Genomic DNA, 60,036 nt, shown 5'->3' on the forward strand with positions numbered 1-60,036 from the left:
AGAAAGCTAAGACATGAGGCTACAAGTTCTATATTTATGGAGAACCCAGTTCACCCTCTAAGATAGTCAAAATCGCTCATCAACAAACACTTAGGCTATTACTGTCCAACTATTGCTGTCTGACCTCTCCTCATATTTTTAACTATATCTAGAGTTATAGAACTCCGATTCAAGTGAGATTAGTGTCGTTGGAAAGCTAAGACATGAGGCTACAAGTTCTATATTTATAGAGAACCCAGTTTACCCTCTAAGATAGTCAAAATCGCTCATCAACAAACACTTGGACTGTTACTGTCCAATTATTGCTGTCTGACCTCTCCTCATATTTTTAACTATATCTAGAGTTATAGAACTCTGATTCAAGCGAGATTAGTGTCGTTGGAAAGCTAAGACATGAGGCTACAAGTTCTATGCTTTAAGGAGAACCCAGTTCTGCCTCTAAAATAGTCAAAATCACTTGTCAACAAAGACTTGGACTGTAACTGTCCAACTGTTACTGTCTAACCTCTCCTCATATTTTTAACTATATTTGGAGGTATAGAACTCCGATTCAAGCAAGATCAGTGTTGTTGGAAAGCTAAGACATTAGGTACAAGTTCTATATTTAAAGAGAACCCAATTCTGCCTTTAAGATAGTCAAAATCACTCGTCAACAAACATTGGACTGTAACTGTCCAACTGTTATTGTTTGTTTTTGAACTATTACTGTCTGACCTCTCCTCATATTTTTAACTATATCTGGAGTTATAAACCTCTGATTCAAGTGAGATTATTGTTGTTGGAAAGCTAAGACATGAGGCTACAAGTTCTCTAATTTAAGGAGAACTCAATTCTGCCTCTAAGATAGTCAAAATTGCTTGTCAACAAACACTTGGATTGTTACTGTCTCGTTTTTGAACTGTTACTATCTGACCTCTCCTCAGATTTTTAACTATATCTAGAGTTATAGAAATCCGATTCAAGTGAGATTAGTGTTGTTAGAAAGCTAATACATGAGGCTACATGTTCTGTGATTTAAGGAGAACCCAGTTCTACTTTTAAGATAGTCAAAATCGCTCATCAACAAATACTTGGACTGTTACTGTCTCGTTTTTGAACTGTTACTATTTGACCTCTCCTTAGATTTTTAACTATATCTAGAGTTATAGAACTCAAATCTATAATTTAATATCCAAGCATCAATTCATAATTGACTTTAAAACAATTTATAAGACCATGTTTAGATTATGTTACCTGATACGAATCAAGGTCTCGATCCCTCCTTTTCTTTCTAATGACAGCTGACCCTCCCCTCTTCTCTTCTTATTCAATTTTTCTTGTTAATCCCTTGCCCACCAGTGTTTATTTTACCTATAACCCTTAATCTTGGATGGGTTCTTGAAATTTAGTGTTTCTCTCTTGATCTGTAAAAATATATACCAGAACTCCCTCTCTTCTTTCTTCACGATAGTTGCAGATTTGTTTTTGGTAAGAAAAGTAGTATTTATGCTCTATAATTATTCATAATTACATTTAGGCCTCATTTTCTTCAAGTGTATTCGTTTTGCCCCCACTTCTTTTTAGTTTAGTTTATTTTCTTTATTATTTTTTGTTGCTTCTTATTTTATTTTTATTTTTTGTATTTTAAATTTTTTTAGAAAACAATAGGTCAAAAATTTATAACAATTTTTAAGAAACTTTAATAATGCATTACAGGACTCTAAGAAATAGTTAAAGTAGAGTCAAGTGACTTTAGAACATGGTGAATAAAGTTGCCAAGTCGGCATAATAACTTCAACACTTCTCCCTTGTGTAGATTTTAGGAACTAAACACAAACCTGCTTTAAATTGATAAAACTTTGGCTTGGATAAAGCTTTAGTAAAAATATCTATAATTTGCTCTTTCACCTTAATAAGATCAATCTCTTCTTGCATAACTTTCTATAATGAACTTCTATGTGTTTTGCTCTAGCATGAAATATAGGATAGGAAGCCAACATAATAGAACTCAAATTATAACAACAAAACTTTGTTGGTTTATCAACTAGCTGATAAATATCATTAATAAGACTTCTCAATCATAAGCATTCTTGTGTTGCAAGTGTTATAGCATTATACTTGGTTTCTATATTTATTTATTTATTTATCAAATGCAAGAATATAATAGATCAAAATAAAACAGGCCAGGAAGCTGGCAAGTCATATATTCACATGTACAAATCAGAAGCAAAAGGGAACATGCTCTCATTCATAAAAAAAAAATACAGGGAAACAACTACCTAGAGAGAAAACCAAAAGTATCACATCGGTTAGCTAAAGGAATCCAAGATCCAGCAGGTGCCAAAGATAACCAACCAAAAAGAATATCAACCAAAAAAAAGTCCAACAGCCGACGCATTTTGCAATTAAGTGAACCACCAACGGCTACTGAAACACACAAGGGCCATTAATAGGAGGCTTGCAACCCCAACAGCAAAAGCAAAATAAACTCAGCCAACATTCAGTCGGGAGTGGCCCGCGGTATGGAAGTGGAATATTGTGTAGAATAAGATTTGAAATCTCTTGAAAACTTTATCAACCCCCAAGCATTTTTCTTCAAACATCCGCTTGTTCCTTTCTTCCAATATAAGGTAGACACCAATGCCCAAGGAAACTCTTCGCATCTAAGTTTTAAGATTGCTTTTCCTAAACCTCAGACCATGCAGAGCACTATACAAAGTCGTCATTCTCCTGCCAATCCACAGCCAAGACTTAATCTTTCCCCATAAGCAGGATGTCCATTCACATGCAAAAAAAACAAATGGTCATGCGACTCCTTATGTTGGCAAAGCACACAAAAGGGATCACTAAGAAGAAAATGCAACCTATCTCGAGTTCTAAGCTTCCTCTAAACTGCTAGCCACAAAATGTAGTGCTTTGGCAAAGACCACTTTTCCCAAACAACTCTTTCCCATGAGACTGGAGAGCCAGATGGTCGAAAGAAGTTATAAGCATGAGACATAAATTTATCTATTCTAGAATTCCAGCCACTCATCAAAGCAATACTCCTAGATTGACTTCCACAGTGCCGGATGGTGTAGTTTCTAAGAAAGATAATAGACTTCCACAGGGGAAATGAAGAATGGTGGGCAGGTCCAAATAGTTCCATTGCGCAAGTAGAAATGGTGCACCCAACATATCCATACAGAATCAGATTTGAGATGGATATTCCAAAGCTTCTTTGCAAGAAAACTCATTTTGCAAGCTTTGATATCAAACAACCTAAAGCCTTCTTCTGCCTTAGGCAGGCAAACAGATTTTCCAGCAACTAAAGTAGAAGTGCTCTTCCTAACATCCCCAGTCCAGAGGAAGTTCCTGCATATGCTAGTGATTTGTTTGATAACAATCTCTGGCAGCGGGAAGATGTTCAACCAAAACTGCACCTTCCCATATAAAACAGATCTCAGGAGCTCCAACCTTCCAGGAAACGTGAGGTGCTTGTCAATCCAACCTTGAAAGACAATTTCAAGGAATGTAGGAGAGGGGAAAACTGACTAACAAGAAACCTATGAGGACTCAGGGGGACTCCAAGATAAGTGAAAGGAAAGCATCCTTCATGAAAGCCAAAGCCTATAGTATGAAGAATACTTAGCTTTTGACTGGGACTAACACCTCTAAAGAAAATCTCAATTGACTTGGTTTCTATACTTGATAAGGCAACAGTTAGTTTCTTCTTGTTGCATAATAAAATCGCAGTTAAAATTGTGAAATAGCCAATAGTTGGGCAACTTGACAATGGATCTCCATCCCAATATGCATTTGTGAAACCTGACAAAGTAAAATTATGCTCCCTTCTTGTTTTTTATAAGGCAACCCATATGTCAAGTTTGCTTTCAGATATCAAAGTATCCTTTTTTCAACTTTAAAGTGCAGTCAATCGAGATTTTTGTTTTAATTGACTTATAACACCTACTAGATAACAAATATCAGGTCTTTTATGGTTAGGTAAAACAAGCTTCCAACAAGCTTATTGTGAAGTTAAGCATTATTGAGTTCTTCTCCTTCATCACCTTTCAACAACTTTAAATTTTATTTGATTGGAGACGACAGGTTTGTAATTAGTTATATTAAATTCATCAAAGGTTTTTTTTTTTACATAATTTTTTTGAGAAAGGATAATACCTTTCCCACATCTGGAAGCCTTCAAGCCAGAAAGTCCCGAAACTGTACAAAGTTCTTCAATTTAAACCAAACTTGCAAGTGTCTCTCTAAGCTTAATTAGAACCTTCATGCTCATCATTCCATGTGACTATCATGTTATTTGCATACAACAGTACTAGAACATGCATTTTTGAATTATTCTTAACAAATAAACTAGAATAAGCTTTAGAAGAAAACAAACTAGAAAAGCTTAAGTATTGAGCAATCTTTTCGTATCAAACCATAGATAACCTTCTTAAGTCGCAAACATGAGTTAGAAATTATTTAGACTTAAATATAGGTGGTTTTTCTATATAAATTCATGGTCAAACTCTCTATAAAGGAAAATATTTTTCACATCTAATTACCAAAGTTTATAACATCGGGATGCTACCAAGAAAAGAATGATATGAACTAGTGTCATTCTTGTAATAAGAATGGATAAAAGTTCTTTGAACTTTACTAGTTGATGAATCAAACCCATAACCTATTACTACATTTAAGAGGTATTGTTACCTTAGATAAGACCCCCAAGGTTGTTGTTAGAGAGACTCAATTTATAACCACAACAAGTACATGAAAAAAATATAATTAAATGGCAGGATGGGAACAGAAAGAAGGTGGATTCACTTCCATTGCTTATGCGTCTCTCAGACATCAAAGTCCAGTAGTCCACTGGGAAAAGATTGTTTGGGAACAATGGGCCCTTCCCAGACATAACTTCACCTTAAGGCTGGCCATTCTTGGGAAGCTTCGCACTAAGGACCACCTAAGGTTCATACACATTGACACATTGTGCGTGTTCTGCAGGCAGGCAAAGGAAAGTCATGAGCATTTATTCTTTGGCTGTAACTGGACATTCTCTTTGTGGAGCAAGGTGAAATCTTGGCTAAAAATAAGAAGGCGCATGTCTACCCTCAACAGTGCAGTGCGAGGTTTACCCTGTAAAAGGAAGACCTTGGTGGCTAGAATGCGAAGAGTTTCTCTCTGTATCTTAGTCTACCTGATCTGGGAGGAAAGAAATAAAAGAATTTTTTATGCTAAAAATACTTCACCCGCTCTACTCTTTCGGAAGTTCCAAATCATATTCTACATGATCCTCCACTTTCATGAGAAGGATCATACCCTCATCAATGTTGCTTGGTGATTTCTTCAGTGGATGAGTCCTCTGCCTGGTTGGGCTGTTTGTGGCTGCTTGATGCTAGGAGTGATGGGTCTTCTATGGTCCTTCATTTATTAATGGGGGAAGGGGTTGGTTATTTCAGCCGAACCCCTGGAAAGGTGAAGCTTTTGCTTTGGGTTGGTTGCTGTTCTTCTGCATGGTGCATTTATGCAGTCTACGTAAGAAGCATTAATTGCTTCTTTTTCACTATGGGTGGGAGGCAATGCTTCTGATTGGTTATTCTTTGCTTTCTGGCCGTGAAGTGGTCAAGCATCTGTCTGCTCTTGCACATCAGCACATGGCTTTGTTTGCTGGATTATTAAGTTTCTGTTTGCTGCTGTTGTCCTTGATCCTTTGTTTGTCTGCTCGTATGACATCTGTCTCTTTTGACTGGCTTCATTTATCTGTTCAGGCCTTCAATTCCACTTGTTGTGGTGCCTTGCATGGCTTACTGAGGTGGGAGCTTGCTCCCTGTGCTGGTTTTCTTGTAAAACTATTTTTAGTTATCAGGATGTCTCTTTGTCCTGTCTTTTGCTTTGTGTTAGGTTGGAACCCTGTAAATCTAGGTTCCTCTCATAACAACTGTATGTTTGTTTCGGTATTTTTAATTCGCTGTATAGGTCTCTAAGGGAGGGAGCCTGTTCCCTTTTTGATATCCTTGTATCTGAATTTGCTTGTTCACCAGCAATGTATATCTTTTTTTATTCTTTATACACTTACATTTTGATAAAAAAAAAATAGAATTAAATAATAAAACGTTAAAGAAGCTTTGAAAACCCAAAATAGCTACGAAGTTTAGATTTTGAATGGTAAAAGCGGACCAATATTGAACAAGATAAGAAATTCACATGTACACTCACATATCTTGCTGAAACAAATTGGGAAACTATCTAAAAAAAATAGTGACTTGTCATAGTTCTAAAGCAAAACCACACAAATTATTGTGATCGAAGGAGATAAAAATAAGGAACTCTTTCTTTTCTTACTACTTCATTGTTGACATCATGAGAACAAAAGCTTCACACAATAATTATAAAAATATAAAAGTCTCTACAAGTTAGCCTTGAACATTTATTCTATGGCTATAACTATTAATGGATGTTCTACAAGTGTTTGTTTAACTTTATATAAGCTGCTAAAACATTTATCATTATGGAAGGACGAAAACTCGAAACTTTTCCAAGAAAAATTATAGGAGAAAAACCGAAAAGTGGCAAGGTCATTTACGCGGCAAAGTTGTGGAGGCATGGAGACATAAAATATGAAGAAATTAAGGGGGAAAGAAGAAAAGAGAGAAAGGATTGTTAGAGAAAGAAGAAATTAGTGCCAAAGAGGAAGAGAGAAGAAAAAGACATTGTTGTTCTTCTAAAATTAGGAATTCTAGTCTTTTAAATGGGACTTTTTACTAACATACAATTAAATATTTTTTTAATATTTGTCGGTAATTTTGTTGATAATCAAAACTTAAAATTTTCAATTAAACTTGAAATTTTCCAAGACCCTCCCCAAAATTCTCCAACTCAATTTCACTTTGTCATTGATTCCATCTATAATGGTCAGTGGCATAGTCATGTAAATTTTTTTCAACTCTCTGAAACTTTTCAAGGAACTTAATTCGTCAATAATGTTTAGTGGCAAGGTTCTATAATTTTTTTTTCAACTCTCTAGAACTTTTCATAGGACTTGGTACGTCGGTGATTCCATCAGTAATGGTTAGTGGAATGGTTGTGTAATTGTTTTCCAACTCTTTGAAACTTTTTTGTGGGACTTAGTCCGTTAGTGACTTTGTTGGTAGTTTACAATCCGCTAGTAATTTCATCAGTATAAAATAGTTTTTTTTCAAAGTGTTTTTATATTCTCTATCTATCCAATCTACAAATATAATAAGATCACAATACAATAACACCATTTTTATTCATAATAATAAAATCATAACAATAAATATTCTATCAGTGTTAATAATAGTTCATTATAAATGAATAACTAAAAAGATTACATTAAAGTCAATTTCATTACACATTAATGTTTTACAATTTAATCAAAATTACCTTCTTCATCTTCTTCTTTAATTTCATCATCATCATGTCCATTATAATCTTCTTCATTAAATTGTTGCTTGTTAATATCATCATCTTCAATTGTAAGCCCCTAGAAAACGAATGCATGAATTTAAGTAATTAAAGAAGAACCCATTAGTCAGACACAAAATTTTAACTTAAAGTGTTAAGATAAACATAAATAAAAATACAAAAAAAGAGAAAGCGTATAAGGATGAAATTTAGGGCCTAATGTGAGAAAGATAAAGAATTAGGGTACTAAATTGAAAAGACATAAATAAGTGAAGGACAAAAAAAAGAGAGAAAACTCGTCAGTCCTAGGAAGAAAAGGGGTTTGATAGCAAAAAACAAAGAAGAAAAGAGGGAAGGGGAGCCATTCTTCTCTTTAATGTCTTCTCTCAAAGAACATGTAGAGAGAACATATGCAAACCAATTCTTGAGAGTATTTAAGAGGTTTGAGTGAATATTTAACATAAAAAACTAAACAAATTATAGGGAGAATAAGAGAGGAAGTTGGCAGCAACAGAACGAAGATGAAGAGAGACCAAAAGGTTTGAGGGAGAAGGAGCTTTGAGAAGCAAAAACATAGCTAGGAACAAACCTAACACCTTCCTAGATCAATTTCTAACACTTTTAGGTAAGTTTTATATGAAAATACTAGTTTTTAAATTAGGGTTCTTGTGGGAATTGTTCTGGGGTAAATGAAAATTAAGGATAGAGTGTGTAATAAGAGTGAAGGGAACATGATGGTGTTTTAAAAAAATTGAAAAAAAGAGAGATATGTGCTAAGGCCTTGAAACCTTCGGCCAAACATGACAAATGAAGGGGAAAAACCTTTGCAATATTGATTTGTGTGTGCATGTTAAAAGAATAAGTGTTTATGATCATGCAAGAAATTATTGCATGCTGAAATCTAAACATCTAAATAATTCATATGGCGCATGCTCTTGTAAAATTTAATCATGAGTGTTTAAAATCTCATGAATGATTATTTCTATGGACATTACATGTTTTATATACAATGGTGATAAAAAGAGTGAAATAAATGCATGAGAATGATTGGTTGTGTGTTAGACCTATAAAGTAGAAATCTGGACAATGTTACTAGCTAAATTGTGGCCAGCAATTAGACTAGTTAAAGACAGAATTTGGGATGTTATCCTTCATGAAAGTTGTAAATCAGAGTGTTAACTTTCCAATGGGAGTAGATTTTTCCAAATCAGAGTTATGGAATCCTAGATATAGATAACAACTTGAAGATAAGTCAGGCTGGGAACTACTGGACAAAATTTATATCGAACCTTAAATTGAAATTTGAGATTAGCAAATGAGAGAATTATGAGTAGATGTCTTCATGAGGAATGTGATTAGTGTTGTTAGCGTTTGAAGGGAACATACCTTACCCTATTTAGAGTTATATAACTACTAAATAACATACTAGAGAAAGGTCAGGTTGTAAGTTGCAGGACATATTCATATGCCACTATATTTCGATGACTTTAAATGTGTAAACAACAGAACTGGGTTTATACCTCTTCACCAAAGTTGTATATTCGTGTCTTAGCTTACTAAAGAAATAAACCTTGTTTGAAACCGAGTTCTATAATTCTAGTGGGGAATGAAACACTAAACAATGTTCTGGTGTATTGTAATATATTGTTAAACATAATGAGTCTAAGTATGAAGTTTAAACAAGTGTTTCTTGTACAAAGAATGAGTATATGGATTTTAAAGAATGTACTAACGGAAAGTATTTTTATGATTCAGGGGGAACACCAGGGACAGGATCTTCTATCGTTGGAGCTCGCTCAACCAAAAAGGGAGGTAAGTAAAATCTTACTTACAACTTATGATGTCGATTTAAGCTTTTGGTTGTAATTATATATACTATGTATGAAAAGAATGTAGATGAATCATAAATGGTGGTCTGAAACTAATGTGATTGGATTGCTTTAGTAATATACGAAAGCCAATGTTGAGATTGTTTTCGAAGTTTTCATAGTGATTAAGTTGCTTTTACAATGTGTGAAAGCCAATGTTGAGATCATTTTTTAAGTTTTTGAAATCCAATGTGATTGAGTTGCTTTTACAATATAAGAAAGCTAATGTTGAGATCATTTCTGAAGTTTTTGGAAACCAATGTGATTGAGTTGCTTTCACAATGCATAAAAGCCAATGTTGAAATTATTTCTGAAGTTTTTGGAAACTAATGTGATTGAGTTGCTTTTACAATGCATGAAAGCCAATGTTGAGATTATTTCTGAAATTTTTGGAAACCAATGTGTTTGGGTTACTTTTGCAAATATGTGAAAGTCAATATAATGATTGTTTTCACAATCTTTTAGGAACTAATGTGATTGAGTTGCTTTTGTAATGTACAATAGTCAATGTCGTGAATGCTTCCAAAGTTTTTTGGAAACCAATGTGTCGGGGTTGTCTTCACGATATGTGAAAGTCAATGTTGAGAGTGTTTTTTCCAAATTGTGTAGAAATCAATGGGATTGAGTTTCTTTTACCAAGACAAAGCCAATGTAAGTCTCCATAAATTGCTTGAAGACTAAATATGTTTTGGTTGTTTTATGAATATGTAATTTAATGTTGTGTTATTGCCCAAGTTACCTTGAGAATTATGGTAAATCAAATTGTTATGATATTTTTAAGGTTAATGATAAATCGTTATGAAATATTTGATAACTATGTGAGTCAAAGCACACTGACTGATTTAAAACTGAGAGTAGACCGTACGCATGTCAAGTACGAATATCTCAATGTGGTATTATTATGGAATTATGACTATTGTTCGTGAAATTTTCTATAGAATTGGATAAAAAAGATGAGTACTCTCATCATTATACATGCTTATAAGACAAATTATTTTTGAAATATGAATTTATGCTTAATAAATCTTTATTGCAAGACCTTTGCGTATCGGCGGGCCAAGTAATTAGGTTATAATCATACTTCAGAATTTGAAACTTTTGTTGTACATGTAAATAATATAATAAACTTGACTAAAAGCTTTCTCTTGTTATCTCTATTTCCTTAATGACATTATTCTACCTATGTTTGGATTTATGTATGGAATTCTTAAGTAGAATATTATTATGCAAGTTGATGTATATCTTCACATTATTTCCCATGATGTGTATAAATAAAATAATCATGTTTTATAATAAACATTAAATTAAATTCAAATAAAATAAAACACATGTATATGTAGTAAAGGGATTAATTAGAGATCTAGTAAGGTAAGCATAACGTGTGCATAAATGAAAGAAAAGCTTAAGACATATGTATAGGTTATACCTTCTCCTTTTATGTAATTCAAATTAATAAGTATATGAGATTAGATATATTTATCTCTTAGCATTTATTTATAGTTAAGTTCTTGTTGGATGAATATGATGTAATTATTTAAACAGTGCAATATGTATATATAATGTTATGGTATGGATTAAAGTCTAAAACAAATGGACTATGTTGTCATAATGATTGTGAAATGGATGAGATAGTTGATAACTTGGTATGTTCAATTATAAAGAAAACTCTGTCAAATTTTCAATAAAATTACTAATAAATAAAGGAGCATGATTACATATATAAATAGACAAAAAAAAAATCCATGATAAAGACTCATATTCAATTGAAATGTGTAAATTGCATCCTCTAGAGGATGAGGGTGTTACATCATTGACTTTTGTATGTTTATTGATTTTCAGTAAATTATTTTTCTTCTCAATATCAATATCAATAAAAATATTCTTAGCAACATGAAAAATTAAATTTTCTTCCAAGTCAGTAAACAAAGCAACTCGATATGCATCAACTAACTAATCAATTTGACAGACATTCTCTCTTGTATTTACTTCATCATTACCATCCTGAACAACTTGGACATGACCTCTAGGTTTAGTTTTCACTATGGATAACCATTCAACCATAGAATGATCATTTCTAAAGAAAAGTGTGTAATAAACTTGTTGGCATTGCTTAGCAAAAGCAAAGACATCGTCGACATTGCGAAGTCTAGCTTTTCTATAATTTGATCAAACTATGGTGAGATCTACTATGACTCCTCTATTGGTGGTATTATACCAATAGCATTTGAATAAAAATACTTTATTAAGCTCGTTATGATATTGCATTTCAATCACCTCTTCTAACTTTCTATAATAATTAACGTCAAACTCATTAGAAATTAATCCCTTAACACAAACTCAATTATTATAGGTCTTTCTACCCTAACCATACTCTTCAATATGAAATACATATCTGATTAGTACTTAAAAGTGTATTTTTATCAAGGTTTTATATCATCATTTTACACTTGAAGTATCAATAACTCCTTAACTAGAGCATGTTTTATAATAACATGTCTAATAATATAAGATACTTTTAATTTATGGTAAATGTTCATCTTAAATGCAGGCCTATCACATAAATCAAAGGAATGATTGATGAGTTTAACTACTGAAATTGAGAAAACAAAGAGAAGGCTAATCTTAGAAAGAGATGCTAGTTTAGTCCAAACTGGAATACCATTCGGTTATTGGATCATAACTAGAGTCGTAGAGCTTGGATTTATGTCTGGTTTATATGTATGGAAAGCTAAGACATAGGCCTAAAACTTTCATGAAGAGTCCAAGATTCAAAAAGACCGTTTTCAAGTTCAAATTGTAGCAACAACGGAGAAGTTGGAATCTGTCATGTAGCTCAGACATTGTTCAGTGTTCAACCCATATCTCGAGTTCTAGAAGTCCAAATGCATCGATTTGTTTTTTGTTGGAAAGCTGAGACAATTTCCTAGAACTTTCATGAGAACTATCTATTCAAATTCGGACGTTAGCAATGACGTTTTGTTCAGATAAGAAGATAAGGATTGTCACCAAGTCAAGATGTGGTCACCCACTCAACAATTAGTCATCAAATCAATAGTTCTGAATTTTAGCCTATAAAAGGAGGCATTTGCCATGCATTTAGCCATCTTGGTTTTCAGATCAAGATCATGTTCTTGTTCTCTCTCTCTCTCTTTATATTTTTATAATGCTTAAGTTTTGTTTATATTAATCTCTTGTTTATGCTTTTCATTTCCTTTCCTTTACTTAGTTAACTTATATCTTATTTATGTTCTTATCTTGTTTATTTATATTTCTCTCTTTCATTATGTTTAGCTAAGTTTATTATGTCAAGGTGAAAAGGTTACACTAATAGTGTAAGAATAAGTATAGTATAAACTCAACATGGACTTTAATGTTTGATACTAACATGTTTTATATTTGTTATTTTGTTCACTTTTAATACTTTGCTTGTTAAATGGTTAATCTAGATTGATGTTGTATAACCCTTGGTACAACAAATATTTTTCACTTTCATAGCCCAACCATATGGTATAACCGACACCTGTGCTATGAAAGGAACTTGATTTGTTGTTAACATAAATTATAATCATGAATACTTGACAACATTTACAAGTATTAGCATTATTCGAATAAGATAATTGATGTAATCATGTTAACAATTTATAATTCGATTGGAACCTCCTTTATGTGTGGTTTTCAGTTGAGTAATAAAAAGAGTTTATACTAGATTATGGTAGAGGAAATTAGTCTTCCAATAAGGAAGCTCCAAAAAAACACTTTACTTTACCAAATTGTGGGTCACAGTAAAAATAGGAAACTTCTGCTTACCGGATTGGAAACTAAAACTAATGCCCTTATACTGCGAAACCACGTCATACAATTCTTTACCAGACAATACCAGCAGTGCAACATCCCTTTTTAACTCTACCTATAAATAAGTCTTTTTTTGTTCTTTTTGTACTTGTGATTGGTTGGCAAGAACATTCGGTAGTAATAAAAAAAAAGATCATTTACCATCATTTGTTAAGGTGAAGGCCTTGTTATTTTTCATATAGTATAGACATGTTAATTTTTCATGCGTGCTCCAACCAAAAACCATCTCATATGCAAGAAAATCATTGATAGTCCACATCAAAGTTACCTTCATCTAAAAATTTCATTTCCTCGAGACATCATACATCAAAGTTCTAGATGATTCACAATTGCTTCAACTCATCAATCAATAGTTAAAGATAAACATCTATATTTCTAGCTAGAATATTAGGATCGGGTATGACCGTAGATAAGAACATGAATTCTGACCTTATACACATCTCTGGTGGCAAATTGTAAACTGTGAGCATCACCAGCTAAAAAGAATATAGTGCAACAAACTACCCGAATGGATTAAATTTGTTTGTCCATAATTGTAAAACCCAAAATAAATAAATAGTATAGGCTAACCTATTCTAGGTAAGAATTATGAGAAACAAACCATCCCTAAATTAACCAAAAAGGGGAACAAGAATAAGAACCCATACCCAAAAACTCTCATAACATTTAAGAGGGAGTATAAATGCAATGGGAGAAAAGGAGATGACTTTTCCTCTCCCCCAAAACCGGCAACAACCATAGTTGCAGCAACCTTCTCTCTTGTAAAGAAACTCATCCAAAACAACTTGCATGCCATCTTTTTTGAATGCTTGAGTGAAAGGAGAGTTAGAAAAAGGAAGGAGACCTGAAAACATAAAAGGAGGAAGAACTTAGAAGGTCAGCTAGGACAGCAGAAGAAGAAGAGAAAAACCAAGAGGAAGAGAAGAAGAAAATCACTAAAACCTTTCCTAAAGCTTGTTTAAAATCGTGTGGTAAGAGTAAAATTACTTCTTTATTTGTTGCTTTAAGATTTCAGGACAAGGGAGAGGGAGAAACCTCAAAGTGAAATCCTTAAGGTTCTTACACTTGTAAATTCAAAAAAAAAACTAAATAAGAAGATTAAAGAAGAATAGGGAATGAAGAGGACATAATTTCAGAATCTTTACTGGGGAAAAATTGATGAATATGGATGAACAAACCCATATTACAGGTTGGCCAAATTGAAAGAATGGAAAGAAAATGAAATGAAGTGATGGAATGTGTAGATTGTGATCTTCTCCTTTAGACATGACCGATTTCTCAATACTTCAAATTAGGCCCGAATACGACCACATAGCATGATAGGTCACAAAAATCACCTAAGCATCCAAGATCTAAATATTAGAGATACAAAATATCGCTCTCATCTCCAATTCATGTTTTATATCTTAAAATAACTTAACTTATTTTTTACTTAATGGTGCTATGAAAATACAAATTATAAAAATAAGCTAAATAAAGCAAGGTTAGCATAATTTCAAGCAAAGAACTAGAAAGAGAACATTGGATTGAGTTACTAGAGCTAAGAAGTGCAAATTCTAATTGTATTAGGAATCCAACTTGAACAAAGAATTTTGATGGGATTAGGATTGATTAAAGCAAACCTACTAGACTGGACCACTATGTACTCTTTATACCGTATCTAACGCTACAAGTGGAATTTTGTTGTGATTCAAGTTAGGATAAAAACTAGACATCTCAAGATTTCTATCAACATATGATAGGCTCGGTAACTTGTTCAAATAAGAGAGAACAATAGCTTTGAAATCAAGTCTAAAATCTTCCAACAAACCACCACGAGTCCAGCTCATCTTTCTATGATAGGATGATGACATGGTAACTCATTATTGATATAGCAAGGGTCCCACATGATCAGGAAACCTCTATAGAATATCAAAGTCAATGCATAAGTTATTAGAGTCAAATTAGTATAAAGAAACCTTAATAAGTATTTCAGAACTAAATCATATATGAAATTGAATTCAATTAAAAGGTAAATTTGAATTCAATTGATAACATATTACAATTCTTATGTTTGGAATAAAATATTAAACTACAAAATTGAATTCAATTAAAAGAAAATGAATTAAATTGGCAATCTTAACTATTTTGCCCTTCATTTAAAAATCATTTCTTATTGCCTGGCATTGTAGCGGTAATAAGAAAAATTAAGGACATGAATTAATGTAAAGAAAGCATATTTATCACTCAACTATGCTACATAAAGATTAGAAAGCTAAAAAGAATTGTTGACAAAATACTCGAAGAATCAATTTTTATGTAATGGGATATCAAGAATCATATCTATGAGAGTTAAAATGGAAAAAGTATATTGAAACTAGAAGAGGAGAAAAGGAAAGAACCTCAGCTAGAGGATGAAAATGGAAAGCAATAGCAAATGAAGAAGTAGAGAGTAAAAAAAAGCTCATCATCTCCCTCCTATTCCCTCATTTCATATGCTTTTTTGTCAATAAAGTTTCAAGCCTTCCTCCTTAATTTGGCCTTTTTTTTCCTTTTACGACGACTATGTTTTATATTGGTTGGCTTGCTAGCTAATGAAGAAAAAGAAAGAAACCACAGGGTTTTTTGGGTTTTATAAAGAACCACAGAGGATGAGGTCCAGGGTTTTTGAAGGAAAAAAAATTCCAGGTATTCTTAGCTAAAAGCTTTTTGTTGAAATTGTGTTTGAAGAAGATACAATAAAGAGTACAGACAGTAGAGGGTTTTGGCAGAGAATAAAAAGTTATTTTTGATACAACTATATTATTCGATAGTTTTACCCACATTTAACTACTGTTTGCCTATGTTTTATATATGTAATGCCTTGATATTCTTTGTTTTATATTTTGAAGGCACTTTTGGATGAAAGATGCAAAAATGAGTAAATTGGAGGTAATTGGCAGATTTCATCTTCAGTCGATGTTTTGTGCAGAGCGTGAGTTCTAGAGGTCGAAATGAAGTGATTCCAGTGGCATTAAAAAGCTAACATCCATACCTTTCTGTACATTTAAGGCAAGAAAACAAAATAAGGAAGAGCATGGAAATCACAGCCTTCAAAGTCAAATCTCGCAATCTGCCAATATTGACTTTTGGCTATTCCGACATGAATATCTGGAGCTACAGAAGTTCAATTGATGCAAACTCAATTTTGTTGGATTCCTGACTCAAAGACCTATCAACGCTCCAAATTTCAGCCAAAAAAGATGTCATATAAGGGAGATATGATTTTTCAAATATGACAATTGAATTCTGCCAACAAACAGGTTTCGTGAATAAACGAGTCCAAATTACATTCTGAAACATCTAAACCAACATCCAAGTTTTTATTTCAGCAATTTAGCTCCTCTAAGTCAAAGCTTATTTTATGCAAAGCTATTTCTTTCTTTTTTGGAAAATATTTATTGAAGTACTTAAATGTAAATTGTCTACTTAAGAGAGGACTATTGTGTAAAATAGAAACTAGGATTTCCTATGATATAAAAAGAATGAGAGAAGAGAAGGGGGGCAACCAGCCAAGAAAAGAAAAAAGCCCCCTTCCTCTAAGAAACCTGATCATGCATTCCTTCTCCTTTTTTATTAATTGTTCAACAAACATGCAAGGCTAAACTCTTTTTCTTGGTTGCAAGGACACGGAAACCTTCAGATTTCAAGAACTATGATATTTATTTTACATTTTCTTTTCAATTTATATGATGAATATGTTTGTTCTTCTATACTTATTTTTCCTATGATTGTTTATTTTAATTGCTCGAGCGGACTCTAAGTTATTATTGTAGATAATCTATTGCTAAGTTTGATATCAAAACCAAAGTTGTGGTATATGAACTTGTAAAGCAACTTAGTTTAATAATTGTAGCGGATCTACGTTATTAATCTTAGGAAAAACATTCAATCAAATCAAACATAGACTGCAGACAATTATGTTTTTTTAATTAATCAACTTATCTAGTTCTTAAGGCTATCATTGAAATAAATTACTAGTGCGGACATTGTGGTTGTTTGATGGTTAGGGTTAATTATACAGCAAATCCGTTAACTAACCAATGTTAAGAAAAGATAAATATTCAGAATATAAATTGATGTCTCGTTTCCATGATCAGTTCTGATTTCTATAGGTGGACATTTACTTATGACCAAGGTTTGTTCTCTTGATAATTTTCTAATTTTATTTAATTTTGCTTGATAGGTTTTTTTTTTTTTTTTTGCTTTAGCCTAGATAACGTCCACCCCAAAAAAAAATTGCATATCATCTAGCATAAAAATCTGACTTGAACCTTTCTCGTGGGATCAACCCCTTGCTTGCTCTATACTATCTTGTGTGTTTTAAACTATAGTAATTAATTTGTGCGACCGCGACATCACAACAATTTTGTAGGATTTTTATAAGGAAAGGAAAAAAAAAAGGTATTCTTGGAAAATAATTTTCAATGGTAACTAGAATTCAATTCTTGTAGCAAATCAAAAGGTCTCCTCTCTCTGATTTGCTTTTGATATTTTTTTATGAATTGAATTCTATTTGGAATTCAAATCGATACCCTAAAATAATTTTTAAACCTTGGAATTGAATTCAATTCCAAGTGAAGTAATTTGATTAGGAATTAGTTATTAACTAGAAAACTTATTCCCCTCTTCAACCCATGTATAATCAATCCTAACCTCTAAACTAAGGAATTTATTTAAACTTTGGAATTGAATTTAATTCTGAAAATTTCAAGTGAAGTAATCTCATTAGGAATTAGTTATTAACTAGAAAACTTCTTCATCTCCTCAACTTCATATATAATCAATCCTAACCTCTTAAAAAAATAAGAATCACGTTCAAAACATAGAATAAGAGAAGAAGGGGATTCTATTTTTTCATAATTATTATTTTTTATCTTTTTCCTTTTTGATTTAATGACAAGCTTAGTTTTTTATTTTAAAAGGTTAGTACTTTTAAAATGTCATGAAAAATTGTACTTAAAATTATTCTATATTAGATTATAATATATAAATATCTTGTGTTTTTCTATAATTAAACTTAATGGTTGATGATTGAAATTTTATATGATGAGCAACATATGTTTTTGGTTTTAAAAATATTACTAATGATTAGTTTATAACAAATTCATAACTAATTAACTTCAAGTAGTAGAAGTATATAATTTTTCAAACTCATGTTTGATTATTTGATACTTGAAAAATATAAATCTTGATTAAATTAACTTTTTATGTGTATTTAAATATTATGAATCAGTTGCATCTATCTTGATGTTAAAGTTGTCATGTGATTGAATAATGCATGTTTAATGAAGGTTATTATGTGATTAGGGTTAATTGATGCATAACTATTAGATTAACTAAAAGTTAGGATATGTAGAAAAAACTTGTTTCTCTTGGTTGACTTATTAAACAACATATCTAAATTTAATTAATAATATTTAATTATCCTCAAGAAACACTTCTTATAAAAAATATTTTTCTTTCTATATTTTTTCTGATGATTTTCTACTTATTTTTTAGAATTGATTTCTTTTGTTTTTTTTTTTTTTCTAAGTTGTTTTTAGTTAGTTTAGATCATAAACAGAATACTAATTTACTTATTGTTTAAAGTATATTTAATATATCTTTATTTGGTTTGCTTTAACTTAAACTCAAATAGCTTGTCTTGATTGAGTAATTAAGCTCTAATACTTGTATTTGTGTGGGATAATATCCTTATTTTCCTATACTATAAATAATTAATTTTATGGGTTTAAATTTTTAGTACTTCGTAAGCACCTCATCACATACAGATACAAAACTAACTACTATACGATGGTATGCAATTAATCATATATTGAGAAGCAGGCTCTTTCAAAGCAAGATGGCGCCCAAAGTTGAACTAGTTTATTCTTTCGAGATCATTTTGTATCAGTCAGTTACAGGTTTGCAAGAGTGTAGACCTGGTGGGAAGCGGCAAAATTTGCATGCACCTGTTGATGAGATATCTAGTCTTCGAACTCCAGAGAAGTTTGTCTGAAACGAAAACCGATGGTTCATGTCCTAGTATTTAATAGGCCCATCAAGGCTGCCAGATGCAAACTGAAACAAGAAAAGGCAAGGCATTAAGTTAGAACTGAAATATAACGCCCGCCTGCACGTCACACACATACGTATTCAAACGAATGTTTGCGCTCGCACACAAGAGATGTTCGTGACAGCAAAGCTATCACAATATAGGCGACATAATAACGCTGTCTCAACAAAGAAAGTCCGACTACTTGTTTCCACCACTACAAGAAATGGGAAGGACAAAAAAGGTGGGGAATGAAGAGAATATAAGACTAAAGCCTAGTTAGCTATGTAGCTAATGCAGGAAACAGCAGTAGAAATGACATTTCCTCACATTGCAGTGACAATGAATCAAAGATCCCACTGATGAGAAACTTTGGACACTGAAAGTCACATTTTCCTTTTCACTAGTACTATAGCACTCACAATTTAACCAAACATGTAAAACTTACCACCAAGCATCACCTTTATTATATTCAATATCTTTAGTATATAGTTAATAGTTTGGCAGCACATGTAAACAAAACTCACTGTTTGAAGTTTGGTGCAAACTAAATTATGAAGGTTTCAAAACTACCACTACAATTCTTACCTGTTGAACAATTGGATTGGCTGATGTCATGAATTCATCAGTCATTCCTTGCCAAACAACCTTTCCTTCATGTAGAAACAACAACCTACACACAGAGCAGTGCTTAGGAAATGCCACCTTACAGGTCCTTGCCAACAAATAGTGCAAGACTACAAAAACTTTTTGACATTGCTAACCTGTCAACAGCCCTTCTAATGGTACTATGTTGATGAGTGACCACCACATAGGACGCAATCTTCTCAGGTTTCCCAAGTGCATCCTCACCTTTCATGTGAACAGAGCGAATGAGATCTTCAACTACAGTAGATGCTATTGGATCGAGTCCGGCTGTTGGTTCATCATATAAGAGTACCTGTTCAGCAATGTGAAAAACTATGAGTAACAGGTAAAAAAATCAAAGCAGGATAAAATCACATCAAAGTAACTCTTCAGCAGTTGTGCAACAAAACACCATGAGACAAAGCATAAACAAAGCAATGTTAGATATAAAAGTTAAATAATCAAATCTATAAGATAACAGGGAAAAAAATCAAAGCAGGATAAGATCACATCAAGGAAACCATTATCACTGCACCAGGCAATGTCTCACTAACATTACTTTGACGTTGTTTGAAAGATATAAACAAAGCATTTCAGTTTCTTACGGGAAACAAGTAAAAAATTTTAAAAGTTACAAGATCAGAATAAAAAAAAGCACCATGGAGTACTACTTGGTTAACCACATCCCATCAGCCACCCCTTTGTTGAAGGCAGCATCCACTGGCCATTGTCTGCCAGCATATTTAGTGTAACTGAGGAAATATCAAATCATACGATTTTCAATCACCACAAGGACTGAAGCAAAATTTTGGGAAACAGTAATCACTTTTTTTCCCAGAACAAACTTAAACCTTACACCACAAGTAACCAATCTCATGATTATATAATTATCACCTACAGGCCAATCACTCATCACAGGAAACTACCACTGACCATCAAATCAGCACATACTTGCTTTACAGTCAGCCAACAAACTGTCACCAACCACCAAAACCATGGTTGCTTGCCACCATGCAACATATCTCCATTCATCAATAGAACAATAGTCAGATGCCATTAACAGTCACCAGGCAGCAGCTAAAATCACCATAATCAAAACACCAATCACCAGAATTATCTTCGACAGCAACTTTCAGTCATCCTATCGGTATAGATTTCCTTACACATGCCAACCACCAGAGGATGACACGAGAAAAGTCATTTCCTTAACCATATTTTCATCAAAGAATGTTTAACAGAAAAATGGTCTCAGTGCAGCCATATATTAAGACAACAACAGATGCTATTAGTGGCAGTTAAAACCAAAAAGATTAGAGAACAAAATTAATTCATTGCTTGACATACCTCTGGCTCAATTGTTTCATTTGTGGTATCAAAAATTATAGACCGAGCTAAAGCAACTCTTTTCTTCATTCCACCAGATAACTCAGAAGGTAACCTGTCCTCTACTCCCTGAACAAAATATTAAGTTTCATCAACCTAAAAGTAAAGGGTTTCCTTATCTAAAATAGAGGCTTCAATAAGAGAGCAGGGAAAAGGAGACAGTTTCTAAGCTTTCTGCAATGATGGAAACTAGCCCAAGGAAATAAAGGCAGTTTCTAAACTTCAGCAGGAAATTGAACTTTACATTGCTGGAAATTGACAGCATTAGATTAGGAGGGTGTTTAAGAGTGTGGTAGCAGTTGCTTTTCAAAGAGTTTTTGGCTTGGAAATGCATCAATAAGAGGGTGTTTATAATGTTTTTTTTATTTTTAAAAAATCATTTTTGACATCAACACATCAAAACAACTCGAAAACATAAAAATACAATTTTAAGCAAAAAAATATATATTTTAAATTTTGATGAAAAGCAAGTTGAACCGCCCAGCCAAACACACGTGACAAAGTGTAACCATATATGTAGCTTAAATATATTAAATTGAGGGCACCGCAACCCATCACGAGATGATTGCTTAGCCAGGAAGGAACCATATGATGCAGTACAAGTGAAATTTTAGATCCAACATACCTTTAAACCAACTTGGGCCAAAGTTTCCGTCACAAGTTCAGCAATTTGTTCCTCCGACATGCTAGAATTTTCATATCTAAGCAAGTCAAAAGCATTAAGAAATGAGATTTCTTTTTTTTTTCCTCCAAAAAAGGTTTTGAAATTAAAGTCATGCTATCAGTTCCAACTGCTGAGAAGAAAAAAGTAATTTCTATCTTACAAAAGGAAACCAACATTTTCACGAACAGTCAAAGAATCAAAAAGGGCTGCACTTTGAAACACCTATCACAAAGAATGTGGAAAAAAGATGAGTGTAATTACTGATAAAATAGCACAAGAGAAATAACCCTTTGATTTATAACTAAAATAAAGATTTACCAATCCAATTCGAAGCCCAGAAATCCCCTCATCGCTGATCAAACCATCTCTCTTTTTACCATGAATATAAACCTCGCCCTGACATTAGATACGGTCTATGTAAAACCACCTAAGGTAAAATACTGAGGCACAGCCTAGTCACTTTAGCATGAATCAGTATAGAAATACAGTTACATAAAGATAAAAGCAACAAAAAATTTAGTTTGATTATTACCCTGTCCGGAGCAAGAAGTCCAGCAATAATCTTCAAAATTGTAGATTTACCAGTACCAGAAGGCCCAATTATTCCAACTGCTTCACCATGTCTAATCTGCATAAGTGAAAACATATCACCATGCCAATAAATTGATAAAGAATAAATGACACAATAGGTAGATGAAACAATACACAGATTTAAGACTTATGCCACAGAAACACCCCGCCCTCCCTCTCTCCAAAAGAAAATTGGTTTAAAGCATGGCTCGCAATGGCAATATATTAAAGATACTGTCTTGTTAAGAAAATATCAAGCTTTCTGCTTATCATTGGTTTCCTAGAAGCTTGTGAACAAATAGCAATTCAACCAGCAAAAATTTGGGGCTTGAGCCTTGCTCATGATTCAACTAAGTCAGCTTAATCCTATCAAAATAGGTTTAGGTAAATCTATTTTTGGTATTAATAAGCACAACAATCAAATAGTAGCAAATAAGCAATAAAAAAATTGTTTAACAGCAAACACAACATTGAAAAGAATTTCACCTTGAAGCTCACACCTCTTAATATATGCTTCTCTCCAAATGACTTGTAAACATTTCTGCATTCGATGAGAACATCAGAACCATCCTCCAGATCACCTATGGTGCTTAATTTCTCTGCTTTATATGAATCCTAGTTACGTAATCCATTCAAACCAATGTAAAAGACCATATCAATGCAATTTAAAAGATAGAGAAGAATCCATCCAATTCACAACTACATCATCTAACACAAAGAAGGCAAAACATAAGGTGGGCTGCAGTAAAAATTTCCTAAAATACCGAGCATGAAAATAAGCCACAGAAAAACACGATGAAGATGAAGCATAAACAGCAATATTCTACAAGAGTATATAAATAATGCAAAAAAATATACAGGACATAAGAAGGAAGGAGGAGGAACTTTACAATGAATTTGGTTGCAGCAAATCCATCGCCTCCTATGTTGTTGGGTGGAGGAGGTGCCACACAAGCACAAACAATATTTCTCAGATTCTTTCTAAAACAAAGTGAAGTGTTGAATGATAACCCAGTCCCAGTGGAGGGAGCATACCCATTTGGTATGCAAAGCGTAGATAATAGCATTGAACCGGATGAGATCAAGCTTTCTGTAAGCATTTTAAACAAGACCCAGATGGAGTTTTGGGCCAAAAATTACGAAAAAAGTGAAGGGAAATTGTGTTTTTTTTTTATTTTTGATAGATAGATTGATAGATTCTATTCTTTGACAAAGCACCAGGAACGAACACGAAAGTGAAATTTTTGATAGATGGAGCTTTCCTTTCCTTTCCTTTCTAAATTCTACAAGAGACTGTGAAATTTGACACAAGCAATCAAAATTGAGGACCGAACACGAAAGTGTGATTTGGTAGAGGAGAGAGAAACAAAAATAAATTACACACAATGACTTGTGTTTATTAAAAAAAGGAAAAACAAAACACGTTTATGTTGTGTGATTTGCGATTGTTTTATGAGATCGCATTCGGTATAGGGCAAAAGTTGCTTTTTAAAAATTTGAAATTTTTGTTTTTATTTAAAATTAATTATTTTAATGTTTTTGAATTATTATAATATTTTAATGTTAAAATAAATTTTAAAAAATAGAAGTAAAATATTATTTTTATGTATTTTTAAGTAAAAAGCATTTTGAAAATTAATTATTATTGCAATGTCAAACACTTGGTAAAAATTTAGAATTTTTTTTCATAAAATTAATTTTTTTAATGTTTTTAGATTATTTTGATAAGTTGATGTCAAAAATAAATTTTAAAAAATAAAAAATATTATTTTCATGTATTTCTGAGTGAAAAGCATTTTGAAAAAAAAAATCACTAGCGCAATGTTAAACCCGCTCTTTGAATAACATGTGGTTGTGTTGTATCACGGCTCTGATTAAATTTTTTTAATTTAATAAATTAGAGTTTAAGAATTTAAACTTTGTAAATTTTAATGTAGGTCATTTATTTCAATTGTAGCACAAATACTCTAAATTAACTCTTAAACTTTTTAATTTTTGAAATCGTATTCTTAAGAACTTTGATTTGACTTTTTTGATTTGAGTATTTTTTTTTTTTCAAATTAATCCCTGGTTTCTAATTTGTTTAATTTAACCCTTATCAACCATCAAATTGACCCCTGAATCTAATTGATTTCAGTCCCTAAATTTGCACATCTACTGCACTTTGGTTCTTGATTCTGAATTCATTCAATTTAGCTCTTAATAGACCTTTTAAACTTTGATTTTCTTATAATTTCACCTCTAATTTAATTCAATTAAGCTTTTACAAATTAAATTTGGTCTTTTAAAATTTCAATCTTCTCAATTAAACCCAAATTATGCTTCCAAACTTAATATTTCACCAATAAAGTTCTTAATAAAATTAATTTGACCCATTAAAACTCTAATTAAGTCCTTGCACTTAATTAATCCTTTAGTTTCGGTTTAAATTAATTTTTAAATTTAATTAAACTCATGATTAAATCAAATCAGACTATTAAAATCTAACTAAATTCTCAGACTTAATTTTTATGCAAATTCATCAAATGCCCATTTAAGTTAACCTTAAATTTGCATTACCTTCCATGTTTAGGTCCTTCAAGAATGCAATTGAGTTTTTAAAAATGTCAAAAATCTAGTTTGTACCTTTCATCTCTTATTTAAGCACGTAGATGCCTTTTTAGTTTGTTCTTGCCAACCAACTCATTTGTCTTCCTGTATTTTATTTTATTTTTCAACTTTTTTTCCCTTTTTTTTTATTTTTGTATAAAAGAAAATGATAATTTTAGGGGAACACAAAATTGGATTGTGACAAGAACCAAATTGGATACCAAATTTAAATGAAATAAAATGTTAATGGACAAAATTGAAAAAAAAATTCAAGAAAAGGTTAAAAAAATCAAAAGAATAGGGACCAAATTAGATACAAAAATTAAATGAAATAAAATGATAAAGGATAAAATTGAAAAAAAAATCAATTTTAAAAAGCATTAAAAGTAAAACAAATAACTATCAAAAGAATGATAGCCAAAATTGATTCAAATACAAACTAGTAGAGCACATTTGATTTTTAAAAGGGCTGGCATGAAATCTGAGATGAAAATAGAGGAAAAAGGGAGGAAAAGAGAAAAAATCCATTGGAATCTAACCACTACTCCTTCGTAAACACGAGTTGGACCACCATGAATAGGACGATGAGGTGTATCTAACTCTATCACAAAAGGTAAAGTTTCACAACCGGGAGGCACCACACGTGTCATCCAACTCTATAATGAAAGGCAATATTTCACAATTAAAAGGGCCACACATGCCTCCCAAAGTGTATGGGTGCCTTCTACTCGTTAAGACATGCATAATACGCACTAAATACTGTTATTTTTTTTAATTATATTTATATTTAAAAAAATACTGAATTGCCCATGATTTAAATTGATTGTAAGTGAAAAAAAACCAAGATGAAAATATAAAATTGTCATTGGATGTCAATTTTATTTTACTTTGTTTCTAAGAGGCAAGTTAGTTATGACATTGTGTAACCAAATTGTTAAATGACTGAAAAGCCCCTAGACTCTAGTTTTGACTTTTTTTATTTTAAAGATATTTAATTCATTTTACTTTGTATTCAAGATGTAAAAAGACTAATTTATCCTCCATCAATATGACAATGATAATGCACCCCATGGAAAAAACTAATTTAATTGATTTTATTTGTGAAGGGGAAAATAGTTATTTCAATATTTAAATCCATGATGAACTTGTCATGTGGACAATGAAAGGCTGATGGATTTTATTTTTTAAAAAATAGGATTATGGAAAGAAATGGGCGGATAGGAACAAGGATTTAGCAGTTAACAAATAAAATTTAAACCATATAACTTTTTACTATTCAAAAATGCATCATTCACCTCCCCCGTAAGAACAAGTGTGCTTTATGTCAATATTTTATATTTTGGCACTTGTATTTTGTAAGGTTTACAAATCACTCATTGAATTTTATTTTATTTTCAATTTAATCCTTGAAATTTATGTTTTCATGGTTTATACACTTAAATATGTTTTGATATGTTTTCCCTCCATATCTAATGTGTTGTCAAATGCTATGACATTAAATTAATGACTAGTTTTACAAAATAGAGTTTTAGCTTCTTTTCTTAAAAAATAAATTAAGAGACAAATGATCAAAATTGATATGAAGAAAGAAATAGAGAAATTTATCACAAAAGATATGTAAAAGTTCCATTGAATCTCTTAAGCTTCAATTTCTTCATCTTATGTCTTTGTTCTTTTAGTTTAAAGAAAATTACACTAATATCCAGTACTTTTTGTTAATTTTTTATTTTTCCTCTATTCTTTAAATAATTATTGTTTATATTATGGACTTTATAAGTTCATAACACTTTACATCTTAAATTAGACACATAAAAAAATCAACAAAAAAATGAATTATTTATATTGTTTTTATTATATTTTATTTAATAACTCCCATGTTATGTAAAAGTAATGAAAATGCCAATGAAGTTGTTTCTTCTGCTTATTTTAAAAAAAACAAGTCATTGTATTTGCATTATAAATACAAAAATACCATCATTAACATGTTTTTAACCACATTTCTTCCTTTTTTCTTGTCATTTCCAGCCACAAATACCTATCAAATTCTTCATTTTTTGACACATTATTCTCTCAACCAAGCAACCATTTCCAACAAAAACCACTTTATCAAAAAAAAAAAAACCATTTGAGCACACCAACTGACCACCATATTCATCTCATTCTTCCCCTTATTAACCATAACTCAAAACCAATATATTCTTCCCTTTTTTCACAATGATTCCAAGAAACAAATAGCCAAAATTCCAGCACAAACACTGCTAAAAAATTCAATAAACACATAGTCAAAATTTCATCACAAACCTTACCTAAAAAATCTAGCACACACATTACTAGAATTTGGAGGCACACATACAACCAAAAATTTCAGCACAACAAGCACAAACATTATCAACTTGTTATCATCTATATCAAATGTTAATAGCATACAAGCTTACAATAACTTTGCTGGACTAAAGTACAAAAATAAAAAGTGCTTGAATTATGAAAAAAGAGTAGTTGTTAGGTTATAAAAAAAAAAGCTAGTAAAAACAATCTATTTTATAAATATTATGGCAAGTCATCCAATAATACACTTATTAATTGGTGCAAGCCTATAAATAAAACTGAATTAACTACTGGAGAGGAAGGAAGTGTTAATGATGTCGAGTAAGTACTAGATGAAGTGAAGAAAATGAAAGAGAAGATACACATAGTTTGGATTAAGAATCGCTACATGAAGGTTAGTTTTGCAAGTGTAAAGTTATTGTTGGTAGCTAATTTAGTATATATAATATTAATGTTTCTAATTATTATATTATTCTTGTTTAACAAATGAAATAAAAGAGAGTTATTCCTTAGTAAACAAAATACAAGAAATATAAATATCAAATATAACAAAAGCATATACATTAAAGCAATCTCATCAACAAAAAGTATGCACATTAAAAGATGAAGATAACAAAACAACAACCATAAAGATCCATAATATTTTTCTTCTTGCTACTTGAAACAGTTAAAACAAATCCATATTGCTCAAAGTCACCACTCTTCTCCATTCTTCAATTAATACAGCTAGATTTGGTAGAGTGCTAAGAAGAAATACTATCACCAATCTAAAATTTCAAATAACATTGATTATTAATAGAATTATAATCAAACTAATAGAACTACTATATATACTTAGGAGACTTACATATGTTTGTGTTAAGGGTTAAGAAGAGGCACCACTTATATTATATCTATTAACTATCCCACTTCTAGAACCTTTCAATCCTCTACTAGCACCAATGGATCCTTTATTAGTATCAATGAATCCTCTTTCAGCATAACTAGATCCTCTACTAGTACCATTGTATCCCCTACCAACATTTCTAGATCCCCTACCAACACCATTAGATCCTCTATCACTACCATTAGGATTTTATATTATAAATCTTTTACTTTTTAGGTATGTTTAATCTTTTTTTGTGTGGAGTTATATACCAAATGAGAAAAGTCTTCTTCATAAGAGTCTTGTAACATGTAACAGTCTTATGACTCTGGTAGAGTTAAGAGTTGTGCATTTGTTTTGCAAAGAAAATGAGAAGTAGTGACTTTACTATTTTTTATGGTATAAAAACACATAATACTTAAACTTTCCTAAAGGTTCACTACGCAACCCAACTTTAGGATCTCTATTTTCATATCTTTGTTAGAGATGTTTCTATGAAGTTGGTTTTTTCTTCTTTTGACAATAAGATTTTTTGAGTCATTAGAGAAAGAATTACATAAAAAGCACATATAACCTAATGGATCAAAAAGCTTGTGTACATCATCATATTCTGCTTCATAAATAATACGATCGTCAAATAGAAAATATTGTATAGGGATAAGAAGTGGTTGATAATCTTCATCAACCATTATAACATCATCAATAGAAATTCTTAATGATGAGGGTGTTTTTGAGTCTTTCAAGAAAGAGATCTAGACTAATCCATCTTTCTTAGTGACAAAGACTAGGTTAAAACTTTATAAAGGTTGAACTATAAAATGGAATTGTTCATAGTTTTTTTACCAATGAATCAGATAATATTTGAATGAGCTTATCTCTATTGAGTTGTTGAGGAACAAAGGTGCAACTTACAGTTTGTCCAGCTTTAACTATTAACAAGAGAAAGTCTTATTAAAAAAGGAGTTAATAAGTCCAAAGCATGATTTTGGACTCGATAAGCAAGTTTAAAATGGAGAATGGCAGAGTGGATATTGGATATCATAGGAGCACTTATGATCTATTCATGTGCTTTAAGAACTCTAACTAGACTTGGATATGTAAGATGGATACGGATATTAGGAAAAAGTGTCAAAAACACCATTTATGCATTTGACATTGTTTGGATGGTGGCTAAATATGTTTATTAATGTTACATAAAATAAGAATCAAAGATTGCAGAGAGTCTTTCCTACCATAAAAGGTAAGGGAAAGATGAATGGCTCCTATATAAACATGAGTATATCATTGAGCTAGCCATTGAATAATTAATTTGTATAGGAAAGAGAAGGTGATAAGGTGTAATATTGTTGATGATGGGATCAAGTGTTGATCAAATCTTAAAGCCTATACAAATTACTTTATAGGATAAAATCTGAGGTTTTATCAAATTTTTAAAGGTTTTTTTTAAAAGAAAGTAGAGTTATTTTTCTTAAAGATTTTATAAGAGTTTACGAGAAGGATGTTTATAATAAGAATTCTTAAATCTTTAGGTAGGTGAGAAATTTTATACCAATAATCTAGCTTAGAGGCTAACATAGATCTTAGGGACAAAGATAATGAGGATCATGATAAGAAAAATAAAAAATGAGATAAAATGTGTAAGATCCCTAACCTTTTTATAAAAAGAAAAAAAGGACTGAAATTGTATGAAGGGAGTAGGGCTAAATTTTAGGAACAATTTAGGAGGGAAGCACTATAATTGAAAAATAGAAAGTCTAAGGACTTAAAAAAGGAAAAACCATTTCTCCTATACTAAAACAGGAGAGGATACAGTTATATATATAAAAAAGGAATAAAGGCAACAACTTAAACTTATTTTCTTTGTGAAAGAAAAAGCTTATAACTTGTAGAGTATCATTGTAGGGAGAGGGAGGTGAGGTTGTACGGTATTTTTCCAGATAAGAGAAACTCTTATAAAAAAGAAGAGAAAACCTATAAAGAGTTCAAGAAAAGCAAGAACTAGAGGGATTTTGGAGGAGAAGAAGGATTGATCAATTAAGGTTGAATTGATATGAAACCACTTGGTAAGGCACTCTAAACACCCAATCTTTATATTACTATAGGGAAAAGTGTAAACCCCTAAAATTTGAAAATAGGGTTTATATGGAATTGAAAACTTGAAGGGTGTTTTGACATAATTGGTTGTGTTAGTTTGTAGAAAACTTGAGTTATAGAGATTACAAGATGAAAAACATAAACAAGATGAAATCCTTAAATCTTGAAATTAGGGTTCCTGAAGATAATTTAGGGAAATTATTGTAAGGAAAAGTGTAAACCCCTAAAATTTAGAAACTAAAGTTTATATGGAATCGGAAAATTGAAGGGTGTTTTGACATAATTGGTTGTGTTAGTTTGTAGAAAACTTGAGTTAGAGAGATTACAAGATCAAAAAAATAAAGAATTAAATAAAAGATAAAATCCCTAAATCTTGAAATTAGGTTTCTTGAAGATAATTTAAGGAAAAATTAGGCTTATTATGAAAATATATCTAGATTTCGTTAGTATATGGCTTGATTGTGAAGAATATATTGATTTATTGAAGAAACAACCCCACACTCTAGAGATATAGGTTTAGCCAAGACAAGGGTTCTCGGTGTGTATTCTTTGTTGTAAATTTATGCATATTTAATGATAAGTGAGTATCTTTGATGAATTATATGTAGTTATTTGCATGAAATCTTGATGAAAAATTGAATTTCTTGAATTCTTGAATTATAAGGTTTTGAGAAACGACTAGATTGTATTGGCTACTATTTTGTGGTGGCTTGATTTTGTGTTTTGGCTTTTTCTTTGATTCTTTTAGATTATTTAAAGAAGATGGATGATTGTTATATGAAAAAGAAAAGCATAATATGTGTGTATGCATGAAATAAGCTTACATGATAGCATTGTTTATATTGGAATGTTAAGAGTTAGAACCTTAAGTTTAATATGAGATAATGTAAGAAAACATGTATTCATGAGTAAAAAATACTCAAATTGTTAAAAGAATATTGAGAAGTACATTCTTGATATTTAAAGAGTAAATTTGATGAAAGACCTTGGGTGATGCAGGAGAGGCATTAATTGTAAAATCCTAGGCAGGTGGGACAAGAACAATGAGAGGAATAGGTAGATGCTCATCACCTCAATTTTCTTATTTTACAACATTAACTCAATGATTAATTTCTAAGTTGTACATTGATAAGAAGATGTTTATGCAAAGTAATGAAATGATTAAAGACATGAAATCTTGTTAAGTGTGTACTTTAAATTGTGTTATGTGTATAAAAGCTAGCTACATGAGTAGGGCTTGGAATGATGAACTATAAAATTGTCATGTGTTTGTGTAGGTTAAAACCAACCCTACAATGGAAAACTTAGTTTGTGAACTTGGGTTGAAAACATGTATAAATGAAATGTGTTTATGGAAGCCTGTCATATGAGTGGGGCTAGTTTTATTGGTCGTTAAAGGACATATTAAAAAACTATTGAACAAGGGAGCCTACCACATGAGTAGGGCTAGGTTTATGGTTCTTAGAAGACATAGAAAATGTATTTGAGTATGAGATCCAACCATATGTGTCGGGATTAAACGGATACTTTGGGTTGGTCATAAGGAATAGGGACTTAATTATTAAGTTAAGATATCAACCATAAGTATGGATATATTTGTCAAATATGAGATAAACGTGTAAGTGGAAATAAAAGAGGTGTTGGTATACTTTTTGAGCAAGATTGTCTTATTAGAACTTGAATTGTTTGTACGATTATATAGATTTACAGTTAACTAAAAATCAAGATATTTATCTTGGAGTGAATATCTTGTTTTGTTTAGAGTTAATTATTGGTGTAAGAATACCAAATTCAGGTCTAAAATTATATGATATGTGTTGGTCAGGAGTTTCGGGGTTTTAAATATTGTAAACTGATTAGAATATTTTAAGAAAGGGCATTTAAAATACCTAAATAAAATTTAGAATTTTGTAGTTAACTCAAAATCCAAATTTAGGGTTGATACAATGCTATATTACCACCAATGGTTAATTGATATAATGTGAAATTTAACTATTATTCTTTTTTACTTTGTTTGTTTTATTTTTGACAAGTTCATTATATGCTTCTCAAATCTAGATGGCTTATTTTGTGTAGTTATAAGACTTAATAGATTTTATTTAGCTGTAGGATTTTCAGAATTTATGATATTAAGAAAACTCATGAGAGTTTGTGATAAACAAAATAATTGAACTATTATGAATTATTATTTGTTTATGCTAAAATTGTCAGTGTTGGATACTTATTTTCATTATTAATATATGATATTGGATGTTTTACTCTTTTAAGTTCGTTTTTCTAATGATAGTATTGTATTGCAAGATGTATTCATGTTGGTTTTAAACTGTTATGAACAACTATAGATAAAGTTTGGGTGAGCATAGTCATCCAAGGTTGTGTTTTACAAAAAAAAATAAAAATCACATTATTTATGTAGTATACTGTTTATCTTGTATGATCATATATTAAGTATACGAGGGCTGTTACAAATTGGGTACTAGTAAGTTAGAGGACATGATTAATAAATATTTGCAACTTGATTAAGGTTATCTGATTGATATCATAAGGGAAGATCACAGATAATGCGAGCCAAAAGCCTCCATTAGACATTTAATGCTCAAGCAACCTTTGTGATTGTACTTTTAAGATCAATCAGAAAAGGCTTAGTAAAAAGCAAATCCTAATATTAATTGCAAGTATGGGTGAGCAAAAAACCTGCAAAACTGATTAAACCCAAGAAAACATGAGAAAAGTTAACCAAAAAAACTAAACCAAGAAAAAAAATTAAATTAATCATTTAGAAAGCTCAAAAACAATTCTAGTCAGATTCAGTTTCTTCAAAAGTTTGAAGTTGAATGAACTAGATCGAATTGAATTGGTTTAACTAGCACTAAAACAACTTGAAACAAAAAAAATATATATTATTTTTTTCTAACCCTAAATCAAACAAAAACAATTATCCCTAAGCGTTCTATTTGTCTCTCGTTCTTTCTATCCTCCATCATCGTCATCGATCTTTGTTTCTTTATCCTCTTGATCTATCCACCGACAACCGACCCTCTATCTGGCCTTAACAAACGCAACCAATATATTTGGATAGGTAACGATAACTTTTCTATTTTTTCTACTTTTTTCCCTAGAGAATTCACCTGCCAAGTTCTATATTTTTTTCTTATAATAATCAGGTTTTGTTCTGTTTTAAAGGTCATTTAAAATTCAAATGTCAAAATTTATAAAATAAAATTGTACATGGTTCCGTGATTTTAGGATTATTCATGGAACTTTTCATCCTGATTATAACAAAAATAAAGGAATGAAATTAATGTTGGACATAGAATTTTGAAGTTTACATTGCAGAATTGACCTTATAATTGAGTTTGTAAGAGAAAAATAAACATGGTAGCAACCCAAGTGAGTTGGTAGTATCTAGCATGTTCTTAATTTATTGTACTTCCATTTATTGTCTAATAATGGTTCCCTATGAACATGCCACTTAATTTGTTTATTCTAAAGCACTATAAATATTTATTGAGTTGCATTATTTCAACATTATCTATCAAATGATTAGGAGATGACGATCAATGACAAGTGTAGTTCTATTGTATTTTACATAGCTATAGGTACTTGTATATCACTAATGCGTTGGTTTTCTACTGAAAATATAGGTTGTGTACTAACATAAGTTAAGAGGTATGATGTATATATTATAAGGGTTTAGGTGAAGTGTAATGAATTCTAATTGTTCTATTAACCAAAAATGATTGTTGTTTGCCTTTTTATTTTAAAGATCTAAAATAATAGATGCATGCTAATTCTTAGTTTAATTTTATAAATGAAAATTCCAACAATTGAGTGAAGCCATACTTTTCTATTCAATAGCATGTAATTTATCAATAAGCAAAATAACTCCTTGTTTATATTCCATTACAGTCAAATTATGAATTAAAATCTAATAAATGAACTAATTTAAAAGAAGAGTGCTAACTTTGATTTTTTTTTTAGTGTGTGTAGTCATTGATACATGACAAATCATTAGGGTAATAATAGAATTATGAATATTGCAAGGTTAAGTGTTAATAGTGATGAAATCTTATTTTATTTCATTTTCATTATTACAATTTATAGTTGTTATTGCTATTATTTCTTTTTTTTTTCTAGAACTTTTGTTTTGTTGTCATAGTATCCGAAGATTCCATCTTTCTTCACTTTCTTAACTAATTGCTTGTGCTTTTATAATGGCATGAGTTTAAAAGGAAAGTATAGTGAGTGAGAAATAAAGCAAAAGGAAAAGATGTTAGATTTGGTTCTCGCAATGGCATACAATCCTTTCATCTTCTTGCATTGGCTTTTGACAAATAATGAAACTAAGTTGACTTGATGGATCAATGTGGTTATTTTTGTACTAGTGTGTTTGTTCAGGGGACAAAACTATGAAAAGCTTGGTGGATCGATATGGTATTCTTACATTATTATGAATATAACTCAACCATAAAGAATAAAAAGCTCAATTAAAAGACCAAAAAGTCATCACAATTTGATAATAAGAATAGGCCTTTTACATTAATTAAAAGGCTTTTAAGAGCCTATAAAAATTCATAAAAAACTAATAAAAAATAAATAGGTTTTTTCGATTTCTTTACAAAATAAATCAAACAAAGCCGAACTAAAATTGATCAGTTTAAACTGGTTTTTTGGTTTGGTTCTGTTCGGTTCAAAATCTAACAAAAAAAGTTGTTTGGTTATTTTTCTAAATGAAAACAAACCGAAATAAAAATGATCACCCTTAATCACAAGGCTATTATAATCTCTTTCACTCCCTACTGAGTCAACAAGACTTATGACAACAGATGGAAGAACCTATCTTTTCTCTAGCCTTCCGACTTCCCCTCCTATTTTCATTTTATTACCTACCTTGATGTGTTCTTTTCTTCAAGGTAGACTTTTCAGAGAGTTCTTTTTCTAGGAGTTTGCAAGTTGATTCCCTGAGTCTTCCAAAAAATGTTTCTATTTTGATAAAATCTATTCAAAAATTTTTTACACACTCACACTCGCACGCGCACACACATAATATTAATATTGGATTTATTTTGTTGGAGTAACTAGTATTGGACTTATATTATAAAACTAGACATGAGCCTGTACTAAGTTGCGAGTTTGGATTTTTTCTATAAAAAATAATGTCTAAGTGTTGTAAACACGTTATAAAGAAATAAGAAAAACCAATGACTTGGATTATAGCCTCAACTAGATTTAAAAAGTTGGTTTTATTTTAATTAATGATAAAAAATAAGCAACGATAGTAAACAAATGTTTTTTTTAAATCACGTTAACTTGGAAAAAAAACCTTTGGAAGTACAAAATTAGATTAAAAAAAAGGACAAGAAAAACGGGTCCTATATAGCATGATAGAAATGTAACATGAGTAATAAGGGGCGAGCCAACTCAGGTAAACTTGCAAAACACATGGTCTAGGTCATGAAATCGAGATAACTTAATGGAATAGAAAATTTAAAAAAAATCACAAAGCCAATTTTTTTTTAAAACCAAACGATGAAATTAGAAAAAAAAATAAGCCAAAAAAAGGATGTGAACCCACGTTAACTTTTTAGATCCATGACCTAGGTTATTAGATCAGAAGTAGCATACAAGAAAAAAATTGCAAAGCTCAATCCCTAGCAAATCAAGCGTTGAAGGATGAAATTGAAAAAAAAAACAAAAATCAATTGCATAGAAGGATCTAAAATAAAATGGCAATTAAAAGAATTATGGTGAAAATCAAAATAAAAAATAAATTAGAGGGCAACTATAAATATTCAATTTGAGAGTTAAATTGAAAAGAAAAATGACTTTAACAAAAAGGATAAAAAAAATTAAAAGAATAAGGATAAAACTGAAAAAAATAATACACCTTAAACTTGGATTGAAAGATAAAATTGAAAACCAATAAAAAATTTATAAGAGGATCAAGAAAAAAAATTGAAATTAAAAGAATAACGACTAGATTGGAAAAATAATACATGAAAAATAAATTGAAGTTCTAAATTGAAAACAAATATAACTTTTACAAAAGGATCAAGAATAAAAAATAAAAAAATAATAAAGATCAAAGTTGAAATATCAACAAAAAAAAGGATAACCTTATAATTTTCACAAGAGAAGAGCGAAAAAAAAAAGAAAAAAAAAGGTCAACCAGCGACAAACCATCACGTCACCTCTAACACCTCCGCACTATGAGGAAAAGACTTGGTGAAACTTTTAACAACAAGGCTAAAGGGCATTTTATGCCACTAAGAGGCATCACACATGCTAAACAAAGTGTGTAGGTGCCAACAACGTGTTCAATTTAATTAGTGTTTGATCCTTGTTCAAAGACCAAAATGGCTTTAATGAACATCATCATGAAAACTAAAGCCTAAGTGAAAATACCAAAAGACCCATATAATGCGAACCTCATGATCACGCAACCTACAATCAAGATTGAGATCTAATCTCGAAAAGCTAAAAGAAGTTTAATAAGAGTGTGGCATAATGAAAATATGTCCCAAGACACCAACACTATTGTAATGAAGTCAAATGACACCACAACACTAGTTAATCTTCGATAAGTCAGATTCAGTTCGTTCCAGAACCAAAAAATGCAAGAATGTTTTTCACATTTTAAATTAAAAAGTTCAGAAGTATTATTGATAAAAAAAAATGCTAAAATTGAGGCTTATATGTGTTTAAATAGTTCTTAGAAATTAACCCTAATGGATATATCATTGTGGGCTGGATTGACTCACTTATAAAAACTAATTCAAAACCTTTACTAGTAAGGTCAAACCTTGATCCAAACAAGCCTTGGATCCTAGATGAAAACAAAGTATTATTTAAGCCTAAACAAGCCTTGGGTTGTAGTTAATAAAATAAAATAAAAACCTATAAGTCTAAGTTATGTTCTGCGTGAGAAGAGAAGAAGAAAATTAAACATTGCAGGTCTGAAAACAATACTTATTTATAGCTATAATGCTGCTCAATAATCTTAGTAACTAAAACAGAAGTTGTTGCCCCTTTCATTTTGAAGTTAGAATAGGATTATGATCTTAACCTTGTATTTATCCTTTTTTTTTTTAAGGAAAATGATGTTGCCTTTAGTGCTTCTTTTTGTTGCCATTTGGTATCATTCGAATACTATGAAACACAATTATGTTGTTGAATTATTCTTCTTAGATAACAAGGAAACTTTGCCACCACATGTGCTTTCTTTTCCATGTTTTATTTGCCATGTTTTCTTCTCACTCGACAATGTGTCCTATGGTTGGTGTCGTGGCATACACAATGTTGAATGATGGATTTGCCTCCTAGATCGAGAGGTTTTTTGATGTGTTGGGATAAATTATAAAAAATATGATTTAAAGTGTTTATGAGTCATCACCTAGTATTATAGTAATTAAAAAACCTAATGGTATGCAAAAGTTTGGGTAAGGAGACTAGTTATGTATAAGAAAGATGCATCACCCACAACGCACCCTATCTATGGTAAGTTGTATTATTGGTCAATTGTTTTTTTTTTTTCAAAGTCATGTTTCTATTCGTTAGTCTGTCTAAGGTTCAAAAAAAGTCAGGCCTTGACCTTTATCGGGCTAAAACTTAACTATTCTAAGGCTAAAAAATTAATGTCGTATTTCTTTCTACTTTGTATCTTTAATACTTAAGGATATACTTTACAGTGAAATTTTATAACCCTAAATATTAAAGTCTACATTTAATTCCTAACATTTTATTTTTGTTAATTCATTTAATTTAATACCAAGAGTATGCATTATGTTGTAAAATTCATATCCCAAATATTAACTAAAAAAATTAATTTTTGTAGTGTTTTTTAAATTTCAGGCAAATCTTAATGGATAATCATAAACTGATTATGATATCCGTTTATGTATTTTTTTAAAATATGATAAAAATGTATCTTTGTTATTGTTTTTTCTTTATAAGATATGCATGAAAAACTTTTAGAGTTTGGTTGTATACACTCAAACAAAAACATATTTTTTTATTTTTGGAATAAGGGATTTTTTTTAAATTTTTTAAGATTTTGGAGAAAATTGAATATTTTTAATATAAAATTAGTATCTTACAGTGTAATTTTACAGTCCAATATTAAGTGAAATTATTGAAAAAATATGCGAGAAACCCATAAATAATTTTAAAACAGTCCCTGAATTTTTTCAGAATTATCAGAAATGTTTTAGGGCTTACTTGGCTAAACATGATAGTAAAGGCAAACTAATGTTAAAAAGAGTACAATACCACATGTTTTTCAAGCACACCCTTATCCAAAAGTTAAAGGCATAAAAAATGCGTTAAGACCGTATTTAGCAAACATGCTTTAAGAGTAGAAAATGACATTTTTTCTTTGGAGATAATTTGGCGTGACAAGCATGCCTTTAAGGTTGATAATAAAATACTAAATTATAAAATTAAATTTAATTATATTATTTAAAACATATGTGAAAATAAATTAAGTTAGCAATATTAATCGTGTCTCCCATGAAGAATTCTTATTGAATTAATAACGTCTTATATTATATACAAAAAAAAATTGATGAAGTTGGTCTTTTGCAATTTCTTAGCAGGTCCATACCCAAACTCATCAAGAGTTATTATTGACCACATGTATATGGCTATGGCCACAAGCCTTTTTAGTATAGTTTTGAAACTCGGACCGGCCCGAGATTGGTCCGGGTTTGAGTAAAAACCCACCGGAAAGTTGGTTCGATGAAACCCGGTTAAGACTCAACCTATTTTGATACACACACACACACGCATATGAAACGATGTTGTTTTTGTTGTTTTTGCCTTTTACTATTAAAAAGCAGCTTGTGGTAGTGCTGATATTGGGAGATGGAGAAGGGCCTTGTTGTTGCTGTTGTTGGATATTGGGCTGCATCATATTCATAGGATTTGAAGAAGAGGGTTTGAACAGTTTATTCAAATCTAAACCTCCTCCTCCCCGTATATTCCCCCACCTCTTTGTTGTTATTGATTTGGATTGCCAGGTGAAGTCATTAAACAACAACAAGAAATGACAGTGACAGGAAACAATCAGTCAAATTGATAAAGAAAGAAAGGAAGAAAGAAAGAGATAAGAAAAAGCTTACACAATGGAGGAATTCCAGGATCTGTTCAAGTTGAAATCTTTTTTCAGATTAGAAAAATAACACCTTTCTTTCCCCAGCTCTTTTCTCTCTCTGTTCTATCGTCCCAAACTAGGATAGCGATAAAGCGAGAATTTGGAGAAGAAAGAGAGGGATCGAAAGGGAAAAACAAGTCTTTTTTCATGTTACTTTGCCCAAATGTGTAGATTGACGCCAATGAACAGCACAAACATAGCAAACGGAGAGTAGAAAATATGGAAAGAGAGAAACCTTTCAAAAAGCAGAGTTTTTTTTTATATATTTTGGGTTGATCCAGGTCAACCCATCTGACTCGTGACCCGTTTAATATACTGGATCGACCACCAAGTAACACTTAAAAACTATGCTTTGGAGGCAAAGTTAGGGAGGAACACTGAAAGGCATCTTCTCTTGAAAAACATCTGTAAGGATCACAACATTTCTCTATAAAACTCAAATTCGTTCACTATATGCTTACAAGCATAAGAGAGCAGCAGCAGCTAGTCCCAGAAGGAAACCCCTCCCATTCAGCTCTTCAGGACCATCTTGATGTGTATGCCTGATGCAATCATATTTATTCCATCACTTCTCTGTAATCAATTATTTGCCCCCTTCTTCAATTACCATACCAATCCTCTTCCTTAATCACAAACCCAATTTTCTCTTCTTTTACTTTTTTTTTTTAAAAAACTAATACAATAGTCAATAATCTTAAAACAAAACTTTGTAATCTCAAAAGGATAAAAACAATAGTTATTTATTAAAACAAACCTGCACCAGAAATAACTTCACAAGGTGTGATAAATTGATTAGGGGAAATAAGAGATGTAAGTTATGGTTTTTAAAAGGAATTAAAGAGAGGGTATTTTTGGAAAATATTTTTCAATATCAATTAGAATTTAATTTCTTGAGTATGTTTTTGGTTATTTTTAAGAGTTAAATTTCATTTGGAAATCAAGTTAATACCTTGAAAAAAATTCCAAACAGATAAATTGATTTAACCCTAGAAAATCAATTCAATTCATATATTCCGGCAAATCTAACAAAAAGCAAAAAACAAGAAAAAAATTCTTTTTCATCCTCGTACCTTTTCTTTGCACCTAAATAGACAAATTGACAACCTAAAAACATCCTAAAATCAATAAAAAAAATCAAAATTAAACAAAAAAAAAATATCCTGAGCCTCGATCTATTTGTTGCGGTGATGTTCAAAATCACCTCAATAAAACTCATTTTGTTAAGAGGAACCTAATAAAACCAAGACCGACTTTTTTGTTACTGAGATTTGATTAACCGATCACTTTTTCTTTCCTTCTTATTTTCCATCAACTTTCTCTCTTCTTTTTTAAAACTCAAGGATTGAAATTAAAAATAAATAAATTTTAGGACTAAACATGAAATTCTAAAACTAAAGGGACCAAAATGAGTAAATGGATAATTTTTGGATGAAAAAATGATTTTTTGCATGAATTTGAAGAAAGCCCCATTATTATTATTTTTTTTTTATCTTGATCCTTTTATAACATATATTTTTTCTATTTCATCAAATTAGCCTCAATTTCAAATTTGAAACTCCACACAAACCTTGAATTGCAAATAATATGCAAAAAGAAGAAACTATAAACACATTAATTGCCACAAATATGACATGGAAAGATGAAATTAAAAAAGAGAGTAAAGTTCAACAATCAAAATGAAAAATTGAAAAATAGTAATGTTCATTTAGTGAGTAGACATACAATAACGAATAGTAAAAATTGCAGCTCTTTTAATTTATTAGTATTAATATTAATTAATAAGAAATAAAGCCTATTTCTTTTGCTTTTTTCTTTTTTTATATTAACAAGTTGTTTAAACACGCTCCATTGATTGATCTAATAAGTGGCATATATTTTCTTTATTTTGTAGTAAATCGATAGAACTATATCACAGGGATATATATGATTTTCTTATTTGATGCCAACTGAACTTTTTTATAATCAAACTGAAAATAAAATAAAATCTATTTCTTACTTGAGAATATTTTTCTGACTACATAGCATAAATCAAGATACACAATTCATTTGAGCATGGATTTGGACGACGACGGCAATATGATACTGAAGGAGATTCAAACACTTGAAGGACACGCCGATAGGGTTTGGAGCTTAGCTTGGAATCCAGCCACAGCAACTTCTCCTGTCTTCGCTTCTTGTAGCGGCGATAAGACTGTTCGAATCTGGGAGCAGACTCCTTCCACTCGCCTTTGGCACTGCAAGGTTTCTTCTTCTTCATCTTTCGCAAGTCAGATAAAGTTGGAACCTATACTAGAATATTTTGGTCGTGTGTCTGGTTAGGAAGTTGTGTTAATTTAGTAGATTCTTGTGTTGGGAGAATCTTATGATTAATTATGGGATGACTGCAGGCAGTTCTGGAAGAAACACACACTAGAACTGTTCGGTCGTGTGCCTGGTCACCTTCTGGGAAATTGTTGGCAACCGCCAGCTTTGATGCCACCACTTCCATTTGGGAAAATATTAGCGGTGATTTTGAATGTGTTTCTACTTTAGAGGTATTTAATTTAAGAAAAAAGATTGTTTTTTTTTTCTCTTCCAGTTTGATAAAATTTTATCATACCTGGGACTAATAATTTATTTACTTTTTAGGGTCATGAAAATGAAGTGAAAAGTGTGTCTTGGATGCATCTGGTTCGTTCCTTGCGACGTGTAGTCGGGATAAGACTGTTTGGATTTGGGAAGTGATGCCTGGGAATGAATTCGAGTGTGCTTCGGTTTTGCAAGGACACACACAAGATGTTAAAATGGTTAAATGGCATCCAACTATGGATGTTTTGTTTTCTTGTAGTTATGATAATACTGTTAAGGTACTTTTTTATGGGTAAAATTGCTCATCTCTGCCTTTTCTTTTTCTTTCTTTGTGAAAAGCTGATTCCAAAATTTCCATTCCTGCTTTCATAACAATTTTAAAAATATGAGATCAACTTTATAATTTTCATAGAAATACAGGTTTGGGCTGAGGATGGCACTGGTGATTGGCATTGTGTTCAAACCTTAGGTGAATCTAACAAGTACTCTCTCTCTTCCCTTCCTTCCTTCCTCCCCCACCCCTTCCTTTGCTTTTATGCTACTCTTGTAGACGCGCTATTCTTTTGCATTAGACCATTATGCAGGCTAGCTGATATAGTTAGGTTTTACATAGACTATAGTTAATGTTATTTGTTGGCTTATTGATAACTCCCTTTGCAATATGACGAGCTAATCTAATTGAACAAGTGCTGTTTCCTACTCAGTGGTCACTCTTCTACTGTCTGGGCACTTTCTTTTAACGCTGAAGGAGACAGAATGGTTACTTGTAGGTATGTAAAGCTTTTTCCTAAGTTTGATGATCATTGGTTGGGGTGATTTTTATTTTTAAGGTATCTAGAAACAAAAGCAATTGAATGGATTTTGGGTTGACTTTGCAGTGATGATCTTACCCTAAAAATATGGGAAACAGATGTTGGGAGGATGGTGTTGGGTGATGGGCACGCTCCTTGGTGAGAAGCATGCTCTTTATGCTTATTGGGTCTTCTACTTTCATTTCTTACATCTTATAGTGCACCTTCACTATTAGAATTCAAATAAAGAAATGACTTCAAATTAGTGTGAATGACTTGTGATAAAAAAAATATTTGAAATTATGGATTGAAATTCTGTTGGTCCTAAGTAGTAGGCCACCTGATAATCTGTGTATTTTTGCAAATGACACTAGAATTATTTGTGGCAGAGAATGAAGGACAACAATGGGAATTAGTTTTTATTTATTTATTAGTTATAATATTATGTAATTATTCTAGATTTAAATATTTTGGAATATTAGTAGTTAAATTAGGATTTTAGTTTCCTTATTGAAGTAAGACTTATTGGTTTTTATTTTATTTTATTTGGTTTGGTGTATATAAATAAGTGCTTAAACATTAGTTATTTTGGTCTTTGAATTATTGACTAAAACTTTGAGTTTATACAATATTGAGTGTGTATCTCTTGTTTTACTTTCAAGATTGAGTGTGTCTTTTTTAATTTGGTCCCTTCAAGATAGTGTCTCTCTCTTGTTGGTGATTTTTGGTTACTATTCTACTTTAATTCTTTGGTTTTGGTGATTTTTTCTTCTTCTATCCTAGATCAATTTGGCGCCCACCTAGAAATTTGTGTGTTTCTCCTCTCTTTTTCTTCCTGCAATTACTTTGCCAATTTGGCCAATACCAAATCTAGGGTTTTGGTTTTTTCAAACCAAAAAGAAGTCTACTAAAAGAACAGAAAAAAAGAAGAAGACAAATCAAACAGAATTAGTGGTAGTACCACAGATTCCCAAAGTCACATATATGTGATAATTGAGCAAAATTCCACCCACACTAACTTTATCTTGCTGTGCTAGTTGGGAATTCTATTTGTTTCCAGAATTTGTGCCAACATCTGTAGGGTTGGTGGATTTCTTTTCTTTTGTCTTTGTGATAAGCTATTCCTATATGCTACTTTATTGATATGATTTATATGGTTCGAGGAACAAGAATGTATACTACTCTTGCTCATGGTTAATCTTTTGAAAATCATAGAGAATGTAATTCTGATAGGAGAAGTGTAGTTCTTCAGGAATAAAGAAGTGAGATAAGCTTTGTTTTGTTTGTTTAGGTTCTCCCATCAATCGAAGTGGATGTATTACATGAAACATTTTGGAGAATATATTTATGTTTGAGGAATTTGCTGTTTTTCAATTCAATATGTGAAACATTTTGTTTCGGCTTTATTTGAACTTAATTACACTTGTGTTTATGAAAATTTTATGAAAATTGTTGTAAGATGGATATTCGACTCACAGATATGGGTAAATTACAAATGTACTACGGGAATATGCATCTTATAAATACCATCTATCCTCCAAAACCAAAAGTCAGATTGTCACAACATGCAATTTATCAACCTCCATTGATTAGCAACATTGAGGTCACCAAAATCACTAGCACTATTAATTCTTTAGAAACCCAAATCCAAACCATGCAAATTTGCAAACTAATCATACAAAATTCAATAATACATTTGTCAATTCAAAATAGAAGTTGAGCGTTTTAAACAACCAGTGTAGAACAAGTTGATGAATGCATTGAAGAAGACATTGGAGAAACTTATTAGAGGAAATTATGATTGTGCAAACACAAGATGAACACGAATTTACAGATTAAGAAGTTCAAACAACTAATATAGTATAAGAAGATTTTGAAGTGCCATGAGTAAAGATTCTATCATTGAAGAGCTCAAAGATGAGGTTGATCAAATTGACTTTAATGTTCCTTCTAAATTCAATATTATAGCCGAGTAGACTATCTTATTGCTAATATTGCTTACAGAAGATTGAAATGCTTCAAATGCAAATATTTTTTTTTAGGGAGTGCTTGCAACTTCATGGAGTTTTTGCTATTTCAACACTTTAGAAATTGAGGTTGAGTTTTTTTCCAACCAAGAGAAAATGAAGTACTACAATGGAAATTGGTTTTTAATTGATCAGGAGTTTTAATATTGTGTGATTATTCTACATTTTATTTTTAGAAATATTAGTATTTATTTTTCAGTTGTTAAATTAGGATTATTTTTATTTATCTAAGACTTGTTAGATTTTTCAATTTTTTTTGGTTTGATGCATATACATAAGCACCCAGAGATTAGTTATTTTGGTCCTTGAATTATTAATTGAAATTAAAACTTTGAGTTTTTGCAAGATTGAGTGTCTCTTGTTTTGCTTTCAAGATTGAGTTTGTCTCTCTTGATTTGTTTTCTTCAAGATTGAGTGTCTCTCTTGTTGGTGATTTTGTTTCTATTCTATATCGATTCTTTTTTTTTTGGTGTTTGTGCTCTCTTTTCCTACATCCTATTATCAATGTGCTTTATTTGAATAATTCAGGAAACAAAGACTTGATTATGATGCTCTTACACGCCAATTTGATGTGAGATTTATGTGGCATAAGATAATTATAGCAGATGCTCCCCATCCCTAACCTGTTGTCCACCTTTTATTCTGGATGCCCAAAATGTTTATCCACATCCATTAACAAATTGTTTTTATGAGTTTTATCAAAGTTTATTTAGTTATGATAGTTAGAAAAAGAATAAGAATGGATTTGGGATTCACACCCCAAAGGTATCATTTATCGTTTCATTTGTATTTGGTATGATGAAATTATAGGCCATTTTCAAATTATGCAGGGTGCTTGCCCACACACAAAACAATACTTGTTGACAACATGGTCTGTTTTTCAGGAATCATCTTTGCACTCTCTCAGGTTATCATGATCGAACGATCTTTTCAGTTCATTGGTCAAGGTAGCAACCCTTTAATTTAATTGAACAAAATATCATGTCTTCTTCATTGTTTGACGTTGTTTCTGGCTGTTCCCTTTCTTTATTAACTTATCATTGGGTGCTCTTGTGGATGTTATGGGTAACATATACTTTTTCTGGGTTACCCTTTGTCTTTCAGCATTGGTTCTTTCTAAATTCTATGTTTTTGCACCCCTTAATTTTTGAACAGGGAAGGTATTATAGCAAGCGGAGCAGCTGATGATGGTCTACGGTTTTTTCTGGAGAACAAAGATGGTTTGGTATTAATAATTTATACCCTCACTTTATTATATCTACTGATTTAACATACCAGGGAAGTTGCTCTGTTATTTGCATTGCATCGAAATAACAAAAACCCCTTAAATTGTTTTTGCAGCATGTCAAGTATGTAGACATAAACAACATTACCATGTATGGATAGCTGCTAAGTTCTCTCTTTCACAAGTTAGCTACCTGCCTTTTGGGACGAAAACTGCTTGTTTATTTACTCCCTAGAATAAAAGTGCTTGAGGACATGGTTTTTGGAGTTCAATATATTTTCACTATCTAAGTCTCAACGGATCCCCCCTCCTTATCTACCTCTTACCTATCTTTGTTATTCCTAACAATGAACTTCATGGAGTGGTGGTGGTTTAAATTAAGCAACTGTTTTTCATTAGGTTTTTTCTTTCTTTTCCTCAGTTCAGTTTTCACATCTTAGATAAATTATTTAGAAGTTCAATGGTTTGATTCTCTCGATTTATTCTTGCTTTCATTTCCTTTTATATTAGTTTTTTCTGCTGATTAATTGCTTCATATCCAAATCCTTTGATTTGTGAACTTTTCCTGTTTCAATAATTTTTGTCCAGTATAGTGGCATGGAGAGAATTATCCTCAAAACTCAAAAGTTGGATGGATATTTAAAGAAAGGAAAGAACTAAATATTATTGCTCTGAGCGAGGGGAAAATGAAACTAACCACCTTGTCCTGAAAACAGTTTTAGTGCAAATCACTGTTGGGGCACTTTTGTCCTAAAAAGTGAACATTTTGCTAACATTGCTAAAGAGTGCAACTTGTGATCCCCTGTGTGCGAGCAACAAACACATTCTTACTCAACTTAGTTTTTCTTGTGAATTTCTTACACTTTACCTTTTTTGTAATCTTATTTCATAAAATTAGTTATAGATTTTACTCAGTTCTGGTATCTCAAGAATGCCAAATTTCAGGTTGATTGCAAAAACTATAAGCTAATCACCTAAGTAACCTTTTGAAATATATTATCACAACATAGATGGAAACACTTGTATCTGATTTTGATTTGAAATTGGTCTGATGAGGTAATGCGACCTTGTGAAGTTCCTATTTATGGATGCTCATAAATTGAGGATGCCTTACTCTTGACTTGATATATTGATTAGTGAATTAGGAAAAGAAGGATTAAGTGAGACTATTGTGTGTTTGTTACAGGTTGACGGTCCTTCATATAAACTGTTGCTGAAAAGGGAAAAGGCTCACAATATGGACATAAACTCAGTGCAATGGGGCCCTGGGGTAAGCTTTCTTTTGGAAGTGTTGAGATTACACACTCACAGCAATTTTTTTATAGTGTATTTGATGTTTGTGTTTGTGCTGAAATGAATGCATAAATTAAGTACAATAGGATCTGGTGGGAGGAGAGGAAGGGGGGTTGGTAGTAGATTCTTGGGTTCTATGACGATAGAGTGATGCTTGCCATTCAAGTGTCCTTGTAAACCAAATATATATTTCCCTGCTTTCCCTGATGATACTTATCTTGAAACAATTATACTACTATCTACTGCACAGCAACAGTAATAATAAAAAAAACATGTGCTGACACTTGAAACTTCTGTTCTCTCACCATTCACCCTGCTAAAACTAGCGCAATTTTGGTTAAAATGGTTTTATATCATTTAGCTGTACTGAAAAGATGAAAAGCTTGAGCTCACATCTTGAAAAGGCTAAAAGGGGTGAGGACATCACCTATCTTAGAGCCTATAGTGCCCTTTATTTGGTTTCTCATTTTCAAACTTTTTGTGCTGGGGGCGGGGAATTAATGCTTAGTATTGAAATCGTGATTGTATCTGTATTGTGTTTCTGTATATGATTGTTGATTCTTGCCAGGAAACCCGGCTACTTGCTTCCACAAGTGATGATGGGAAAATAAAGATATGGGAACTGGCAACTCTAACCTGATACAACTTTTTGATAATGATGGTTATGATTTCATGAAGCACGAGACCCAACTTCTGGGATCTTGAAATTGATACATGTTTTAGATATAAATCTCTTGTTAATCTCCTGTTATAAGTTGATCAGTGTAGTGGATGGAGCTGGGTTGACTTGACGTTTCTCTACAATGGAAGTCGGAAGTTTTCCATATTAAATAAAGCATATGTATTTTTATTCTTAATGTATTATTTGACTGGTCAAATTGGAGCGACTCATGATACTGGGTTTTAGAACGAGACTGTATATAGTCTGCCAGAACTAAATTGGGAGCAGAAATAAAATTATCAGAGATTGTAATTTGGATATTAATGTTGTCTTTTTGCTTCTTTTTTCACCTTATCATTCCACTTATGGGCATGCTGTTTATATATTGACGGTTGATGTTCTGTTCATAATTTACCGAGTGAAAAGAGAGGGGCAAAAAAAAAAAAAGCAGCAGTTTTGAATACAAAATCACAGAAGATACCAAGGTTGCACTACCTATACGACTGAGTTGTTTATGTGAAAAACATCATACTTCATGCTAGGAAGTATTTTCCAAAATTTCTTCTGGTTGCCCTCAAAAGGGGTAAATGGTCCGTCAGAGTAGATCATATCTGGGTAAGGGTCTTTATTTCCGTGAAATAAATGTATTCAATACACCCTGTCAATTTCTCTATGTATTAATGGCTGCTTGGATTTGCTCCAGAGTTCTCCCTTTTGTTTCTGGCACCACCATGACCACAAACACTATAGCCAGCGCGTTGATTGCAGCATAAAGAATGAAGGTACCTGAAAACCATTCTTGTATAATTTAACTAACTGCTTTGTGAACCAGAGCTGTCTTTGAAACTAAATGTTTTCACTTTTGCACATCTTGATATCGTTCTTAAAAACTACTATGTAGCTCTTGGTATTTATTTCAGTTCTTCCATTATATATTTATCTTGCGAGCTGGTTGCCAATAAATTGATTCTTTGTATTATGCTAAATTTTTGCATCGTTTCGTTGAATAAGTTTTAGATTTGTTTACCATAGGAGCTCCAGGACATAAGGTAGTTGTAAGTGTAGGAAATCGCCCATGCACCAAACCAGTTCACAAGTGTTGCTAAGCTTCCAGCCACTCCCTTAATATTTATTGGAAAAATCTGCAACAAAAGGCAATTGTCTTTTTTGGGTGGAATAATGAATTCATAGATGGAATTTTCATCTTGGAACTTAGATTACCTCAGACATTATTACCCACGGAACTGCACCCATTCCTGCTGAAAATGAGCCGATATATAGCTGAACCAAAAGTATTTATCAAAGATATGTAAATGAGAAGTTACATAGTTGGAGATCAATCTCAAGAGAAATATTATCTGACAATGATTATAATTACCAGTATGCCAGTTAAAGTAAGTGCCGGGACTGATTTGACTGCCAATTCATGAACCTAGTTTTGCAGAAGGTCACTTTTACATGTCAGTATTTGAGAGACATTGAATTTATGAGGTCTAAAGTTAGCAATAACCTTTAGGTAGAATGAAATCGCAGTTATTAAACAGCCAAGAATCAGTCCTGATGCAGAAACCTGGAATACATAGATAAATTAACTTTCAATACCTGAAGGGTGATGAGTCAAGATGAAATTTCCACAGCTAACTGCGTTGGACAGAAATTTACCAGTAATAGAGGCTTTCTTCCGGCTTTATCTATTACAATTGTGTTGAGGGCAGTAACCACAACCTACAAAATAATTTTTTTTTCAACGTAATCCTATTGGAGTATGACATTTTGATTTCTTGAAGCTAACAAAATTACTGAAAGAAAGAAACCTGAAGAATGGCATAGATTATGGTTCCAAGACTGGGAGAAAATCCTGAAATAATGCAGAATTTCAAATATTAGAGTACCAATGGAGATTCAAAACATTCTAGAAAGTATCAGCAAAAAAGCTTGAATTATTTGATGTTCTTTGGTTGATGTATGAAGGCTTTGTTTTCTACTGGGTTAAAATTCTATCATGATCAGAGATCAGGAAGGCTTTTAGGATGGAAGTTAGTGTGTGAGATTATTTTTATGCACCTTGTTTTATTTGGATTATTTTTTCTATTTAGATTAGAATTTTTAATTGAATTAAGATTTTACTAATTAGGAATCCTAATACTAGATGGATTCTATTAGTTAGGCAAGTGTTAATCAGAAATGCTTTTTCTATAAAGGATTCTAGTTCTAGAACTAGTATAAATAGGAATGTCTAATTTATTGTTAGGGATTCAAACTCACATTGTTCAGACTTTTTATAAAATATTAGAAATTTTTTCTATTCCTGTACAATGTTGAGGGCTCTAATCTTAGGATCTGATAACCCTAACTTTTATTTATGCTATATGCGCATCAAATATTGGCCTGCTGACTTGAAAGCAGGGTGGATATAAAATTTTATGTTTAGTTCCCTGTTTGGTGGAAAGGGCAGGGGCCATGTATCTCCTTTGATAGTAGTGTTTATCAAGACCTCTTTACCTGCTGACTCAAAAATATTGCTGACATAAAAGCAGACCCCATTGATTCCTCCAAATTGTTGAAAGACCATCAGTCCTACTCCTATCTGATCAAATTGGTAGAAAATGTATCAATTGACTATCAGAGTTCATGATAAATAAATCCTTTCTGGTGAGGCCAACTGGAAAATAAAGAAATATAGGATTGCAAGGTTGCAAAAAGGAATAATACAATGACTGAGCGGAGGTATCTTCTTTGAAACAAATCTAGGAATCTGGCTTTTGGGAGCCGTTCAAGAGTTTCTATGTACTCCTGTCACAAAAGCATAAAACTCATCATACTTTTCTTCAAATTGCGACTACATTAACAGCATGCAGAATACAGATTTCAGATAAGAACCTTGATTTCAGTTGCCTCCTGATATATATCAGCTTCCTTGCCACGAAGCTTTTGTAGAGCTGTTTGAAACTCTTCTTCACGTCCTCTCTTTGCCTGTAACCACGCCATTTTCATTATGTGTGTGTGTGTGTGTGTGTGTGTGTGTGTGTGTGGAGGCAGAGTGTGTATTCAATTGCTGTTCGTTACCAGCCATCTGGGAGATTCGGGAATCAGAAAGAGGCCAAAAACCAGAATTGCACAAGGAACAAGCCCTGCAAGCACTCTAGAGGTAAGCTTCCTGCTCTACAAATATTTTTAGTGTTTTCGACACGACCATTTAAATTTTCTGAAAAATAATGCCCATTCTAGATCCCGTGATGATTGAGTAGGCAATAGATCAAGGAATACCAGTCAATGCCAAAGCCCTCCATGTCAGCACGGTTCCTATTATGAACGCAACAGACACTCCACCGCAGATCATAAGCTGCATCATGAGATGATATGATTAGAGAGGATCCTTGTCCCATTACATTTTGGTTTGCATTATATATTAAATATCTACTCCGTCCAACTAAGCCTCAATAGAAAACGTAATTTAGAAAGTTGATGTCCCCTCATAACACACCACAGCTTGTGACATTATGTTATCATTTGAAAAGATACATTTCTCAAGATCTGTCAGAAGCATCTCTTTACCTGATTTGTAGCTGTTAGTCCTCCTCTAAGATTCTTGGGTGCAATTTCAGCAATAAAAACAGGTACCTTGTCAAGATGTCAGCATCATAATCGAATTCATTAGTAACATATATTCTACCATGTGCGTAGAGGCATGTTGAGAAGCAAATGCGAGAAGATTAAAATTCTACCACATAAGAAAAGACTCCCATTCCATAACCTGTTGCCAGTCTCCCGAGGTCCAACGCCAGAACCCCCTGTTTTGTATTAATTGAAAGGGTAACAAGAAATAAGATAATTATGTCTGGGGGAAAAAAAATCCCTTTTGCTTCTGAAATTAAGATGACACAAACCTGAGCAAAGTAGATGGCTAGCCATCCGGCAATACAGAAGCTGGTAGCCACTCTCAGCGCCTGCGTACATTCCATACAAGGGTTGAGTCCTACACAAGAAGCACTAGATCCAAAAATGTTCATCACAGCATACCTCTACTTACCCCTTTCCGACCAATTAAATCAGCAATGGGCCCACTTGTGATTGCACCAATCATTGCACCGAATGTCAATATTGAACCAAACACGGAATACTTCATAGTTCATACAAACACAAAGAGTAAGTAGCACATACAAGTTTGGAAGCTAAAAACCAAAGAGTTCATTTGCTGCGTTTAAAACAGCATCATCAGTAAACAGGGGATGCTTTTCAAGTACCCTAGATCTAGCTGATCTTTTGATCCTAGAAACTTTTCTCTTAAGTTCAATTTCCGCAGTTGATATGGAGCCATATTTGTAATGTCTACTGAAAATCAATTATTCTTCCACAGCTTAAGTTTGCATGTTTCTGACAAGCTAGGAGGCTTATTGATAAGGGGACAAATCAACCGGTTTACTTGGCTCTGGATAGGTGCTTGATATACTGGGAGACAATTTAGTAACTAACCTCTGCTAGAGATAGAGAGAGATCTTCCCTGACAGCATTTTCTGTGGGTGATGAATAGCCTGCCTGAAACCACATGCAGCAAATTAAATCAAGACTCTTGCTTGTCAGGAAATATGTAGGAACACGAGCTAACTTAGGAAACAGAGCTAATTATCAGTATTGTAAGTTCCTAAATAAAAGGAGGTAAGCTTACACATGAGCCAAATGCGAAAGAGCCACAGACTGCAACAAAAGTGCTGAGGTAAACCATCCAAGCACTTTCTTTGCTGCTACTCTGAGCAAAAAACCCATCTTGGTCGCCTGATTGATTTTTCTTGTCCATGAGTGGTTCTCTTACCTCTTCATGCTCAGCACGATTCTTACACTGCTCTAGGTCCTCTTGGATTCCCATGCCTTCACTCTTTTCAGTCAGAATCTGCGCAGCCTGGAGATGGCAAAGAGAGAGTCTGTGAAGGAATGCTTTTTAGATCAGTGATGGATGTGACTTGTGAGAAATAGAAGAAAGAGATACGTTTTTATTTCTTTCTTTCTTTTTTCTTTTTAAAATTTCCTTAAATATGCTCCCAAGAAGTGACAGTTCTCAACCACGTACGCTGTGCTCAAAGCTTCAATATTCACTCGCACTTGTCCCACCACGAACAGCGTTCTTGACTTGATATACCCATCAGCAGCAACTGTTATCACTAGACAAGTACGTCTAGATTGCCATGTGCATCATAATCAAATAATTAAATGGTATTGCCCCTGAGTTCACATGGACATGGCAGAACCTGTTGGTATGCTTGGCTGGAGGGATGGATACGGAGTAAAAGGGATGATGTGTTTTTTTGTTTCGTTTTTGCATTAATTAGCCAGACAGCTTATGAATAGATACTATGAGTGAAAATGGGTGAGAATCGAAATAGGAAATGGATAGAAACTCAGTTAAGAAATGGGTGGATTTCTCGCATATTTTCCAATTCAGACGGATAGCTTCTTGTTAGTCACATTCTTACACCCAAATACGCCCTCTAGAATGGATTGATATCTATCATTTCTTCTCTTCATTTTTCTACTTTATCCTATTCAATCCTTTCCACCGAACAGTTTTTAAGATCCCGTGGCTCCGTTTCAGGGAGGGCAACTTCATTGTTCTATCTAGAAAGAGATTTCTGTCAACCAAGCACATTGAAACAGATTTCGTAAAGCAAATTATAATGGAGAATATGTTTTATTTTATTTTATAGGATTATGAATTTCATTTTAATCATTTCTCATTGACATTAAATCAACCACAGGAGAATTTTCAGCCGTCAGCTACCATCGCCTAGATTCTGAACCTGCTCATCTCCTCAAAATTAAGTTAAATTGTACAACTTGAGGTATTTTCAGGGTCCATTTGGTGCCTTGACGTCTAATTAATTGTGGGTCTGGCCAGCCTCTAGTGGGTACAAAATTCCAAGGAGTTCTTTCAAGGTAAATCATCAATCCCTGTCTTTATTGCTCCAGCCAGCCAATGAGTTCTGCAGCCTGCTCTACGTTTCTTCTTCCTTTTTAGGCCAGACAGCGTGACACACATGACTACTTGGCATTTATATCATTAAATTATTTGAAAAAAAAAAATTAAATGTGTGGTTGGCAGATCCAATTTGACTGCGATATTCTCTTGATTCGTTCTTCCTCTTTCATTGAGGAGCTGAGTAGCCCACCATCTTTTCCATTTTTTTTTTACTCGGCTGCGAGACTGTAAGGTGCGAAATTAATGTCTGGCTTTTCCATTTTTTTAACTCGGCTGCAAAACTGAAAATGCGAAATTAATTAATAGCTATATTGTGGGTAATGAAATTTTTTAAAGGATATTTTGTTCGAAAATATATTAAAATAATATTATTTTTATTTTTAAAAGTTTATTTTTAATATCAGCATTTTAAAATAATTTTAAAATATAATAAAATAATTTGAAAATAAAAAAATAATTTAAAAACATAATTAGCTCGCAATAAGGAAAAACCAAACAAAATCTTAGAAGAAGCTCAAGGCAACTCCCTGTATGTTTATATAGTGCCACCCAGTAGTTATAAGGAGTTTTTATTTATTGAATTAATGTAGTATATAATTTTGAGGAAAATATTTTTAAATTTAAATTATTGTTGGAAATAAAAAGGATAAACGGTCATCAATTTAAATTCACATGAAAACTAAAAGCTAGCTCTTATTGAACCTACATTTTTCTTAGATTGACTTTGTCATTTTTTATTAGAAAAAAAAAGCCCACCTGACATAGTCAATATTAAGTTCTAGATGGCCTTTTCTTTTTTTGGTTGATTATTTATGGTCTATGCATTGTATTAAAAATGTTGGGTTATTAAAAAACTAAAAAATATTTTATTAGTAATAAATTACATAACATTCTATAAAGTTCTTTCCAATAATAATAATAATAATAATAATAAAAGTACTTAAATGTATTGTTATGCTATTATGAAAACAGTGATAAAAGATGAATTCACTGCTCCTTGTTCTTTTTAACTGTTTCCAAGAGTTTACTTGTGTGTTTTCCGTACATGTTTTATAATTAAATCACGCGATAATTTATTTGGGTAGTCTTATCAAAGCATGCATGATATTTAAGGTCATGCATGATGTCAAATCAATTCTATTCTTAACTAAATTACTTGTACAAATCCAGCCTTGATCGGCTGAGTTAGAATTTGAATTCTTAGTCTCCATTAATGCGCAACTCGTCATCATTTAATAGCAAACTCATAATAAAATTTACAATGAATTCTCGACGATCAAAATAGATGTTACACGAGCCTGATATAATATAAACTTGTCCTAAAATATCAGTATTATTGAAATAAAAACTTTCTTTAGAAACACCAGTGAATAACAAGTATGAAAAAAATTTATGAAGTTAGTTAATTTTTGGTAAATTAATTTAATTTGTTAGAAAACTAAAAAATATAAGAATCTCTTTCTTACACAAGTTGAATAAATTCAGTAGCAATAATAATTTAATGACATCCACTCTTTCAATCAAGTTTTGAAAATATATGTGACTCATGTAATTTATCTAATATATCATTAAGTCTAGATATATGATCTCTATATTTCACAATTATGTTATTAATTGCTCTACAACTAACATACGCAATTTTCAAGTTCCATCATTTTTGGGTACAAGTAATATAAGAACAACATAAAGACTCATACTTTCATAAATATAACTTTTTGTTATGAACTATTTTACCTGTTTCTAAAGCTCTTTTATCTTCTCAAGATTACTTTAATAGGCTAGTCAGTTAAGAATCGATGTGTCAGATACACAATCAATTTGATGTTCAATCCATTTTATCGGTGACAATTCACAAGGAATCTCATTAAGAAACAAATCATCAAACTTCCACAACAAAGAAACATAAACATTAGAAATAAAAAGGTCAAGTTCATTAGTATTAAATAAACTTCCTTGTAAACAAGATCAACCCCTATTCTCAATCCATCCATCCCACTATTTTGTTGTCTTATTGAAGCCATCTTGTCTTTTAGATCCTTTATTACCCTAGTCAGAAGCTCAAGTTATTGGATGAAAGCTTGCATTTGAAATGTGTTATCCGTTTTTAGTGTCACAGACTTGTGATTTTTAGATAAATTTGAATTTGTAAAAAATTATTACTAGCAAGAAAAATATATCCTCACAAATATTGTTTTTCACACAAGCCAAGGCTTTTCACTCAATTGTTTTCACTACACCTTTACTTCTCAACTCATCTTCTTGCGGTTTTTTTGGAATTAGAAATCAACAAACCAAAGTCAATGGCTATTGTAATGCAATCCAAAAATATATAAAGTGACTTAAGAATTAATAAGGTAATAAAAACAAACAAAAGAAAAAATAATCCAAAATAAAAGCGAATTTGTATGAAATATGGATGATACGAAGACTCAAAATAAAACAAAAGAAAAAATTAATGAAAGCTCTTATTTGATTCCTAAATAATCCAAATATAATGAAAATGAACTAAATAGGTCAAAACAAACAATAGCAAACATGTGTTTCATAACTTGATGCAATCTAACCCGTTATGCAATTTTAAGCACCAAAATTAAAACCCAGATCAATGATATTAGAAGAATCTCAAAATATTATATGTAGGACCCTTATACCTAATAAACAATGGATATCAGTTTATAGATTATTCTCTTATGCCTATGTATCGAAAGCCTATGTATAATCAATTTGCAGCAAAATTTAACTTAGAATCGAAAACCCAATCAAACGGTATAAAAAAAGAGCCCCCAAATTTATAATTAAATTTGGGGGCTCTTTTTTTATACCGTTTGATTGGGTTTTCGATTCTAAGTTAAATTTTGCTGCAAATTGATTATATATTGAAGTGATTTCAAATTGGTTTGATTTGGTTTCTTTATTGTTTGTTTTTTCACGACAGAATTGAAAAGTAGCTAGAATAACATCTATTTTTTTAATTTTATGTTATGGATATGTTTAGGGACAACAATAAAACAAAACAAAGCAAAAAAAAACATTTTTTTAAAACACTAAGATGCCAAAAACACAAAGACAATAAGAAAACTAAAAAAACACAACTTCTGGAACACAAAGAAAATGAAAATTTCAGAAAGATATGACCAAATTTTAAAGCCTAGCTTTGATACTAATTGATGTAAACCTCGTGATCATAAGATCATGCAATCCATAATGAAGATTATAACTTCCCTAAGAAAGCTGAATAATCTAGTTTGGTTGAACCTTAACCTAGAGTTAACCTGTAAATATCCAAACCTAATCTTATCATTTGTCCCCGGCTATCCAACATGGATACCATTAGACAAAGTTAACTTCATAATTCATTCCCAATTATCTTGACATGGATACCATCAGCCAAGGTCATTTCATTATTTATCCCTGGAAATCCCAATTGTTATAACCCATTTTTGGTTATTCCTCTATTTTTTTTCTTTTTAGAATAAAATTCAAAATAAAGGAGAGTGACGATGTAGAAAAAGCTAGTTGAGGAAGGTTTTCAGATATGCATAAAATCAAGCTGCAATTTTGAACGAAATTGAAAACCTAATCGTACCCTAGACTGAACAAACAATGCGGATTTAAGGTCAAATAAAATGATTATTGAATAAATTTGCATAAAAATTAAGTTTAAGGACATAATTAAATTTTTAATAAGCCAATTTGATTTAATCACGAGCCAAATTAAAATTATAATTATGCTTAAGATTAATTTGGGTCCAATTAAAGGATTTAATTAGGTGCAATGACTTAATTATACTTTAAATGGGCCAATTTAATTTTATTAGGGATTTAATTGGTGAAAATTTAAGTTTTAGAGCCTAATTTCGGCTTAATTGAGAAGATTGAAATTTTAGAAGACCAAATTTAATTTTTACTAAGTCAATTGTTTCAAATTTGATGTAAAATTACAAGAAAATCAAAAGTTTGGGGTCAATTAAAAGTTAAATTGAAGAAATTCACAGCTAAGGATAATTTAGCAAAAGGTGTCGAACTATGAGGACTTAATTGATTGAAATCAAGGGTGAAATTGAAAAAAATTAAAATTTTAATGGTCAATTAAGGGTTAATTTGCATAAATCCAAAGCAAAGGATCACAATGAAAAAGATGCTGAAATTCAGGGCTACTGTTGAATTTTTCCAGGGGTAAAATTGTATAAAACTGAAAGTTCAATTCCAATTAGGGATACAATTAAAAGAAATTAAAAGTTGAGGGACTAAATTTAACTTTTATAAATCTCTAAATTAAAACCCTAAAAGTCAATGCGACGTCGTTTCATTTAAATGAAACAATGTGTTTTGACCAAAATAGCATTGTTTTGACCCCAAAAAAGACAAATAGACAATATGTTGTTTGATACTGTTCATCTTCTTTATCATTTTCTCCCCTGAAAGATGCTTAGGTGACTATCTTTTCAGAGCATTTAATGCTTCATTTCTCAACCAAACCAGAATAACCATACGCCAACATGAGGCCTGACACGTGACCATACCTCAGTATGGTTCTTTCTGGTCGAATGACATCACAACAGCCTTAGCGCCGCTCCAAAGAGGCCAACTTATGCAGCCTTGTGTTGTCAAAATCTAACAGCTTATAATGGAAACTTTGAACCAACAATTGAGATCTTATCGGTTTGAATCAAGGGCCAATGTTTGGCTCCAGTAAAGAAAAAGTGTCCCTCTTCCACCCTCTATAAATAAGGGTGGATTCCATGCCCAGAGAATGAATAAATATGAGGCCAGAGTTGAGAAAAAAAATCAGCCTTTCCTCAGTTTTTTTTCCTTCTCCGCTAGCCTCCTTTGTGCCACCATAACTACCGTGTCTTCATCGTCATTGCTGCCACTAACCACACGTCGGTCTTCCCTGCACCACTAGGAATGTCACTAACAACTTTTCTCCTTTGACCATGCAAGCTTTCCTCTTCGTTTTCTTCCTTAAACTCCCCCCCCCCCGACCATTGCATTTTACATGCAGTTGCCAAAATAATCAACCCCATGGTAACTAAGCTGAGCTAGTGACCATACGGGCCTGGGTTGGACCCTGCCCATATGGCTGTGCTGAGTCCAACCCACTTAAAAGAAAAGAGGGAGGCCAGGTCATATGGGTCGAGTCTAGCCCATATAATAATAATAATAATATAAAATTATATAATAATATAATAATAAAAAAACAAAAACATTCCAAAAATTTTCAAGAGTCCTTTTAAAATATTTGTGATTTCCTCGCATGTTTTTTCAATAATTTTGCATAATATCGAGCTGTAAACTTACACTATAAGATACAAATGTGATATTAAAATAATCAATTTTCTCCGAAACTTTCCTAATTTTTTTTTAAAAAAACAAATTAATTTTCTTTTTTAAAAAATATTTTTTTTCGTGCATTTGGCCAAATCCTATAAGTTTTTTCATGCATATTTTCTAATAGATAAAATAATATTTTTATCATGTTTTAAAAAATATAAAACTAAATATTGTAACCAGTTTATAATTATCTATTAGGATTTAATTAAAATACAAAAAACCCATAATAATTATTTTGTTAATCGGAATGCTAGATTTAGCTATATCAAGAAATAAGTAAGTCTGGTCCTTAGAATGGTTAGGATTTAACCCTATAAGGTAGAGACTTCTTTACGAATAAAAATCTACCTAGAACCTTAGACATAACTAATGAATAGAAACTTGACAAAACAAAAAATAATCAAATAATAATGCAACTTATCTTAGGTAGGGTGCATTGGGGGTGATGCGTCTTTTCCTTGCACAACCAATTCCTTATCCGAAATTTTACAGACTATAAGTTTCCTTATAACCATAATATTATGTGGTGACTTCTGAATTTTATAATCATAACTTTATGATTATACCTAAACCACCTTTTCAACACACACTCTTAAGAGGCAGACTCGCCGTCTCTCAATATCCCGCGCGCCACAACACCAATTATGAATATCCTTAGTCGAAGCTAATCCCGATATTCTTTATTACTCACGATTAATCAAATAACAAAATTTATATGGTAATACATTATTAAA

The 60,036-nt window shown here is 31.8% G+C and overlaps 3 protein-coding genes across 6 annotated transcripts; 1 reads left to right on the forward strand and 2 right to left on the reverse strand.

The window, feature by feature from the left end:
- Positions 1–18,924: 18,924 nt before the first annotated feature.
- LOC133691204 (protein TRIGALACTOSYLDIACYLGLYCEROL 3, chloroplastic-like) lies at positions 18,925–23,803 on the reverse strand. 3 transcript variants are annotated; one of them, XM_062111610.1, is made up of 10 exons: positions 23,299–23,801; positions 22,895–22,949; positions 22,371–22,466; positions 22,157–22,234; positions 21,999–22,060; positions 21,800–21,875; positions 21,136–21,243; positions 19,929–20,104; positions 19,753–19,837; positions 18,925–19,190 (listed from the first exon to the last, which is right to left on the reverse strand). In XM_062111610.1, the coding sequence occupies exons 1-10, from the start codon at positions 23,322–23,324 to the stop codon at positions 19,152–19,154; spliced, it is 801 nt and encodes a 266-aa protein (XP_061967594.1). In that variant the 5' UTR covers positions 23,325–23,801; the 3' UTR covers positions 18,925–19,151. The 3 variants fall into 3 exon arrangements, with proteins under 3 accessions (XP_061967594.1, XP_061967592.1, XP_061967593.1); XM_062111608.1 differs by having other exon boundaries at positions 22,895–23,023; XM_062111609.1 differs by lacking the exon at positions 22,895–22,949 and having other exon boundaries at positions 23,299–23,803.
- Positions 23,804–41,314: 17,511 nt separating this feature from the next.
- On the forward strand, positions 41,315–48,321 carry LOC133691986 (protein CIA1-like). Its single transcript, XM_062112622.1, is given in 11 exon segments — positions 41,315–41,673; positions 41,820–41,966; positions 42,061–42,091; positions 42,094–42,278; positions 42,421–42,482; positions 42,705–42,770; positions 42,879–42,950; positions 45,703–45,765; positions 45,974–46,043; positions 47,230–47,313; positions 47,905–48,321. Coding segments are annotated over 11 exon segments (1,041 nt in total). The 5' UTR covers positions 41,315–41,484; the 3' UTR covers positions 47,977–48,321.
- Positions 48,322–48,433: 112 nt separating this feature from the next.
- LOC133691985 (sugar transporter ERD6-like 7) lies at positions 48,434–53,474 on the reverse strand. Of its 2 annotated transcripts, none has more exons than XM_062112620.1 (19): positions 53,063–53,474; positions 52,664–52,894; positions 52,471–52,533; positions 52,028–52,117; positions 51,885–51,944; positions 51,723–51,788; positions 51,553–51,618; positions 51,265–51,340; positions 51,064–51,128; positions 50,878–50,970; positions 50,710–50,790; positions 50,500–50,584; positions 49,812–49,855; positions 49,660–49,722; positions 49,508–49,567; positions 49,376–49,429; positions 49,219–49,278; positions 49,025–49,139; positions 48,434–48,783 (listed from the first exon to the last, which is right to left on the reverse strand). In XM_062112620.1, the coding sequence occupies exons 2-19, from the start codon at positions 52,859–52,861 to the stop codon at positions 48,668–48,670; spliced, it is 1,455 nt and encodes a 484-aa protein (XP_061968604.1). In that variant the 5' UTR covers positions 52,862–52,894; positions 53,063–53,474; the 3' UTR covers positions 48,434–48,667. The 2 variants fall into 2 exon arrangements, with proteins under 2 accessions (XP_061968604.1, XP_061968605.1); XM_062112621.1 differs by having other exon boundaries at positions 52,982–53,474.
- Between the last annotated feature and the right edge of the window lie 6,562 nt (positions 53,475–60,036).

The sequence above is a fragment of the Populus nigra genome, chromosome 4 (assembly GCF_951802175.1).
Source record: "Populus nigra chromosome 4, ddPopNigr1.1, whole genome shotgun sequence".
In the NCBI taxonomy this organism is placed as follows: domain Eukaryota; kingdom Viridiplantae; phylum Streptophyta; class Magnoliopsida; order Malpighiales; family Salicaceae; genus Populus; species Populus nigra.

Bases quoted from the DNA above. Each gene is read 5' to 3' on its own strand.
- LOC133691204 (XM_062111608.1), bottom strand. From the start codon at position 23,508: ATGCTTACAGAAAGCTTGATCTCATCCGGTTCAATGCTATTATCTACG. The intron at 21,876-21,998 runs GTAAGATAGAAA...TGACTTGCTTAG, and splicing joins GAAAATGTTGGTTTCCTTTT to ATATGAAAATTCTAGCATGT. The intron at 21,244-21,799 runs GTATGTTGGATC...TATTTTGTTCAG, and splicing joins TGGCCCAAGTTGGTTTAAAG to GGAGTAGAGGACAGGTTACC.
- LOC133691985 (XM_062112620.1), bottom strand. From the start codon at position 52,861: ATGGGAATCCAAGAGGACCTAGAGCAGTGTAAGAATCGTGCTGAGCAT. The intron at 49,856-50,499 runs GTAAAGAGGTCT...GCATTATTTCAG, and splicing joins CAATATTTTTGAGTCAGCAG to GATTTTCTCCCAGTCTTGGA. The intron at 49,140-49,218 runs GTAATCTAAGTT...CTTTTGTTGCAG, and splicing joins CGTGGGTAATAATGTCTGAG to ATTTTTCCAATAAATATTAA.